Raw genomic sequence first — 58,197 nt, 5'->3', positions numbered from 1 at the left:
GTTTTTCAATCATTCACTTTCTTCTTTTGTAAAAGGATCGTTTACCATTATTGCTGATTTTCTTGTTTTTTTTATTTCAGCTACCCGATAGGAACCACCACAGGTTCAAGGCCTAAACCAGTAGGTTCAAATGATTTTGGAAATCACGAATCTAAAATTCCGCCGGTGGAAGGAAATGTCCCTCAAATATGGGTGAAAAGCCAAAAACCATGGTAAGCCTGGTCCTTCTGTTCTTTCTATTCATATACGGGCACAAGAAGTTTTATGACTAACATGCTAACTCCATTTTTGCTTTTGTAGGGCTTCCAAGGGGCTCTGTTGTGTGTCCCAAGGTCGATGCCTTAGTTGACTCCAAGGAGGCCAGGAGGGTGTTGGAAAGTGCCCTTGCCCGGAATAGAGCTCGTGGAACTGCCTGATCCATCGGTGAGAGTACCTCCTCTCGGAGTCCCCAGCCCGAAAATAAGCAACCAAAAAGGCGGTGCTCCTCCTCGGCTGGTACTCAATAGAAGAAGATAAAGAAAACACCGATCGAGCCGGCCACAGTCATAGTGGTCCTCGATGACGAAGGAGAAACCAGCGATGGAGAGGCTTCCCTTTTAAGGCGAAAAAGATCTTCATCAGCTCAACCAGATGCTCAACCGGGAGAGCTTCAAAACCGAATCACAGAGGAAACCCAAGCTCTTTTGGGTGAAATGGACCTGGTAGAGAATGTTGATTCTCTCTTCCTAGCCCCCATTGTTGTTTCTAGTCCAATGCGTTTGGACCCTAGGCCCCTTCTGCCTTCAACCACCGAGCAAATAAACATCAACACCTCTTCTGCTACCGTTGCTGCTTCACCTTCCACACCAATGGGTTCACACCTATCGGTACCCGCTATTCTTTTTCTACCAGCAACAACTACATCTCCTCTGCCGATAACATTTGAGCAAGAAAGGGGTGCTTCTTCTCCCCGGTCTCCCATCCACAAGAATTTGGGTCGCAATTATTCAACCTTTTCCCCAGATCCTCGAGGGAGGAGAAGTTCCAATATTTCGGTCTTGAAAGAGTGTCATCTTTGTCCAAGTTAGTGGAGCTTGCAAATTATATGATGTCGCTGGTGTCGGAGAAAGACGGGAAGAAAATACGCTCCTTTTTCGGGGAGTGTCTAATGAACAATGCCATACATAGTGCAGCAAAGGTACCGTTCTAGTTTTCTCGTACTTTCCTTTCTACTTACATGTTGCAATGAAAATTCTAACTTTAATATTCTTTTTCACATGCCAACTTTCTTGCTTCCGAAGGCCTACAAAGGTTTATCCTTTATAATCAAGGACTTTCTTCCGAGCGGGATCAGCTTTAGGCCGAAAGGAACTAGCTTGCTATGCGCCTCCCAGTATTGGAAGTAAAGTTGCTGAGTAGATACCTAATGGGTTGTAAACTCTAGGGAAAGTTTGATTGGTCGGGGTTGTAATATAGCAATCACACACAATTACCCACTCTATACCTCTCGGTAGTTTGAGTGATTTTGTCCAATTTAGCTTTCTCAAGTCTACATGGGTATTGCACAAAACAAGTGATAAATGCTCAAGTCGGCTCTTACTATCTCTAGATTCAACCCTTAAAATTGGGGCTATCAATTTTTTGAGTTCACCCCAATTTCTTGTTAGCCAAGTTTTCCTAGACTTAGTCTCAAGTAGAGACTAAGTCAATTAGGCATGAATCAATGTTTGCAACCATTAATTCTTGAATTCAAGCAAGAACTAGGCTAAATATCACTAACCCAATCACAAACAAGTCCTAAATCAAACACCCATTAAGTACCCACACTAGGGTTGGGCCACAACAGTAAAGAAAAATGGCTCAGGTGCTCTCCCAAAAACAAAACTTACCATAAAAATGACAAAAAGATCTATTTATACTAAGCTGAAAATATCTGACAAAAATACTCATGCGGAGGTTGTGCGGCCATACAACTCTGTGTGCCGTCCGCACTCTAAGCTTGACTGGTCAATTGGGCCTTCTAGGGTCGCATAAAAGTGGGATGCGGCCGCATTTCATTTGATTGTGCGAACCGCACAATTTTTAATGCGGCCGCACACTTAAACTTGTACTTGAACATGACTCTCTGATTCTTCTCTTCTGCGGACCACACAATTATGAGTGTTGTGGGTAATTATGAGTGAGCAAAAAATTGATGTTGCCCAAACTCACACCACAAATATAGGTAGTGAGGTGGTCGAAGCAATAATAAAACCCAACGCAAGTCGGGGTCGAATCCTCAAGGAGTTAGAATTGGGATTAGGTATATATTTAGTGTAATTGTACGATATGCCTTAGATTACACTTCCACATTCTTGTTTGTTGTTTCTACTTCTAATTTAAACTATTGATTGCAATTATAAAACTAGACGACAATATTTTTGGTTTTGGTTGTTTTCCAAATGATAAAAGATCTAGGGTCGTGACTTCACCTAGGTGGTTATCTAATGAGTTGTAAACTCTAGGGAAAGTTTGATTGGTTGGGGTTGTAATATAGCAATCACTCGCAATTACTCACTATATACCTCTTGGTAGTTTGAGTGATTTTGCCCAATTTGGTTTTCTCAAGTCCAAATGGGCATTGCACAAAACAAGTGATAAATGCTCAAGTCGGGTCTTACTATCTCTAGAATCAACCTTTTAAATTGGGGCTATCAATTTCTTGAGTTCATCCCAATTTCTTGTTAGCCAAGTTTTCCTAGACTTAGTCTCTCTTTCTCAAGTAGAGACTAAGTCAATTAAGCATGAATCAATGTTTGCAACAATTAATTCTTGAATTCAAGCAAGAGCTAGGCTAAATATCACTAACCCAATTACAAACAAGTCCTAAATCAAACACCCATTAAGTACCCACACTAGGGTTGGGCCACAACCCTAGCTAGAAATTTAGCTACTCATGAAAAATGAAGAAATACAAGAAGAAATTAAGATAGAATGCATCATAATTGTTTAGGGAAAGAAAATCTAATGTTTAGAAGCTAATCTAGTATAATATTACTCAAAACAGTAAAAAACAACGGCTCAGGTGCTCTCCCAAAAATAAAACTTACCCTATTTATACTAACCTAAAAATATCTGACAAAAATGCCCCTACGGAGGTTGTGCGACCGCACAATTCTGTGTGCAGTCCGCACTCTAAGCTTGACTGGTCAACTGGGCCTTTTGCGGTCGCATAAAAGTGGGATGCGGCCGCACTTCATTTGATTGTGCGGACCGCACAATTCTGAGTATGGCCGCACACTTGAACTTGGACTGTAACATGGCTCTCTGATTTTTCTCTTCTGCGGACCGCCCAATTATAAGTGCAACCGCACAATTATGGTGCAGTCTACGTATCTTTAGCCTGCCCAAAAACTAACTCTCTGAATCTTCTCTTCTGCGGCCGCACAATAATTGTGCGGTCCGCATACTCTGAAGGACATCTGACAGTGATGTTTCATTGTTTTGCGGCCGCACACAGTATTGCGCGGTCCGCACTGTGGGCCTTTTTGCCTTGTTTTGGTACTTGTCCATTTTTGATTCCTTTACGAGTTGATTTTGACTTCTTTGGCTTGTTTTCCAATATTCCTGTACGAAAGCACATTTTATTAGTTCCTGGGAATACCTTTAAGCATTTTTGAGCAAAAACGCAAGTAAAAGAGAGAAAATAAGCGGTCAAAATCCCTACTTATCAACTCCCCCAACCTTAAGTTTTTGCTTGTCCTTAAGCAATTAAGGCAATTCCTACCTCTACTAGAAAATGGAATATTTCAGCTGGCCTAAGGTGAATCAATCACACATCAGTTGGGACCAACAATTACCCACAACACGTATGAATTATCAACAATGCAATGATTTGATTTTTTGAGTACAATAGTTCTAATGTGACACTAGACATCAAGAGTTGACTTTATTCATCAAGGAAGCTCTCTCTTTCATGTAGGTCATTGTGGATCCCAAACTCCTCCACCTCTACTCTCCATTAGCATATCTCACTTTAGAATGTAACACTCGATGCAAGGATTATGAAAAGTTCGCTCATCTCTCTCAAAAGAATATCACAAGTCCGGCTCTAAGTACCATAAGCTTGCCCCTTATGTAAATTACCACTAATGTAAGCTCACTCAACTTGAAATCATGTAGGGCTTTTGCGGGATGTAATGAAAGCTTTTGGACTAAGGTAGGACTTGTTGGAATAGAATGGTTTCATCTTTCCTTAATCTTCCTTTTTTTTTTTTGCTCATACTTTGTCGACTCTTTGAGTCAATTCCTTTTTCCTCGGGGGAACTAGAGAGACGTAACGTCACTATTTCTTGGTCATGACAATCATTTTTCTCCTTTTCTATTTACTTCATACCTTTCATCATTGTTTTCTTTGAATCCCTTCAACTTTCTACCTTATTCACTTTCTTTTTGGCATTTTTCTTTTTGTTCTTTCTTTCTTTTCTTTGCCTTCCCTTTTTTCCTTTATTTCTCTTTTTTGTACCTTTTATCACTTTCAAACTCCTCGTCTCTCCCCCAAACTTATGTTTTTGCCAATTGTTTCTCAAGAATGCTAAGGAATGATTGGGTTCCAAGAGAGGGTCATTACAAAATGGATAAAGGCTTGTAATGTGGTTATTTAAAGAACAAAAAAAACGGTTTAGGCTCAAATGGGTTGACTAGGGGTATCACATTGGTAGGCTATGGAAGATTTCAAACTTCAAATCGGATCAAGGAGAGCCTACAATCATTTCTCAAGCCCAACTACACTTAGAACTTCGCCTAGAAAAACATTCTGGGCAAGTTCTAGATTATTAGCATGGGAACTTGGACTTGCAATTCAATACCTCCTCTTTCACACTGTTGGATTGCTAAAGAGAACGGAGTCGAGGGCCCACAACAACCCTAGTTAAGATTGAGAATCATGAATGGCTCGACTGAACCACTCGATGACTGTTTAAGTCAACACAAGAGTCAAAAGGTCACAACTAGAGCTATTTTATGCCAACAACTTTCTTTTTAACCATACGGTCAGAGGTAAATGTGTTGGTACCAAGTGAAGCATTCTAGAGACCCTTTTATTCATTACTACTGTATTTGCCTAAACATAAAAGAAAATGAACTGAATCCCTTAAGAAGGTTGTCACTCCATCCATCATTGGGAAGAGCCACCTCATTCACACAAAATCTACCTTTGGAAAAAACCGTGGCATTAAGAAAACCAAAGGCTTATTGATCACTCAAACGTAAAAAGAAGCTGGCAAATCAAAAAGAAACTACTAAAGTAAATAAGAAGTTATACTACTAAGAAAGACAAAGTAAAGAAGCTACGAAATAAACTACGGAAAGCAAGATAAATGAATATACAAACCGAAGTAAAATGAATATATACATACGGGAGACTGAATATATACATCAAACGAAGGGGGATAATACATACCAAAGAGAAAATAAAGATAAAGGAAAAAAATAGTATAAGAGTTAGTACATGCCACATGTTAATGTCAATCAATCAAAATAGACCACCCCCCGAATAAAAATAAGCATTGTCCCCAATGCTTAACAAAAATAAGAAAATGGAAGGGTACAGAGTTAAGAGAACTCCCTATGTGGTCTCAGTCTGTATGGGATCCGCAACACCCTCTGTCTCCTCTAGCTGTATCTCATCATCACCTGGCTGAGGGACAATAGAGTTGCTGAGCATCTGGATCATCTTCTCAACGGTGTGGGCAGTCACAACCGGCTCCTCAGACTGGCCGGCTGCTATAGATGATGCCTCTGGTACTGCTGGTGCTGCTTGTGATGCTGGGTCTGAAGGTGCTCCCTCCATAAGTAAGTCTAGTGGTAGATCTCTGGTAGATGCAATTTTGGCAACCACTTTTCTCAACTTGTCCACTGACCTCTTCGATGCCTGAGACTTTTGCATCTTCTTTGTTTGCTTTTCCAACTCCTCAATGACCTCCCCATGCGCCACCGGAGTCTCCATAATGGTCTTCTGGTTGTCCAGAATCTTCTTCAATGTTTCCTCCACTGACGGAGGTACCTGTGGTGCTGCTGGGCTATTGACTGTGCTGCAACAATACTGGAAATGTCAGATAGCTTTGAAGTAGTTGCCTGCATCCAGTTGTTGAGACTCGCCAATGTCTGGGAGACTCGCAGCGCAGTTTGTGGATAAGTGGATGAAGCTGGCACTGATAATGGCACTGATAATGAAGCTGGTGGTCTAGAAGACGACAGTGGTGGCATGTCTGTTGTCCCGGTGGAAGGATCGGCTGCTGTGAAAGGATCAGCAACTGAATCAGTAACTACTACTATTGGCTCCTCAGACTAGCCAGCGGAGGTAGTTGCCTTACCCTTGAACTTCGGGTTGTCAGCACCCTACAGGTGGTACCATGAGAAAGGCTTCTTGGCCTTTACTTCTGTATCATATTGCCTCGTCTCCACCTTTTGATCTTTGAAGTATTCTATGAGGAAATTCGGGTACGGGTATGATCTCTCATCTTTCTAGACAGCTAATGTGATATTGGTAGACATGATGGAACCAACATTAATCGGATACCCAGCCATAATCGAAGCTACCAGGACTGCATGGGGAAGTGGGAGGTTGTTCTCATTTAGGCACCGATCAATATGGCTGCACACAAATGTTTGCCACCCTTTTGCTTCAAAATTTAGGATGGCCCGAACTATGCGAACCCCTGTTGTAAGCCACGGAGGTGTTGATCCTCGAATAGCCAAAATCCTAGCTAGCCACGGGCGAGCTGCATCACCCATAGCCAGCTTTTCCAAGTATTGGACTGCCTCTACTTCTTCAAATCCCACATAAGAGTTCAAAGCACAAGAGTCGAATCGGATTTTCAGATTTCGCACTTTTGCCACCTTGGTACCCTTCTTAATGTGATCCACATTGGCATAAAATTCTTTAACCAAGTGCTCATTTGCATCGAGGACGCTTTGGGTGATACATTTCCGTCCTTTTCTCTCCTAGAACTATCTGAGGACATTTGGGTTGTGCTTGTTCAAATCCTTCATCAAGAATTGTCGCTCAAGAGTGAGCGATCTCTGGGGCTACCACTCTCTAAATCTATTGAAGGCAGTCAAGCTGGCAAATCTGTCTTCCCATATCTTCCTTCTCCTCGACCTCTCTAAACACCCCACTGTGGCATTACCCCCTCTACCATCGTCCGGGACATCATCATCATCATCAACATTGATTGGTGCAGCTGGGGCATATGAGAAAGAGGGCTTAGAATCTGGGTTGCCCTCTTCCGAACCTTCAGAAAAACTAGCAGCGGAAGATGACACCAAGTGGAATATACCCGTGACTTGTTGTGATTGGGCTTCCGACTGTGCTTGCACGGAGTTACCCTTAGAAGCTCCCCCAAATGGGAGATACTCACTGGTCTTCAGGAACTCTATTGGCGGTTGGTTTCTTGCCTATGGTCCTCTGAATGGCAAGTGGTAGGTTACTCTTGCCTCGGCTTGGGCCTCGGGAGGGTTCTGCCCTCCAATTTGATGTATCTACTCTACCACGTGATCTAACCATCGTCTGCAATTCATAACAATAAGAATCAGTTAGAGTTCAGGTTCATAGGACACAGATATATGCATGACAGTTGCAGGCTAGTTGTGGAAAAATAGAAGAGGCAATGCGGACCGCACAAAAATGAGTGCGGTCGCACTTCCAAGTGCGGACCGCACAACCAAAAGTGTGGACCGCACAATGTTAAGTGTGGCCGTACAGCCCCAGGTTCAGAATACTGGGTTCTCTGATCATTCATCAGTGCGGACCGCACAATTTTGCTGCGGACCACACAATTTCACTGCAGACCGCATATTTTTTAGTGCGGTCCGCACAATTCAAGCACATAGAAGCCCTAAGTTAAAGGACTGCAGACCGCACAAAAATGTGTGCGGCCGCACAATTTGAATTTCACGGGTAGTAAACTAGGGTTCATGCAATTTTTCATAATTTAGACATGGTTTGCATGAATTGACAAGCTTAGTGGTCTACCCAGTCCCTAATTAACATATACGAGGCTACCCACATGATTTTGAAGCACATATTAAGCACATTCGACACTTATAGGCCTAAAAATAACTAAACTAATCAAAGAAAACAAGAACACAAATTAAGAAGAAAGAACAAAAATCTAACATGGATTGAACATACCAGTAGTGAATGACGCAGATGAGAATCTAACTTGATGAAATGAGAGAAGATTTAGAGTTAATGGGGTATGTACTGTGCTTGCTTAGGGCTTGATATTTCAGAGAGTGTAAAGTGTGAAAAGTTATGAAATGCCCTATTTATAGGTTGACCCATCGGGCCCAGAACTTACCTGAGCGCGGTCTTTACTCCTTACCTGTACCTTGGAAGAATTTATGTGGTCCGCACAAGAGTGAGTGCTGCTGCAAAATTTGTGCGGACCGCACAATTTTGTGTGCGGCCGCAAATTGTTAAGGAAAATTGACAGGCCAAACTTCAGAGACCATGCATCTTTTATCTTCCAGTTGTGTGACCGCACACAGAACTGTGCGGCCGTAGAGTGATTGTGCAGTCCGCACTTTTATGACACTTAGCCAATTTTTCTTGCACAGTCCCTACAATGTACACCCATTCCTGCATACACTTCAAAACTAGTTAGCACAAAACAAAGCTATCTAACAAATAAGAAAAATAAGAAAAAGAAAAAGGTACATGGGTTGCCTCCCAAGAAGCGCATGATTTAATGTCGCGACACGACGCAGATTACCAATCATTTGAAATGAAGAACCGCCACAATGTGGCCATCATCAACCTTACAAAGATAATGTTTAACCTGGTGCCTTTTGACTCTAAACACCTCATCATTCTTATTTTTCAAATCTAGAGCACCAAAGGGGGTTACATTTACCACTTAAAAGGGGCCACTCCATTTTGACTTCAACTTGCCCGGAAACATCCGTAACCGTGAATTGAACAATAGCACAAGATCACCCTATTTAAATTCCTTGTTGTGGATGTACTTGTCATGTAGGTACTTCATCTTCTCCTTGTAAAGAGACGAGTTTGTGTAGGCATGATACCGGAATTTATCAAGCTCATTCAATTGTGACATCCTTAGATTTGCCGTGACATCCCATTCAAGGTTCAACTTCTTCAAAGCCCACATGGCCTTATGCTCAAGTTCTACCAGAAGATGGCATGCCTTCCGAACACTAACCATTATGGAGACATCCCGATCGGTGTTTTGTAGGTCGTTCTATAAGCCCAAAGAGCATCATCAAGTTTTCTTGACCAATCCGTCTGGTTGGCATTTACTGTCTTTGACAAAATACTCTTTATCTCTCGGTTGGAGACTTCAACTTGTTCGCTTGCTTGAGAATGGTAGGGGGTTGATACTTTGTGAGTGACGCCATACTTTGTGAGTAAGGTATCAAAAGCCTTGTTGCAAAAATGCGAACCCCCATCACTAATAATGGCTCTTGGGGTACCAAACCTCATGAAGATGTTCTTTTTCAAGAATTCCACCACACTCCTTGCTTCATTGTTGGGCAAAGCAATGGCCTCAACCTATTTAGATACATAATCCACCGCAACTAGAATGTAGTTGTTCCCATAAGAGCTAACAAACGGACCCATAAAATCAATACCCCTCACATCGAAGATATCTATCTCCAAAATAGTGGTGAGAGGCATTTCATTCTTATTTGAGATCCCACCGGCCCTATGGAATTCATCACACCGCTTGACAAGCTCACTAGTATCCTTGTAGAGAGTAGGCCAATGGAATCCACAACTCAAAACTTTTGCCGCCGTTCTTGCTCCACCATGGTGAACACCATACGGTGAAGAGTGGCAAGCCTCAAGAATACTCATTTGTTATTCCTCCGGCACACATTGTCGGATCACACCATCGGTACATATTTGGAAAAGATACGGCTCATCCGAATAATAGTCAAGGCAATCCCGTTTGAGCTTCTTCCTTTGGTTTGAAGATAACTCATTCGGTACAATGCCACTCACAAGATAGTTTGCTAAGTCGGAGAACCATGGCATCCCGGTCATTGAAACGGCTAGGAGTTGCTCCTCGGGAAATGAATCATTGATCTCAAGGCCGTCATGTGGCCTCCCCTCCTCTTCCAATCGGGACAAGTGGTCCGCCACTTGATTCTTGCTACCCTTGCGGTCTTGAATCTCTAGATTAAACTCTTGCAATAGAAGCACCCACCGTATTAGTCTTGCTTTAGAATCTTTCTTGCTCATCAAATATCAGAGCGCCGCATGGTCGGTGTGAACAATCACCTTTGTACCCATCAAGTACAGGCAGAACTTTTCCATAGCAAAAACAATAGCAAGGAGCTCTTTTTCGGTCACTGTGTAGTTGACTTGGGCATCATTCATGGTCTTACTAGCATAATAGACCGGATGGAAGATTTTTTTGATACGCTGCGCCAAAACTGCTCCGACCGCCATATCACTAGCGTCACACATGAGCTCAAAAGGCAAGCTCCAATCCGGTGCAGTGATAATAGGAGTAGTATTCAACTTGAACTTGAGCAATTCGAATGCCTTCATACAATCCTCGTTGAAATGGAACTTGGCATCCTTCTCCAAAAGTTTACACAAGGGGTTCACCATATTAGAAAAGTCCTTGATGAATCGGTGATAGAACCCCGCATGACCCAAGAAGCTCCTCACTCCCTTCACGGATGTAGGGGGAGGGAGTTTGGAGATCACCCCAATTTTGGCCTTGTCGACCTCAATACCATGATTTGAAATTTTGTGGCCGAGGACTATGCCTTCTTCGACCATGAAGTGACATTTATCCCAATTCAAAATCAAGTTTGTCTCCTCACATCTTGCCAAAACCTTATCCAAGTTGTTCAAGCAATCATTGAAAGAATTTCCCACCACAGAGAAATCATCCATAAAGACCTCAAGAATATCCTCCACCATGTCGGTGAAGATGACCATCATACACAGTTGAAAAGTTGCTAGTGCATTGCATAACCTAAATGGCATCTGCGATAATGTGAAAGTACCATAGGGACAAGTGAAAGTAGTCTTTTCTTGGTCCTCGGGAGCAATGAGAATTTGATTGTAGCCGGAATATCCATCAAGGAATCAATAAAAAGCTCGTCCGGCCAACCTGTCAAGCATTTGATCAAGAAATAGAAGCGGAAAATGATCTTTCCGAGTGACTTTGTTGAGCTTCGGATAGTCCATGCACACTCTCCACCCGGTCACCATTCTTGTAGGAATCAATTTGTTCTTGTCATTGGTGACCACTGTCATTCCCTCTTTCTTTGGGACACATTGCACCGGAGAGGTCCACGAGCTGTCGGAAATGGGAAATATTACCCCGGCATCCAACCACTTTATGATCTCCTTCTTTACCACCTCTTGTATTGCTTCATTTAACCTTCTTTGATGTTCAATGGAGGGTTTGGCATCCTCCTCCAAAATAATCTTGTGCATGAAAAAGGCAGGGCTTATACCCCGAATATCCGCCAGTGTCCATCCTATAGCTTTCTTCCTCTTTGAAGCACCGCCAAAGTAGAATCTACCTGCACGTTAGTCAAGCAATTGGAAAGAATAACAGATAAACTAGAACATGGGCCAAGAAACTCATACCTAAGATGTGAAGGCAATGACTTTAACTCCAAAGTGGGAGGCTCCTCGATCGAGGGCTTTGTTAGAGGAGTCTTCCAGTTCTCAAGATCAAAGGAACATTTTCGGGGTTCATAAGTATACGACCCCATTCCTTGTAATGCATTTACACATTTCACATAGTAATCCTTCTCATCATCATCATGATTAAGCAATACGGCCTCCAAAGTATCATCAACATTCATCATGGCACTAGAATCATCAACAATCACCTCGGTGACTAAGTCCACAAACGAACAAACTTTGTTGCTCTTCGGTTACCTCATAGATTTGCACACATAGAAAACCACCTTTTCATCGCCCACCCGAAAGGTGAGCTCACCGGCTTTCACATCAACAAGAGCCTTCCTCGTAGCAAGGAAAGGTCTACCCAAGATAATAGGCACCTCATAGTCCACTTCGCAGTCAAGAATCACAAAGTCCGCCAGGAGGATGAACTTATCAACACGAACCAACACATCATCAATAATACCCAATGGTCTCTTCATAGTATGATCTGCCATTTGTAACCTCATAGATATAGGTCTTGGTTGCCCAATTCCCAAAGTTTTGAACACCGAGTAGGGCATCAAGTTGATACTCGCCTCTAGATCACATAGAGCTTTGGCAAAGTCGGCGCTTCCAATAGTGCAAGGGATTGTGAAAGCACCGAGATCTTCAAATTTTGGAGCCATTGAGTGCACAATAACACTCACTTGATGTGTCATCTTGATAGTCTCACAATTCATTGAACTTTTCTTTGTCACCAAATCTTTCATGAACTTAGCATAACCGGGCATTTGTTCCAACGCCTAAACCAATGGCACATTAATGGATAAGCTCTTCATCATGTTAATAAACTTCTTGAATTAGTTCTCACTATTTTGCTTGGCGAGACTTTGAGGGTATGGACGAGGAGGCCTTGGCATTGGTGCCTTGGCCTTTGGCACCACCGATTCCGGTATGTCAATAACGTGTTCCCTAGACGGGTTCACTTTTTCTTGGGTCTCCTCCGCACTCTCATCAATGTCAATTTTCACTTCTTCATTAGTTTGAACCACATTGCTTAGAATCTCATCTTCTTGAACCACTACATCATCAACCACAATTCTTCTTTGATTTGAGGTGGTTGCATCTCCACCTCTTCCACTCCTTGTTGTTACAGCCATGGCATGTCCCGTGTTGTTCCCACCCTTCGGGTTCACCACCATATCACTACGTAGTGCCTCCTTAGGACGAGTGTTTAAAGCTTGCGAGATTCACCCCAATTGAACTTCCAAGTTGTGGATTGAAGTGTTGTGAGAGGCTAATTGAGCAGCGGTGTCGGCATTTTTCTCCATCATTAGTTTGAACATATTTTCAATCCGTCCCATCTCATTGTTGGAAGAACTAGAACCTTGTGACAGATAAGGAGGGGGGGTTGTTTGGTTTTTGATACATCGGGGGCCTTTGAGAGCCCGGCCCCCGATTCCCTTGGTTACCGTTCCAACCCCCTTGGTTGTTGCTTCCCCAATATCCTTGATTGTTGCCACCCCAATTGCCTTGGTTGCCTTGATTATTCCAATTGCCTTGATTATTGTTATTGTTCCAATTACCTTGATTGTTGGTACCACCACTCCAATTGCCTTGGTGGTTTTGATTGTTCTAATTTCCTTGATTTCCTTGAGATCGCCATTGTTGATTCAGGCCTTGAGAGTTGTTCCTTTGCCCTTAGTAATTGTTGATGTATTTCACTTCTTCTTCTTGCTCATTATACGAATCACCTTGGTCATACCCACTATCATCTTGCATGAATTGTTCCGGACGGCTTTGCCCTTGTTGACTTTTTGCCGTCTCTTGTTCATCATCATATTTACACCTTCCATCGCATTCACTTGTTTAGGCCCTTGAACTTGTTGCAGCTTAGCTTTGGCCAATTGGTTCATTGTGGTTGTTAACTCTGCGATAGCTTGCCCATGATCATGTAGTTCCTTGTGTAGGTGAATGACATTGGGATCACCTTACGAAACATTGGCCCTACTTTGCCATGCCGATGAGGTATCCGCCATCTCATCCAAAATTTCACAAGCTTCGGCATAAGGTGTGTTCATGAAGTTTCCACCGGCGAGTTGATTTACCACACATTGATTTGTTGTGTTGATCCCCCTGTAGAAGGTTTGTTGGATCATGGCCTCGGTCATATCATTATTCGGGTACATTTTAACCATGGTACGATATCTTTCCAAAATCTCGTGCAATGGCTCATTGGACTCTTGCTTGAACGCTAGAATTTCATCCCGTAGTGTAGCCAGGTGCCCCGGAGAGAAGAATTTGGCAATGAATTTTCCGGACAACTCATCCCATGTATGGATGGAATGATTGGGCAATCTCTCTAGCCAGTCCAATGCTTTTTCCCGTAAAGAAAAGGGAAATAACCTCAACCTCAGCGCATCCTCAGAAACATTGGTTTGCTTGCTCCCCCAACAAGTATCGACGAACCCCTTGAGATGCTTGTAAGCATTTTGATTTGGAGCCCCAGTGAAGAATCCCCATTGCTCAAGTAGTGTCAGCATCACGTTGGTGATTTGGAAGTTGCCCGCCCTAATACGGGGCGGGACTATAGCACTTGCATAACCCTAGTTCGGCAACACCCGGTGCGCTGCCACTCTTGGTGGAGGTGAGGGAGGGATGGGAACATTATCATGAGGCGGTCGGCCTCGCCTATAAGCAATTCAAAAACAAAATTAGTGACTCAGGAGGAAAAGAAGATAAATCATACAAAAACCTAGATATATAGCTAACTCCCTGGCAACGGCGCTAAAAATTAATGTCTCCCAAACTCACACCACAAATATAGGTAGTGAGGCGGTCGAAGCAATAATAAAATCCAACGCAAGTCGGGGTCGAATCCTCAGGGAGTTAGAATTGGGATTAGGTATATATTTAGTGTAATTGTACGATATGCCTTAGATTACACTTCTACATTCTTTTTTGTTGTTTCTACTTATACTTTAAACTATTAATTGCAATTATAAAACTAGAAGACAATATTTTTGGTTTTGGTTGTTTTCCAAATGATTAAAGATCTAGGGTCGTGAATTCACCTAGGTGGTTATCTAATGGGTTGTAAACTCTAGGGCAAGTTTTATTGGTCGGGGTTGTAATATACCAATCACTCACAATTATCCACTATATACCTCTTGGTAGTTTGAGTGATTTTGCCCAATTTGGCTTTCTCAAGTCCAAATGGGCATTGCACAAAATAAGTGATAAATGCTCAAGTCGGGTCTTACTATCTCTAGATTCAACCCTTTAAATTGGGGCTATCAATTTCTTGAGTTCATCCCAATTTCTTGTTAGCCAAGTTTTCCTAGACTTAGTCTCTCTTTCTCAAGTAGAGACTAAGTCAATTAGGTATGAATCAATTTTGCAATCATTAATTCTTGAATTCAAGCAAGAACTAGGCTAAATATCACTAACCCAATTACAAACAAGTCCTAAATCAAACACCCATTAAGTACCAACACTAGGGTTGGGCTACAACCCTAGCTAGAAATTTAGTTACTCATGAAAAATGAAGGAATACAAGAAGAAATTAAGATAGAATGCATAATAATTGATTAGGGAAACAAAATCTAATATTTTGAAGCTAATCTAGTACAATATTACTCAAAACAGTAAAGAAAAATGTCTCAGGTGCTCTCCCAAAAACAAAACTTACCCTAAAAGTGACAAAAAGTTCTATTTATACTAAGCTGAAAATATCTGATAAAAATGCCCATGCGGAGGTTGTGCGGCCGCACAATTCTGTGTGCGGTTCGCATTCTGAGCTTGACTGGTCAACTGGGCCTTCTGCGGTTGCATAAAAGTGGGATGCGGCCGCACTTCATTTGATTGTGCGGACCGCACAATTCTGAGTGTGGCTGCACACTTGAACTTGGACTGGAACATGGCTCTCTGATTTCTCTTCTGCGGACCACACAATTATGAGTGCGGCCGCACTTGTCATCCTGCGGCCGCACAATTATGGTGCGGTCCGCATATCTTCAGCCTGCCCAATAACTAAATCTTTGAATCTCCTCTTGTGCGGTCTGCATACTCTGAAGGACATCTGATAGTGATATTTTATTGTTCTACGGCCGCACACAGTATTGTGCGGTCCGCACTGTGGGCCTTTTTACTTTGTTTTGGTCCTTGTCTATTTTTGACTCCTTTATGAGTTGATTTTGACTTCTTTGGATCGTCTCCCAATATTCCTGCACGAAAGCATATTTTATTAGTTCTCGGGATTACCTTTAAGCATTTTTGAGCTAAAACGCAAGTAAAAGAGAGAAAATAAGCGGTCAAAATCCCTACTTATCAATGGGTGAGATCGAGGCTCGGTTGCAGCAGAGTGAAAAAGAGAAAATGGCCCATAGCCAAGAAGCCGATCAACTACAAGAAAAGCTTCAAGAGGCTAAGGCTAAGTGGGTCGAGCTTCATGACGTTGTACTCGCCGCTGCCGAGCGCGAGTCTGCCTTCGAAGATCAAATCAATAATTTGAAGGCAGACTTACACTCAAAAACTAAAGAGGCCAATCCTTTCGAGGAGAAGAGGGTCAAAATGGAAGAGAAGTTCAAGAGAAACATGGAGAAAAAATGGATCCATTTAAACACAACTATTGAGCTCGATTCTCGCCTCAACACCATGAGGTCCGAAAGGGACGACCTTCAGGTTGAAACTGATAGACTCCAGGCAAAGCTCCAGGACTAAGAGGATTCCCTCGTATTTGAGAAGACTTATGCTATATATCATATGATGATTGCATCATCAAGGCCCGTGAACTGGAGCTAACTGCTCATGAAAACCTTCCTGCTCAGCCCGCTACAACTGACTCCTCGAGTACCGGTTTTGAGTACTCGAGAACCGAAGGGGAGATTGAAGAAGATGAAGGCCCCAAACTGGTAGTGGATCCGCCTCCCTCTACCGGGGGAAATGTAGATCTCTCTCTCCCTTCGGGTTCTGGCGGTAACGATACATAGCTTCTTTTTCTTTTTCTTTTTCTTTCTCTTTTTTTACTTTGTACTTGTGCAAAATCTTTCACCGAGTTTGGCAGTTGACAAATAAATAAATAATTTTTGCTTAATTGTTGTGCAAAATATATTTTTTTGTGTTTAATTGATTAAAGCTTCGGGTACATTTTTATTTGATTGCTTTTGATTTTAGGTATAAATTCTTCCAGAATTAATTCTTTACTATGAGGGTTTCATAAGAGAGGGCCCTTATGTTTATGGTGCTCTTGAATAGGACGTCTCTTGTTCATTCCGGCACAAGTATTTGAAGTTTTTGTCAACTTTCAAACGATAAAATTAACTCATCATTTGGACAAGAAATAAGAAAAAAATAAAATGACTTTATTTTATTCCTTCTATCTTTAAAAGTACATAAACATTTATTTGCTAAAGTAAATATAATTGTCAATACATGTGACTAACTTGTACAACTTATTTCTACAAGGATGATCATGCAGTCCCCGGTCCTGATGAGATATTATTGATTTTAGTTCTAGTAGTCCCTGGTTTACATGTCATTCCTGGTGCCGTATATGATATTATCCCCCCAGTGTTCATGCGAATTCGAACGCTGGAAGTCCTGCTTCACCTATGGAAACGACTTGTAAATTGTTAAATAATCTTTTTTTAATAATTAAAGACAAGGTTTGCCATCGAGTCAAAGATTATTTAACAATCGACATAGCTGCTTACCATCGATGTGAAAGTTTTATTGCCTTGATATTTAAAGGTCTTTCCTTTGCCGATGATGCTTACTTCGTAGTATGCTTTCAGTTGCTGCCTCATTAAAAACCTTGCCAGAAAATCAAATTGGGATAAAAACTGGACGAAGAAAAAAAGAGTGCAGCACATACTTTCAGTACTGGCGGGATCTATCACCAAGAATACCTACTCGTACGACCCTTTACTGGTGATGGCTGAAACCCGGTAAGGACCTTCCCATATTGGTCCTAGCTTCCCGAGTGCTTTGAGTCACCTTCTTAAAACCAAGTCTCATACTTTGAGTAATGAAGATTGTCCCTGCGATTATAATATCTTTCCATCATTTGCTTTTGAGCCATCATCCTCATGTATACCAAGTCCATGTGTTTGTCTAGCAAGTCCAGCCTCAGCAGCAATGCTTCATTATTTGCTTCTTCATTTGTTTGGAAAAACCTTAAATTTGGTTCCCCTACTTCTACTGGTATAAGAGCTTTCACATTATATACGAGAGAAAAAAAGTGTTTCTCTCGTGCTTGACTTCGTCGTTGTCCGGTATGCTCATAACACACCCGGTAGCTCTTTGGGCCATTTTCCTTTAGCACCTTCTAGCTTCTTTTTAAGGTTTTGGATAATCACCTTATTACTCATTGAACAATATTACTGGAGTCATATTCTTTCATCTTTGTTGAAAATCCCAAATTAGACAATGCATCTTCTTCCACATTTCCTTCTCTTGGGATGTGTAAGATCGGCCATTCTCTGAATCGTGCAAGCAATTTCTGAACCTTGTTCACATACTGTTACATGCGCTCTTCCTTTTTGTCAAAAATCCCGTACACTTGGTTTACTACCAGTTGGGAATCACACTTTATCTCTATGACCTCGGAGCTGAGTCCCCGGGCTAGTTCAAGTCCTGCAACTAAAGCCTTATACTTGACTTTATTGTTAGTTAACGGAATAGTTTTAATGGCTTGCCTCAAGGTTTCTCCCAAGGGTGTAAACTAGGACTATCCCGAGACTGAACCCTTTTATATTGGAAGCTCCATCCGTAAACAAGGTCTAAACTCCTCAAGTCGTTTTTGACACCAACACTCCTTCCTTAGGAGCTAAGGGTATTAATCTAAGACTAAAATCGGCCACGAAGTCGGTTAAAACTTATGACTTGATCGCAGTCCTGGGTTTGTACTCAATATCGAACTCACTAATTTTGACTGGCCATTTAGCCAAATGGCATGACAATTCAGGCTTGTGAAGGACATTCCTTAAGGAAAAGGTTGTCACAACGGCTATTGGGTGGCATTGAAAATAAGGCCTAAGCTGTCGAGAGGCAACTACAAGAGCTAAGCTTTCGAGAGGCAACTACTGGGTTGAGTTTCATGTTATGCTTCCTTAGGACATCAAAAGTCTCTTGGAGGTATCTCAAAAGATCTCCTGCATTCAAAGAATTGACTAACATGTCATCAATGTACACCTCTATTGTCTTACCTATCTGATTTTCAAATATTTTATTAACGAGCCTCTGGTAAGTGGCTCCGGCGTTCTTAAGCCCAAATGGCATCACATTATAGCAATATGTGCCAAAGTTCGTTATGAATGAAGTTTTTTTTTCTAATCCTCCGGGTTCATCTCAATTTGATTGTACCTAGAGTAAGCATCAAGAAAACTCATTAACTCTTGTCTGGTCATAACATCAATCATTTGATCAATGTTCGGTAATGGGAACGAATCTTTAGAGCATGCCATATTTAAATCCTTATAATCTACGCACATTCTAAATTTGTTATTCTTTTTTGGAACTATAACTATGTTGGTTAACCATTCTGGATATTTTCCTCCCGAATCAAACCAATGTTCAGTAATCAGGTTACCTCTTTTTTAACAAACCTATTCCTGACCTTCGCTATCGGGAATTTCTTTTGCCTTACCGGTGGGAAGTCTGAATCCAAACTTAGCTTGTGCAAGGCCACCTATAATGGGATACCTTTCATATCCGAGTGCGACCATGTGAAGCAATCTGTGATAGCTTTAAGAAAATTTATAAATTCTAGCATGAGTTAGGGATTGAGTCTTATTCCCAAGTGGAACTTCCTTTCCGAAAATTCTTTGAAGAGAGCCACTTACTCGAGTTCGTCTGCAGTTGACTAGGTCGCATCAGTCTCCTCCGGTACCTGAAAATATCTCGGCACCTGGTGGGATTCCGACGACTCCTCGTCTTTATCGTCTTCATTCGAAAAGGGAGAAGGCATCGTCTCCTGTAATTGCATTCGTTGGACTCTTTTTCCTTGCTGCTAGAAATATTTACCGCATTCATCTCCCTTGCCACCTGTTGGTCTCCCCTTATTTGCTTAACTCCTTCTGGCGTTGGGAATTTTAACAACTGGTGATATGTTGAGGGCATAACCTTCATCTCATATATCCATGGCCTTCCAAGGATTACAGTGTAACCCATATCGCCATATTCCACTTCGAATAGAGTGGTATTTGTTACTCCTTCATCGTGTGGGGGTAGAAAAATCTCTTCTTGAGTTGTCACACTTGCCAAGCTGAAGCCAGCTAATAGCTTTGTCGCTGGAATGATGCTTCCGATCAATTTTTCTTGCCCCAAAACTCTCTATTGTATTATGTTGGCTAAGCTTCCTGGATCAACCAAAACACATTTAATTTTGAAATCTAAAACATTGAGAGAGATTACGAAAGCATCGTTATGTGGCAGGAGAAGTCCGCCAGTGTCTTCCTCCATGAAAGTGACATCATTTTTTGTGAGTTCTCGAAATCTCTTGTTGTGAGTCATCGATATCTTCATTTTCTTTGTTGTTGAAAAGGTTACACTATTGACCTCATTTCCTCTGAAAATTATGTTGATAGTCACCTGAGGGGAGGGTTCTGCCACCTTCGAAGGCTCTGCATTGTCTCATTTTCGGCCGTAGTTATTCTTGGCTTGGTCACTTAAAAAATTCATAAGGTGTCCATTCTTCAATAATGTCGCCATCTCTTCACGAAGATGTCGACATTCCTTAGTTCTATGGCCGTGAGTCCCATGGTATTCCCACCATAAACTGGGATCCCTTTGGTTTGGATCGAATCTGATTGGTTTCAGGAACTTCTTTGACATTCTTCATTGTCGGTACCAACTCTACTAAACTGATGTTAAAATGTAATGTGATAACCTGGGATATGTGGAATCCCGGGCCCCTGGCATCCCCTTCTCTTATAACGACCTGCTATTCTGACCACAATCGATTTTTTTATCTCGAGCAAACTTATCCGATGACCGAAACTCTTTGCTGCTACAACCTTCAGTTATTTCGAACAGTAGGAAATGATCCCTAAAGAAATGCCGATCCGCATCAAATTCGCTTTTAAACTTGTCCTGGTTTTTATCTCGATCTCGTCCCTTAGTTGATACCAGGAACCCGAGCTGATCGTCTTCTATCCTTATTTTTGACTCATAACGATTATAGACATCTGTCCATGTGATTACTTGAAATTCGAGCAGGCTTTCCTTTAACTTTCGCGAGGCGCCAGAGCTTCATGGATTTAGACCTTTTGTGAACTTCCCTGTTTCCCACTCATTTGGTACTGCCAGTAATTCTTTCTAGAACCGGATCATGAATTTTCCAAGCAGTTCAGACTCACCCTGTGCAATCCTGAATATGTCTGCCTTTCTGGCTTGAACTTTCCTTTCCCCGACATGGGCCTTAATAAACGAATCTGCAAGCATCTCAAAAGAGTCAATTTAATATTCGGTAAGAGATAATACCATGTCAGGGCCCTTTTTGTGAGGGTTTCGCCAAACTTCTTTAGCAAGTCTGACTCGATCTCATGTTGAGCTAAATCGTTGCCTTTCACAACCGTGGTGTAGGTTGTGCTGTGCTCCTACAGATGTGAAGCCTCATCGTAATTTGGTATGTCTGGCATCTTGAACCTTTTTAGAATTAACTCTGGTGTTGCACTCGGTTTAAATGGCAATTGTGTGTATTTTTTCGAATTCGGGCCTTTTAGTACCGGTGGTGCACCCAAAATCTGATCCATTCGAGCATGAAACTCCTTCGCATTTTGATCCATTTGTTCATTCATTTCCTTCATAATCCTCACGAGCTCGATTTTGAAGGGATCATTCCAATTGTTATTCCCAAATCCACTACTAGTTCCACCGGCACCTCTCCCCTTGGGGTGTTATTATCGACTCTCTGAGCCGTTTGATTTGCAGGAACACTAGGAGGAATAAGGCCCCCTCCGTTTGCATTATTGGAGGCGGCGGATAATGCTTGTTGTAACTCCGTCATTGCTCGATCCTGCCTGGAAAGATGTTTCATGATTGCTTTCTGCTGCTCTCTCAGGATTTTAATTGTTTTCACGAGATGTTCCTCCTCCGCATCATCGGGAGTCGGTTCCCGCACATACCGAGGATACTGGCTATCATGAACCGGGGTAGCCTCATCCCCTTCGTTGCGAGTCTTACTGATTGAGTCATCGTATTGGGACAATTCTTCGTGCCCCTCAAAGTTGTGCGTGATGTTGACATCATTAGCTGCCATATCTTTTTTTTTTTTCATTAAGGAAAGAATCAAAACAAATTAATAATAAAGGTAAGGATCAAAGCAATTACGCAACTATCAAAGGTCAAACTATTTACCCGTAAAATAATACAATTAAATTTGTTGCGTGGATTATAAACAAGAAAATTAATTTAATCCAAAAATAATAAGGAAATAAGATTAAAATTGAGATTAACAATTGAAATTGAAGACGATGACAAGCCTGACTTTGGATGTTATGCCTGCAAGGACAAGAGTGAGAGCAACAATCAAGAACAAGTAAAGTTATTTATTTCAAAGCAAAAGTAGTAGAATATATCCTTTTTTGTGTAGAATGTTTTGTGCCTTACAATGGCTGCTGAGCATGCTATTTATAACTTTTACCTAGGAAAAAGAATCCTAAGATCAAGCCCCTCTTAAATGATAATAAAAGGAGTATTAATGAACGCGTAACTACAGGCCATGGATGTTGATATTCTGTGCAACGGTTGCCCATTTAATGCTAATGAATATTCCCTCGTTGAAGGCTATCCGATGACAACCCTTTGGCCTTCGATCGCCGATTGCATTTCCTTCGGTACCGAACACACATAACGTATTCAGTGTTAGTTATCGCATGACTTGTCTTCTGTCTATATTCGGTTCCACATGTCTTGTTACCATTCGATCATCCGTTGTAAACCAATTTAACCCCATACATTATACACTATGATACACATATTTGTACAAGGATTATATATATTATACATCTGCTGCCTATTTTTAGTTTAAGCGATTGAGTGAGCGACTATTTTGATTAATTCTTCAAGTTTTCTCTATTTTTCGTAGTCGAAAATATAGGTATGTTAGATTGGCTTTACCTTATTTAGCACAAGTAATATAGTTCGAGTTTGGATCATGAGACATGGGGCATCATTATAAGATGTCTATAAATATAGGAAAAACGCAGATTTATTTTAACTCTTGGAGTGTGAAAATCTGTTCCTTTAGTTTACTTCGTAAATGTCTTTCTAATAAAGAAGAGTTAACTTTTTGTAAGTCATTAGATAAGAATCACTTTAATTTGAAGCTTCTAAGAGAAACTCTAGGTAAGTACTCTAAGTAATTTGGCAAACTCTTGAATTTTTCAGATATTCAAATTGTAAACCTTTCAATCCTTTTAAGTAAGCGATTAAAAAAGAATCAGCTAAACTGAAACTTTTCAGGAAACTCTAGGTAAGCATTTTTGGCAAACTCTTAAATTCTTCATATATTTTTCCCGTAAACCGTTGAATTTCACCGTAAGCCATTTAAATAATATTTTGTAGGGTTATATTTTTTCTATTCGTAAACCATTAAATTATTTTAATTTGTACCAATGCCTCCTTCTTTGGTGCTTGATTTTTAGGATTAATTTCAGTTTTGCCAACCCTAGCCGACCGTTAATTTTTCTCCTTGATTTTGAAATGTTACGTTGAGCTTTCTTCTTTTATAGTATAGAAAACTCTTAACTTTTCAATTTCTTTTAAGCCTGGCTTTCCACATTTAATTTGTAATTCTTTTTATTTAACTTTTTTTTGGTTTATATTTTAGGTTGTGCTGAAACTATTTAAGAAGTTGAAAAGAAGCAAGATTGCATCAAATCTTAAAAAGGAATAAAATTTCTCTTTATTCTTTTTTCACCTTCCATAATGTAATTAGTAAGAAATTAATCAGGGGTGCATGGTCCACTTTTGTGGGCCATTTTTTCATATTTGAGGGTTTCATTTACCTATAAATATAGCCATATCCTCCTCATTTCTTCACCACATCTCAAGAGTCAAAGGGTAATTTCCTTTTTTTTTTTGTCCTCTTTTTCTACTCCAATTAACAAAATATTTTTTTCCCACATTTGAGGGTTTAATCTTTCTAACTTTCTTCTCTTTTGTAGCTGCACCCTGCTTGTACAATCACCTGCAGATCTTATAGAACAATCACCATTGTATCTTTCTAAGAACTATAAAAAGTGGAGAAAGATTTTGAATCCTATGCATATAACGTTATGTCTTGCTTGTCGGTGTCTTCCTTAGTTATACTTTGAATGCACAAAGTATTCTCAAAAATAAAAATTAGTAACTACAACCTAACTTTGATTTGATTTTGTTTTTCTTTATTTAGGTATGTATTGATAGACATTCTAACATTTCTCTTTACCTTTTTTTGTATAGGTTTGTGTTGGTTTTGATTGTTACGTGAACTTGCTGTGAACTTGCTCCGGTTAAGATTGTACGTAAATTATAACTTCTTGTTACATGTAGAGGCACTTTTTTGTTGTCCTTTTTCTCCTTTTCATTATTTGAAGTTTATTATTCGAACGTTACATTCTCTTTTTTTTTTCGAGATACATCATTACATGGATTGCTTCTTTTTTTTTTTCCTTATTCAATTAATTATAAAGATTCTAATTTTATATCGCAACTAATTACATTAATCCACCACAGATTCTCTAATTACATCATAATTGTTAATTGTCTTTTTTTCTTCATTTTTAATTGTCCTTCAAGTTAAAAAAAGCATGAAATCTATCGGAGCATAATAAGTGTAGGAACTAAAAACGAGAACATCAAATCTTGCTATCAATTTCAAATTAAACATGTTGAAATGAACAAGAAAAAATGAGAAATCATATGTATATGTAAAATATTAATATGTAAGATCATGGGATGATGAGCTAGATACTAATGACTTGAGCTTAGCAGGCATGTAATAAATTTTACCACAGTTTTAACTATCTTAATATAACTTATCTTGTTCTTTCTTTTCTTTTGCTTTATACTTTCTTAATAATCTTTCCAGTTAGCTTATTACAAGAACAATTCTCAGTTAATGGGCTAGATATGTTTAGACTAGATACGTTTGTTATATGTTGTATACTATGTGCTGCAATACTTGACTAAATTTACATGAAATTAATAATTCTGTTTCCTATTTTATGACCCTCAGGAAACTTTTGAAACCAAAATGTCGTCAAGTACACAGGGAAGCACCAACAACATTAATGATCAAAACAATGTTAACTCAACCTCTGCTGAAATTGAGTCATCGAGTGCAACTGTGTCTGCTGATTCTCCTGTACAGCAACAACGTCAAATACTCTTTGGTTCTTTTCTGGTAACTACAGATCAAAGTGCTCTATTCATTAGTATAGTTTCTTCATCTTTTAATGTTACCATTAATGAAAATTGATTTTTTTCTTTCAATACTATAGTAAGTTATTATTTTCTGCGAATTAATATATGTAATTACAAGCTAATACACATTCTTTTGATTTGGTTGATAAGGACCAAAATGCTACTACAAAGGAAGGTGAGTTTAACATACTCGTGCATGAAAAGATGGGGAGTGTGTCACAAGGGAACATTCTTGCACCAAGGTATACATTTCACTTATTTCATTTGCAATATCAATTCATGTATTATAGTTAATTATCCACTTATTGTATGTTCGTTATTAATAAAATATCCTTCACTAATTTACTAAACTTTACAATTTATAATTAAATAAATTTTAAAAAAAAATTCTATAAACTCATACTCTTTTACTTGACAGGCCTGCGATTAATCAACATCCCGAACTTAATTTTACCCTAGGCCCAAATTTATCTCTAGAGGTATGCTTGTTTGTCCTTGACTTCCTTTCCTTTATTATAATGTGTTTATGTATTTTAAATATTTGCCATATTTGGGTGATGCTTTGCAATTCAAATTTACATGTACATCATTTTTTAATTTCATTTTTTGTTATTGGGATACAATGCCAACTCTATTCAGGCTCCCCTTCTTGCTGCAGAAAGTCCAGTAGCTAATAGTTCAAGGGTATAACTGTCAAAATCATATATAAATTTTATCTATTCTTGAGTTGTTATGTAAATAAACTTCTTAGAAATAATATTTTGGAATGATCCTCTCTTTTTAATATAAAATGGATATAGGCTAATCATGCACGTGGTAGAATGCCATCCACTGGATCATCTTCTCGTTCTGGAGTATGTTTCATCTCTAATTTATTTTCAAATTTATATTTCTCTTACCTTCATAGATTTCTTCATTTTTTTTTTTTTGCAGAAGATTTGTACGTATAATAGTTTAAAACATGTAGGAGTATATTTTTAATTTCTTTTATGGGATGAATGCAGAAAGAGGTTGTTGAGGGAGAAAACACAGCGACGCAGAATAGCCAGCCGACAAGAGATTCTCCCTGGGTTCGCAGGTAACATCTTTTAGATAAAAAATAATAAATTAAAAATAACTTTTTGATTTTCTATAATGAAAAATATGTTTCCAAATTTTAGTTTTTCAAAAGCAAAATCAAATCAAACCGAAACGCCATATTAGCCATAGTACTATTACACAGGTCTAAAAGTTATCACAAATTACAAAAGCACTTATCAATTTAAATACTTAGAACATGAAAATAAAAGAATTCAAATGTGAAATAATTATAATTGTTTACTTGAAACGTAGGCCTATTAGCAACATGCTATATGATCCAAGCTATGCTGCAAATGGTGAACCTGTGGATCCTTACTTGCGTCTGCTGAAGCAGAATCCAAATTTCTGTAAGTTATTTTCTGCTTTGGTATTTCTATTTTATTCTTGAAATATAAAGCCAAAAAATAGTCTATTCTATAATTTAAAATTTATAAAAGTTTATCTGCACCTTTTCTATGCAGGTATTACTCCAAAGGAACGTGAGTGATTATGCAGCTGGCATGGATCTGAGTAGCAAGGAGCCTTTGTGGAACCTTCTCCTTCTTCTGTTTTTCTTTTTACATCTTTCATTTCTATTTAGCAGAAAATTTATCGAATATCTTCGGTATAAGTTTTATATTTTTGATGGCGTTGTTGCCTGTTTCAAATTATGTATTGATCACCACATTTCTTCCTTAACTCTTCAAGTTCATTGATTCGTGTTTCGTAGTTAAACATTGTTGTTACGCTTTACATTGCCATAGATTTGACTTGAGACATATAAAAGGACTTATTACATGTGTCATGATAAGAAAGTGCCGTAGCCAATCACATATATTATATTCATTTTAAACTCACTAATTTAAATCATAAATTTGCCTAGGGGTTAAAAAGCAAATTTGCATTGCTCTCCTTCATGCACGCGAGCAATTCGATCTATTTATATATGTTTGCAACTCAACACGCAGTTATGAACAATAGGCTTATGGAATTCTATAATTCAGGCCAAGGGGAGAATTCTTAGGTGTTTGTCCTAATTTTCTTACCATATTTTGTTTTCCTATTTATTGATTTTCTCACTGTGTGGAGCTTCATATCTTAGCTCATCCATGGAGGCGCAGAGAGTGAGTTCAGAAAAAGAAGCTACTGTTGTATATTGATTTTAATGAACTACTGTACAACTCTATTTATAATTAAGTCTACTGACTAACTAATTGGACAGCTCACATCCAGCTATCAACTAACCACTAACAACTTAACTAACAAACCACTTAACTGCCCAGTTTAGCTACTAAGCTGTTTTGAGCTAACTACTAATCTTAATACTCCCCCTCAAGTTGGAGGGTGTAAAATGCTGAGCACTCCCAGCTTGCCTAACAAGTACAAATGTTGAACTCTCCCAAGCCCTTTTGTCAGCAAGTCTGCATGTTGATTTCTAGTCCCCACATAATGTGTTTTCAGCTCTCCTTCCTTGATCTTGTCTTTTATAAAGTGTCAATCGATCTCTATGTGCTTAGTCCATTCATGAAAGATAGGATTTGTTGCAATTTGAAGTGTTGCTTTGCTATCACAAAACATGTCCACATGCTGCTTGATCTGGACTCCCAATTCTGCAAATACCCCTAAGAACCAAACTGCTTCTGAAGTTGCTGCAGCTAGACTTCTGTATTCTGCTTCAGCTGAGCTCCTTGACACAGTTTGTTGTTTTTTTGATTTCCAAAATATCAAGGAGTCCCCATACTTAACTAGAAATCATGTGACTGATCTCCTAGTATTGGGACATGCTGCCCAATCTGCATCACAGAAGGCTGTCTGCTGCTCCACTATTCATCATTATGACCATTCCTGGTTCCAGTTTTTCATACTTCACAATCCTTAATGTTGCATCCCAGTGTGATTTCTTTGGAACTTGCATGAATTGACTTAGTGTTTGTACTGCAAAATTGATGTTTGGTCTTGTGATTGTTAAGTACAACAATCTCCCTATTAGTCTCTGGTAGGCTGTCACATCTTCCAATGGATCATCCCCTAAAACACTCAAATGTTTGTCATGCTCTATTGAGGTGAACTTCTGATTTGTGTCCAAAGGTGTTCAGACTGGTTTAGCTCCTCCCAGTCCTAAGTCTGATATCAATTGCAATGCATATTTTCTTTGGTTCAACAGGATTCCCTTGTGTGATCTCAACACTTCTATCCCAAGAAAAAACTTCAATTCTCCAAGATCTTTCACCTTAAACTTCTGATGCAATACTCTCTTGGCCTGTTGAATTAGACTATCACTGCTTCCTGTGATCAAAAGATCATCTACAAATACTAACAGCACCACTATGTCACCCTTTTCTTTCTTAGTGAACATAGAATAGTCATGTAAGCTTTGACAGTAGCCTGCATCAACCAAAGCCTCTGACAGTTTATGTTCCATTGTCTTGAAGCTTGCTTCAGACCATATAAAGATTTCACTAATTTGCACACCTTTGTCTCCCCCTGTCTCCTGAAGCCTTGAGGAAGCTCCATATAAACCTCCTCAAACAAGTCTCCCTGTAAAAATATATTATACACATCCATTTGAAAAATGTTCCAGTTCCTTGAGGCTGCCAATGCAATAACATACCTGACTGTCATCATTTTAGTGATTGGTGAGAATGTTTCATAATAATCCAATCCCTCTTTTTGGCTGTAGCCTTTTGTAACTAGACTTTCTTTGAACCTCTCAATTTTACTATCAGCTTTGTATTTTACGTTGTATACTCATTTTGATCCAATTGCATTCTTGCCTTTGGTAAGATCAACTATCTCCCATGTGTTATTGTCTTCTAGAGCTTTGATCTCCAGCTTCATAGCTTCTATCCACCTCTCATCCTTTGAAGCCTCCTGAAATGTTTGTGGTTCTATGATTGCTGAGATGTTTGCTACTAACTTCCTGCCTTGTGCAGACAACTTGCGATAGGAAATGTAGTTTGATAATGGATATGCAATGTCCTTCTATTTTCCTATTTTAACATAGTCTTCAAGCCATAGTGGTGCTTTAGTAGTTCTACCAGACCTCCTCAGGTTAGTGTCTGTTGAGCTGGCATCAGGAACTTCATCTCTAGCATTATCAGTTGTTGGTACACTGTCAAGTATTTCAGCCATTTCTTCAACCTCAGCATTGCCAAGATGTTCATGTTCAACAGAATCAATATCAGCTTGATTAGAAACCGTATCAGCATCTGCAACTGTATCAACATCTGCAGGTGAATTTGCATCTGCTGCATCTGCATCTATATTGTGTACATCATGAGCTTGTTGATTATTCTGTTGATGAGCTACCTGAGTGTTAAGAGATCTTCCCCTCTCAGGGGCTATATCAAAGACATGACAAGAATCAAAAACAAATAAGTGAGCTTCAGTTGGCTTAGCAAAGGGAAATATATGTTCTTTGAAAACAACATCACGGCTCACAAAATACCTGTTGCTACTGAGATCTAAGAGTGTGTAACCCTTTTGAGTAGTGGAATAAAATAAGAAAACTGCTGCTCTTGCCCTTACACCAAACCTTTCATTTCTTATAATAGTGGTGGCATAGCAAAGATATCCAAACACTCGCAAATGATCAAGAGATCATGGTGGCCTTATATGCAATAATTCATGAGGTGATTTGCCTTGTAGAACTTCAGTAGGTAGTCTATTAATAAAGTAGATAGCCCTCTCGACACATTCTCCCCAGTATCTAGTTGGAACTTGAGCTTGAAACTTTAATGCTCGAGCAATGCCTAAAGTATGCTTGTGTTTTCTCTCAGCTACCCCATTATGCTGAGGGGTATACATACAACTGCTTTGGTGAATTATACCATATGAACTGAACAAATCAGTACACACTTTGTTAAAAAATTCTGTTCCATTGTCAGTTCTAACCACCTTAATAACAGTAGAAGAGTCTTTATTAATGGGAGAAGCAACCTTAGTACAGTAGCAACATCACTCTTCATTTGTAACAAGTAGACCTATGTAAATCTGGTATGATCATCTACTATAGTAAGAAAAAATGCTTTCTATCATGAGTAGGTGTCCTATAAGGACCCCATACATCCATGTGAACCAATTCTAAAGGTTTTTCACTAATAGTATGACTAGTAGGAAATATTAACCTGCTTTGCTTAGATAGTGGGCAAATAAAATAATCTTTATTAGTATCTACATCTAAAACTTTATCCTTAAGGAATGACATGTGCTTCATAGTCTTGATTGAAGCATGCCTCAGCCTTCGATGCCAAAGACCACTGTCTATTGTTTTTCCTTGTACTACTGCACTCTTTACTAGATTCTTCACACTGTTTTAATTATTAATTTGCCTCACAATGTATAGACCTCCTTGCTCTTTACCAACCCCCTTCACCTTGCCAGTGAAGAGGTCTTGAAAAATACAAAAATTAGGAAAAAATAGGGCAACACAAGAGAGACTCTTGGTCAGTTTGGATACAGACAACAGATTGTATCTGAAATCTGGAACATATAGCACATCTTTAGCCTTCATACTTTCAAGGAATTCAGCAATTCCTATGTGTGTTATATTTGATTTAGCTCAATTAGGTAAGTGAACTTCTTCTTTAGAAATCAATTCACTAACATCTGTTAAGGTGTTAAGGGAAGAAGTAATATGGTGAGAGACACTAGAATCTACAATCCACTCGGTAGTGCCTAAATCTACCATAAAAGATGTGGCAATACCTGCCAAATTAACTTGAGGTGCAACAACATCCTTGTTCCCATTCAGCATGCCAAGAATATGTTTGTACTGCTCTTCTGTAAAGAAATATCCACCTTTTGCAGGTTCACTAGCAACCTCACCTTCCACTGCCTGAGACCTCTTGTCTACCACATTGTTCCCAACTGCATTATTGACAACAAACTTCCTCTTTGTCTTAAAGTCAGCCGGGTAGCCAATCAGCTTGTAACAATTCTCCTTCAAATGCCCCTTCATATTGCAATACTCACATTAAATATAAGGCTTCTTTCCTTTATATGGTTATTCACGGCCTACATGTATATCCATAGAATCAATCTTCCCTGTCAAAAGTGGAAAAGGTTGTGACATTTGACTCCCATCCTCTACAATCATAGAATATGCTTGATTTAAGCTGGGTTCTATTGTCTTCATAAGTATTTGTCTGCGAGCCTGCTCATATGACTCATTTAAACCACTGAGAAATTGTAGCAATCTTTATTGCTGCAAATGCTCAATGTAGTCCCTCGACTTAGGACAGTCATAGCCAGGAGAAGGAACAAGAGCATCATACTCTGCCCAAAGTTCCTTCAGTTTTGTGAAATAGGTCGCTACTGAATCAGTCCCTTGCGAAATTGTGGCAATCTCCCTACGTAATTGGAAGATGCGAACACGATTCACCTTATCAAAACATTCTATTAGATCCTTCCAAACCAAATGAGCACTAGATGCGTACACAATTTCACTAAGTAGGTCCGACGATACAATGTTCATGATCCAAGACAGGAAAATTGTGTTACAGGTTTCCCAATCCTCATGCAATTCAGTCCTAAATTGATCCTTTCTAAAAGTACCAGTCATGAACCCTAATTTTTGCTTAGCTTGTAGTGCAATTCGCATTGACCTTCGCCAAAGCCCATAATTCTCATATCCTATTAATTTTACTGGGATTAGGATCGAACCAGGTGTATCAGAAGGATGGACATACAAAGGATGTGTATGATCAATTTTCTCTCCAACTTTGTCAACATTTGCCATTGTCGCATAACAGAGAAATCTCGTATCGAAGAAGAAATTGAAGACGAGCTAACCACGAAATTGATTACCGGAAGAAAAACTCACAACGAGCATGCGATCAAATTACCGCTCTGATACCATGTTGATTTTCTCACTGTTTGGAGCTTCATATCTTAGCTCATCCATGGAGGCGCAGAGAGTGAGTTCAGAAGAAGAAGCTACTATTGCATATTGATTTTAACGAACTACTGTATAGCTCTATTTATAATTAAGTCTAATGACTAACTAATTGGACAACTCACATCCAATTGTCAACTAACTACTAACAACTTAACTAACTAACCACTTAATTGCCCAATTTAGCTACTAAGTTATTTTGAGCTAACTACTAATCTTAATACTATTACTTGAAGGAAGTGCAATATATTTACTATAATTGAGTTTTTTTCCTAAAAGAAAATTATAAATCTTCCATATTTGACTAGTCTTTTTTCTTGGAGGAAAATATTTTAACTTTTGTAAATTAAGGATCCTTTCTTATCATTCAGTAGCATCCACAATATAGTCATAAGGCGTTTGAGTATCTTATTTAGGGGAAGAATTTGTGAGACAAGTGTTAGCCTGCCACTTGTGCCTCTTTATGAGGTTTCAATATTCTGTACTCTCTTTTATATAGTGGATTGCCCATCTCCGCCTGGATATAGGTCAACCACGTTAAATGTTTGTATCGCTTTTGATATATTTCTCTTTTGATGCCTGATTATTTCGATCCAAACACAGAAGGTGCTGTAATTTTGATGAGGTGGTTAACTTAGTTTGATAAGGGATGACAATATCAATTTTAAGAGTTTCATCCTTTCAGTTTGAGTCCCGTTCAACTTCTCTTGGATCTTTTACTCTTTGGATAGATAAAACTTGATAAGGATTCCACAGTGTTGATGAAAACAAGGGAAATAATATTTTAGATCCAATTGATATTGTCCAATTGGTTAGTTTGGAATCTGGTGAATTGGTTATTATACTGGACAGGACTCTAGCTAATTCTTATTCAAATGCATGACTTGATATTGTCTTTTTATTCAAATACAAGTCCATGCAAAATTACGTTAGGAAGAAGTTGAAATATTACAATTTATCCACCAAAACATTATCTTTCAAAATATTTTTTAAGGATATAAATAGAGTTCAGATAATCAGTGTACATTACGTGAAGGAAAAATTAAGAACCCATAGTATTTAAAAATCAATCTCTTAAAACTTTGAATACAAGTATACAACTAGGAGTAATATTGTACTAGTACTTTTAGGCCTTTACGAAAGCCTATATTTTAGGATTTGAAATCTAGGTTCCAACAACAAGCTCTTCATTTTGATAATAGTTTACAATTCTTTGTAATTTTCTACTATTCTAAGTAGAATTAAATAAATAACTTTAAAAAGAACTAAAAACAATTCTAATGTCAAATAAATTTTAAGTCCCTAGCAATAAATCACTTGTCATAATTAACTTCCCATGTTATATTGCTTGTAAACCCACGTTTCTGTTCGGCCGTATTTATTATTTGACATTGTTTTCAACAAAATGAAATTAATTTGCCATTTTGCTTATCTCGGTACAAATAATATTTAACTCATTTTATAACTTTAATCGTATAACTCTGTGAGAATGTTTAGTTCCATTTTGTGCTTTGGTTGTGTCAAAACTTTATCGCTGAGTTGGCCAAATTATTTAATTTGTGGGAACTGATTGTCGAACTTTAACAATTATATTTAGAATCTCAGGGTCAGAGCTAATGTTTGGTTTACGGGGTCCGAACCTTGTAGCTTTTGGCCGAACCTTTATATTTATTTTAAGAAATTTACTAAGTATAATTAAATTATTAATTAAAACTCAATTACTTAAACAGACTAGAATCTTAGACCCATAAGTTTCAAATATTGACTTTGCCTTTGTTTATCATACGAGTTTTATGACATTTAACATAAGATACTCGTGCAATGCACAAACATAGAAACTGATATTAAATTATAAAAGCACGAATGTTTCTGTCACAACCTTATTTTTCCCTCCGTAGGATGTCGTGATGACACCTAGTTTCTAAGACTAGGTAAACCTAATAATTTGCGGAATAACTGAATAATAAAACTGAAGCTCAAATCTAAACATGTGATATAATTCAAACTACGATTCAAAATCAATACATCTAAAAAAATCCGGTAGAAATAAGTCACAAACTTCTAAGAATTTATTCTGAGTGTTTCAGTACATTAGAGTCTAAAGAGAAATCAGGAAGACAACATAATAAGGATAGAGGGGGACTCCGAAGTCTGCGGACGCTGACAGATGTACCTTGAAATCTCCGTATACATCTAGTTCACTGATATTTGGTCTGGTAGGAAGTACCTGGATTTACACAAAAAGATGTACAGAAGTGTAGTATGATTACACCATAACGGTACCCAGTAAGTGCCAAGCCTAACCTCGGTAGAGTGGTGACGAGGATAGGTCAGACCCTACTGGAATTAATTGTAAATAAGGCAGAAATTTATAATAGGGTAATGAAGTGACTGAGAAATAAGTGAAATTTACAGAAAGATAGCAACGCAACAATTAGAGGCAAACAACATGGGCGCTCCCGAAGTACCGCCTAGTAGTCCCAAAAGTAAATATGCAGTACATGGGAATCTCCTGAGGAACCGTCTCGTAGTCCCAAAAGTAAATATGTAGTATATGGGGATCTCTCGATGAACCGTCTCATAGTCCCAAAAGTAAATATGTAGTACAGGGGAATCTCCCCAAGAACCGTCTCGTAGTCCCAAAAGTAAATATGTAGTATATGGGTATCTCCTAAGGAACCGCCTCGTAGTCCCAAAATAAATATGCAGCAGGTAATCGGAGGAACAACAAATTTTCAGCAAGAAATCTTACAGTTAAAGATTTAAATCAAATCGAGGAAAACAGGTAATTCAGCTAAACATGTTGAACATATTGCAAGTAAGAGTTAAGGCACGTAGACATGTGCTATTAAGCTAATCATAATCACTATATATACTAAGGCAACTTAGTTAAAGAATTTAAAAGAAGATTACTCAGCAAGAACCGATATTTCCAAATTTAGCCCGTGTACGCACTTGTCACCTCGCGTACACGGCGCTCACATATCACAAAATGTTATAACAGTATCAAATCCTAGGGGAAGTTTTCCCACACAAGGTTAGACAAGCCACTTACCTCGAATCACGCTCAATCAGTCAAGTAGAATGCCTTTTCCTCGATTTTTTGACTCCGATCGGCTCGAATCTAATTATAATTAATTCGATTTAGTCAATTTAAATTATAGGAATAATTTCCATATGAAAATATAAATTTTCTAATAAAATCCGAAATTTAACTCAAAATTCGCCGTGGGTCCACGTCTCAGAATCCGATAAAAGTTACAAAATATGAACGACAATTCAACCACGAGTCCCGCCATACCAAAATCACTAAATTTCGACATCAATTCGACCTTCAAATCTTCAATCTAAACTTAGGGATTTTCATAATTTTTTCAACTTAATCGACAAATTAAATGTTAAAAACTACCATAGATTCGAGTACTTTAACCAAAATTGAGTTAAGAACATTTACTCCGATATTTTTCTTGAAAATCTCCCGAAAATCGCCTCTCCCTGAGCTCCAAATCGTCAAAATGAAAAATCAGAACTTAAATTCTCTGTCGAGCGATTCCTTCTTCGAGAACGCGGCCAGTGTCTTGCGTTTGCGAAGCACAAATTTGCTGCCCAGAAAATTCCTCTACGCGAATGCGAGGGTCCTCTCGTGAACGCGATGACCAGCTGTCCCATGTCTTCACGAATGCGACGCCTCACTGGAGAATGCGTAGGCTAACGCGTGAAGGCCACCCAACCATCACTCTTCTTCGCGAACGCGTGACCTCTCTCATGTTCGCGATGCACACTGGTCCTCACCCTTTGCGAACGCGTCCCTTGCTTCGCGAACTCGAAGAACAAGCTCTCGCCTGCCCCAGTTTCCCTTCGCGAACGCGAAGAAGGAAACCAGAGCTGGACATCAGAAATTCTTCAAATGTTCTCCAAGTCCAAAATTGATCTGTTAACGTTCCGAAACTCACCCCAGGCCCCTGGGACCTCAACCAATCAAACCAACAAGTCCTAAAACATCATGCGGACTTAGTCGAAACCTCAAATCACATAAAATAACGCTAAAATCCTGAATTACACCTCAATTGAAGCTTAATGAAACTTAAGAATTTCCAACTTCTACATTCGATGCCGAAACCCATCAAATCAAGTCCGATTGACCTCAAAATTTGTACACAAGTCATAAATGACATAACAGAGCTATAAAAAATTTTAGAACTGGATTTCGACTCCAATATCAAAAGGTCAACTCCCCGGTCAAACTTTCAAACTTAAATTTCTATTTTAGCCATTTCAAGCCTAATTTAACTACGGACATCCAAATAATTTTTCGGACACGTTCCTAAGTCCAAAATCACCATACGAAGCTATTGAAATTATCAAAACCTTATTCTAGGGTCGTTTACACATAAGTTAATATCCGCTCAACCTTTTAAACTTAAGTTTTCAACTTTGAGACTAAGTGTCTCAATTCATTCCGAAATCTCTCCGGGCTCGAATTGACCACCCCGGCAAGTCACAATACAGCTATAAAGTACAAAATGAACAGTAAATAGGGAAAACAAAGCTGTAATAAACGACCGGGCGAGTCGTTACAGTTTCACGCTAAAATGTTGAACACGAAAATATCAATCGACTATTATGCCCTTTAAAAATTAAAATATTTTTAAATAAGTAATTTAATATTGGAAAACTTATAATAATTTGGTACTTTAACTTATATTTAAAACATTATACTGAACTCAACTAAAACTCTACTAGAAAATATTGTTAGAGTTACGGAATGTAATTGAAAAATTCTCGTTCTCAAAGGAAACGTTTTTGCTAAAGAAATGACAATTTGAATAGGAATAGACGATTGACTTCATTATATTAACCTAAGCTATATAAATGTTTGTTTGTCATATTTAATGTATTCTTTTTTCCTTAGATGACGACGTGAGTGGCTCTAGCATACTATTTTGTCAACCAGCCGTTTCAAGCATGAAATCTTGGTTCAGAATCGTCTTCAAGATTGTTCATAACATTGATCTATACTTTCTGACCAATATACTTATCATAACGATTCTTAGTACTATCGTAGTTTCTTCTTTTTGTTTGTAAACTATTAAGGTTTTATTTTTCGGTTTAAAAGTGGGTTTGTTAGCGGTAAGTTTATTTATTTATTTTTATTTTTTTAATATATATAACGGTATCTAAAAGATAAACAAATTATGCTACTTTTCCCTACGTCGTGAGGTGGCTCCAGCCATCGTTGCAAACTCCCTATCGGAATTCGGAACATCGATTCTCATTGAAGATAAGAGGTTTGAAGATATTGTTGGGAAAAATAATAATCCAGCCCGAGAATAATATCCACGACAAATAATAATAACACAAGAGAGTAACAACGACACCAACTCTTTTAATGGGGATAAAATACAATATTCGAGCGGAGCAATATAACCACTATAATATTACAACTTAGTAGTGTCAAGATACTACTACAATTTTGAAAGAAATAACATATTTATTTAAAACACCTCACTACAATATTACTCACACTCACTATTTATCTCACAGACTACAATCTGTGGATTACTCTCTCTAACTTCTATTGTTTCTCTTATTTGTTGTAATTGTAATGAAGAATGAAGGCCTCTATTTATAGTAAGAGATGCCATTCAACTACTATAAAAAAGATGTCTTGTTATTGATTTAGTCCTATAATATTTCAACAAAGTTAGGCACCTCCCATTTTCTTCAACAAAGTTGTCAACAAAGTTAGGCACCTCCCATTTTCTTCAACAAAGTTAGGCACCTGCCATTTTTTTCTTTATTTTTCTTTAATATGAGCCCCACAAATCTCTCCCTTAATTTTGATTTTTCTTTTTCATTCCAAGACTTGATCTCAATCTCTGAAAATCCTCAAACTTAAGAGGATTTGTAAAGATATCTGCAGCATGATCATGAGACTTCACATATTTGAGCTTGACTTCCTTCTTGGCAATGCACTCTCTGATGAAGTGATATCTTGTATCTATATGCTTGCTTCGATCATGATACACCGGATTCTTGGCGAGTGCTTGTGCAGATTTGTTATCAATACAAATCTCTGTAGCTTCAATTTGTGACAAATTGAGCTCCTTCAATAATCTTCTTAGCCAAATAGCATGACAGGTACATGATGTTGCTACTATATATTCAGTTTCACAAGTCGAGAGAGTAACTATGGACTGTTTCTTTGAACTCCAAGAAATAATAGAATCACCCAAGAAAAACACAAAGCCAGTTGTGCTTTTTCTATCATCAATATCTCACGCATATAATCACTATCAAAAAATTCCATAAGTTTGAAATCATTAGAAGAAGAATAAAATAACCCAAAGTCGATCGTACTTTTTAGGTAACGAAGAATTCTTCTAGTGACTTTCAAATGAGTGGAGGTAGGAGCTTCCATGAAGCGACTTACTACTCCAACTGCAAAGAGTATATCTGGTTTGGTACAAGTCAAGTACCTCAAACTTCCCACAAGACTTTTGAAAAATATGGGATTCATATTTTCTCCTTCATCAAACTTTGACAATTTTGTCCCACTCTCCATCGGTGTGTTCACGGGGTTGCAATCGAGCATGTTGTACTTCTTCAAGATCTCCTTCGTATAGCTTTCTTGAGAGATGAAAATTCCATCATCCATCTACTGCACTTCTAGGCCCAAGTAGTATGACATGAGCCCTACGTCTATCATCTCGAACTCACGAGACATATCTTTCTTAAAAGCTTCAAACAAACTTGGGTTATTACTTGTGAAAATAAGATCATCAACATAAATACAAACAAGTAAGATATCTCCATTAGTATGAACTTTAAGGTAAAGAGCGACAACGAGTAAACCCATTGTCTTGAAAATACTTGTCGATGCAACTATTCCATGCTCTGGGGCTTGCTTTAATCCATATAAAGCTTTTTTCAACCGCAACACTTTATCTTCATTTTTTTTTACCACAAAGACCAATGGGTGTTCAACATAGACTTCTTCTTTAAGATAGCCATTCAAAAAAACTGACTTCACATCTAGTTGATGGATCTTCCACTTTATTTGCACCGCCAAAAAGATAAGCAAACGAATCATCTCCATGCGGGCAGCAAGTGCATATACTTCTTCATAGTCAATGCCTTGCCTTTACTTGTAGCCTTTAGCCACAAGTCGTGCCATGTATCTCTCCATATCTCCATCAATATTCTTCTTTGCCTGTAACTCCAATTGCTCGATGACCCTTGGGAAGTGTTGTTAACTCCCAAGTGTTGTTCTTCTCTATTGACTTGATCTCCTCCTGCATGGCTTGTCTCCTCCTTTTGTCTTCAATAACTTCATTAAAGTTCATTGGTTCACTAGCAGCAAAGAGACAATATAAAAAATCAAAATTAGTAACTTCTTCTGTGTCCTCATAGAGCTCTTGAATACTCATTGTCCCGTGCGGTTGTTCATTTGAACTTTCCTGAGAAGAGGGAGATGCAACATTTGTTGGAGAAGGAGGTGGAATTGTATCCTGCACAGGTTCCACGGTCCCTGGTTCTTCTTCATCACCAAAGTATGGAAGAAAATCATATGAAGTTTCTTCCTGAGCTTTCCAGTTCCATGCCAATTCTTCATCAAATTCAACATCGCGACTTACCACCATCTTGCCGCTACTTGGGTTATATAGCTTGTAGCTTTTTGAACTCGTATCATAGCTAATAAACACATGCTTGAAACTTCGATCGTCAAGCTTCTCTCTACCTTGTTGTGGCACATGAGCATAGGCTATGCTCCCAAAGATTCTCAAGTGCTTGACACTTGGCTTTCTTCCACTTCATGCTTCTTGAAGGATTTGATCTCTAACATTCTTTGTTGGAGACCTGTTGTTCAAATAAACTGCACAAGATATAGCTTCTGCCCAAAATTCCTTGGGCATATTTTTAGCTTTTAACATTATCTAGCCATATTAAGAATCATTTGATTCTTTCTCTTTGCAACTCCATTTTGTTGGGGTGAATAAGGTACCGTTAGAGGGCGATGAATTCCATGAGATTAACAAAAGTCATTAGATTCTTTTGAAGTGAATTCGCCTCCTCTATCAGACCTTAAAGTTTTATTTCATATCCACTTTCTTTTTCTACAAGTACTTTGAAAATTTTAAAAGTAGCAAAAGCTTGAGATTTTTGGTTCAAGAAATAAACCCAAGTCTTTCTACTAAAGTCATCAATGAAGAGTAGAAAGTATTTACTTTTGCCAATTGAAGGTGGATTGATTGGTCCACATACATCAGTGTGAACAAGCTGAAGTGGCTTGGTTGATCTTGACATGGCCTTCTTTGAAAAACTCATCCTTGCATATTTTCCAAGAAGACAAGCTTCACACAATGACTACCATCTTTACAGGAGATCAGAATCGTACTTATCCCTTCAATTTGAATCTTTGAGGTATCTCCAAAGGACACATTACCTCTCACTATTTTTTGATCTTTATAAACTTCTCTTTGCATACACACATATGGTTGCTTGCTCCATTATCCAAATACCACGAGCTGCAATCATCCCTATCTTCTTCCTTGAGTGCCATCAACAGCGTTGACTCAACTTCTTCTTTCTTGTCCTCAACAAGGTTAGCGTTTTCTTCAACATTGCTACGGCATTCCTAAGAGTCATGGTCAAATTTATGACAATTATAACACTCAGTTTTTGATTTGTCATACCTTTGTCCATTATTTTCTTGGTAGTAGCCACGTCCTCTTCCTCCTCTATGTTCATGACCACGACCTCTGAATGTTTGGTGGATTTTAACTTCATTGTTGAAGTTGTTACCGTTCCTTCTTCCTCTTCCATGACTGCCACGGCCTCGTCCCCGTCTATTCCCTCGATAGATCTTTTCACCCCCATAATCCTTGAAGGATGCCTGAGTTTTAAGAAGTTGCTCCAATGGCACTTCTTGTCTCCTTTTGATCTTTTCTTCGTGGGCCTGTAAAGAGCCCTCCAATTGCTCTACTATCATAGAGTCTAAATCTTTAAACTCCTCAATAGCACACACCACAAAATCAAATTTAGGTGTTAAAGTGCGAAGGATCGTTTCTACCACACAGACATCTTCTATGTCCTCCCCGTATCTTCCTAATTGATTTACAACAGCCTTCACTTTTGAACAATAATTTGAAATGCATTCGGATTCTTTTATTTTTAAAACTTCAGAATCAGCCCTTAGAGTTTGAAGTTTTACCTTTCTCACCTTGTCTACTCCTTGAAAAGAATTTTGTAAAATCCCCCAAGCTTCCTTTGAGGTGGTAGCATCTGCCACCTTCTCAAACATGGCATTATCCAAATATTGGTGGATGAGCTTGATGGCTTGTTGATCCTTCTTCCTCGTTTTTGCCAAGACATCTTTTTTATTTTGAGGCAGAGCTTCCTCATTATCGAATTTTGCATATCCTCTATCTACGATTTCCCACACATCCTGAGAGCCAACAATGGCTTTCATACGTAAACACCATTTCTCATAATTATCTTTTGTGAGATAGGGGTACTGAAAAGACAACATACCATTATTTGCCATGGCTCTGATACCACGTTGTTGGAAAAAATAATAATCCCGCCCAAGAATAATATCCACGATAAATAATAATAACACAAGAGAGTAACAACGACACCAACTCTTTTAATGAGGGTAAAATACAATACCCGAACGGAGCAATATAACCACTACAATATTATAACTTAGTAGTGTCAAAAGACTACTATAATTTTGAAAGAAATAACTCTCTTTATTTAAAATACCTCACTACAATATTACTCACACTCACTATTTATTTCACAGACTACAATCTGTGGATTACTCTAACTTCTATTGCTTCTTTCTTACTTTGGTGTAATTGAAATGAAGAATGGAAGCCTCTATTTATAGTAAGAGATGCCATTCAACTACTACAAAGAAGATGTCTTGTTGAATTAGTCCTATAATTTTTCAACAAAGTTAGGCACCTCTCATTTTTTTCAACAAAGTTAGGCACCTCCATTTTCTTCAACAAAGTTGTCAACAAAATTAGGCACCTCCCATTTTCTTCAACAAAGTTGTCAACAAATTTAAGCACCTCCCATTTTCTTTTTTGTTTTTTCTTTAATATGAGTCCCACGGATATATGGTTTTACGGATTTCTAAAATGTTACTTTATTTGTTATCAAACTCCATAATCTGTATGTGATAAAGTTTACGTGGGAGTAAGAGTCAAGATCGTCAAAAAACATTCTCCGTATATTGTAACGTTATACACCAACAGAAACCTTTCCACTCTGACTGTTTTTCACGCGCCGCCCCCATGGAGCTGATGGCCGGTCATCTTTCGGTGCGTCGAGACCATCCCCCGGACCCAACAGCTATGGCGAAGAATCCCCGAGTCAATTCCACCGATTACTCCCTACTTGAATGTTATTGCTGGTACGCAGCCTTCAAGCTCTCGACACCCAAGGGAATCAGTTGTAGCTACAATCACAAAACATAACGGGATGCCGGCGATGATTTTCGAGTCTGATGATTACTACGGCGTCATGGCTGATGAATGCAAATTTACGATTGCAGGCAGATTTTGGAAAATTCGACCTGAAATTGAAAAGATCCGAGCTGCTGTCAAAGAAACAATACCACTCAGAGGAGCAGTAAAAATAGGAGTCTATGATAACAAAAATGTGTTCATTGATGTGTATAATGAAGAGGATTTCAACACCATTTACTGTCGACACGTCATTGAAATAGAGGGCCAACCGATGTGGCTGAGCAGATGGTCACCTGATTTTACTCCTGAAAAAGATAGTCCACTCACTCCGGTGTGGGTTCTATTACCAAAACTCCCCTTTCATCTACACACTTGGCATCATATCAAACAAATATTGATCCCCACTGGGGTCTCGATGGCTATGGATATCGCTACAAAAGGAAGGACTAGACCTAGCATGGCTAAAGTTAGGGCCGAAATCGATCTATCTAAGTCAAGATTAAACCATGTCTTTGCAGGTCAACGTAATGCTACTAATCCATTGCAGGGACATGAACAAAAAATTGAATATGAAGGGGTGCCCAAATATTGTAACCACTGTAGGCTTCAGGGACACTATATGAGTCAGTGTAGAAGACTAGAGAGAGTGCTTGCAGAGAATGAGGAAATACCTACAAAGGCTCACGATATTGCTGGAAATCAGGGGGAAAAACAAAGGGATCTTGCAAAAAAATAAAAAATAAAAAAACAAAAAACTGCCAACCAACAAAATCAAGAGGAGCAACAAACTCAAATAGATGGAACTACCACTCAGAATGCTGCTAAAGGCAAACAAATTGCTGAAATTCCTTTGAAGAAAGGAAGCAATGTCGCTCACCAGAACAATGTTCAAACCAATAGAGGAAGAGAAGCAATGAAAGATAACCAAGCTGCTGCTAAGCACAATAGAGGAAGGAGTGAACCTCCTAAACAAATCTACAAACCTAGGGGGTAATTTTTGGGGTTAACAAGCCTTCCCCCTCTGCAGGTGTGATAATGACCAATGATGAATCATACAAAAATGAGAACGGTACAAAAAAAAAATCCAGAATCACCTAGTGCTCAACAACTGGTAGCTATTGACTATCACCAAAATACACATCTGAAAATCAGTGTGAATTTACCTGACAAGAATAAACAAATATAGAGACAATACCATTTTAATCAAGAATCCTAATGATCTTCAGATAGTGCTATTTGAGGATGATTGGGAAAGATTCACAAGGGGGAAGTCAAAAGCAGGAAAGATAGATGGAAATACAGTGCCTCTGTATCAAACAAATGATTATTATGATAAGAATTGAGAGGCCCCTGCTAAGGAAAATATAGCATCTCAAAACAAATTTGACAAATTCATGGAAGATGAAGACATTCAAATTGGGGAGGCTCATATAAATCCCATCCAAATTATTCCGGTGTTAAGATACAGGATGCCAAAGACAAAAGAGATATTAGAAAGGAGCAAAAAAAAAGATACCACAAGATGAATGGGACGAGGAGTCCACATTTGAGGAAGATAACACTTCTGAGGAATCATCTGATGAAACTACTACTTGCACGAGTCAGCATGATGAGGATAATGATGGAGATATTGATGACTTGCATAAGGAAACTTATAAAATATGTATGCAAAGTAACTTATCTCCTAGAAGCATTGATAAGATAAAAAAGGCGGAAGAGTTAGAGACTCACCTATTACCAGGAGTCAAAAGAAGAAATCACAAACATCTCTTTCCACCCCTTATCATGATTAGTACACTCAACTGGAACATTAGGGGCATGAAGTCCCAAGCTTCCACTAAAAGACTCAATTACATGATCAAACAATACAATCTTTCATTCATACCTATCCAAGAGCCTTTTATTAAGGAAGAAAAAATTGAGTTTTATAAAGGTGTACTTGGTATGCATGAATATTTTACAAATTGTAGTAGCAACATTTGGATCTTCTGGAAAGCTAGTTTGAAGTGCAATAGTTTTGCTAATAAATATCAGAAGGTCACATGTAAGATCTTGGATGATTCTGCTGGCAAAGAGTATTTTATTTGTACTGTATATGCCAAGTCTAGAGCAACTGGAAGAGAAGATCTATGGAGGTACATGAGAGTGTTTACATCTATTATTGATCATCCATGGTTGGTGTGTGGTAACTTTAATTGTACTGAATGATGAAGAAAATATGGGAGGCAATCCTCTCAAATTGTATAAAAGTATTTCCTTTATTGAGTTCCTTAACGATTGTGGTTTATCTGATATGGGGTACTCTGGTAATAGATTCACCTGGTGCAATGAAAGAAAAGAACAAGATATCATATGAAAAAGATTAGATAGACTGCTGGCAAATGATGAATGGGAAGAATACTTTTGTGGTACAACAGTTCAACATCTAGCAAGATTCAGCTCTGATCATTGCCCCTTGCTCATTAATTTTTACACCGAAAAAAAACATTTTATTAAGTATTTCAAGTTTTTAAACCTATAGGTGGATCATCCGGATTTCTATGATATTGTCAAAAATCAATAGAATGAAGGAATCTCTGAAAATATATTTTGGAGATCTCATCAGAAGTTGAAAAGAACAAGCAAGACCCTCAGTGAATGGTCTAAAACTAACAACAACAACAATAACAACAACAACCCAGTATTATTCCACTAGTGGGGTCTGAGGAGGGTAGTGTGTACGCAGACCTTACCCCTACCCTGAGGTAGAGAGACTGTTTCCAAATGACCCTCGGCATCCTTCCCTCCAAGAACTCCCTACCTTGCTCTTGGGGTGACTCGAACTCACAACCTCTTGGTTGAAAGTGGAGGGTGCTTACCATCAGAGCAACCCACCTTGTCTAAAACTAAGATTGGTGATATCTTCGCGAAGGACCAACAAATTGAGAAATTAGTTATCCACTATGAAGAGCAATACATGCAATCTTTGGATCAAGAATATAGCATGAAACTCAATAAGGCAAAAGCTGAACTGGTTCTACAACACAAGATGGTAGATGCATTTTGGAGACAAAAAGCCCATCTAAAACATCATCTAGAAGGTGATGAGAATGATAAGTATTTTCATAACATTGTGAGAGGCAAAAGGAAATTCCTGCAGATCAATAGAATTATGGTTGATTATCACTGGTTAGAGAATGAGGATGATATAGCTTCTGCGATAGTAGATTTTTACCAACCATCATTCACTCAGGATAAGCATACTATGGACATGTAAATTATGGAATATATCCCTAATATGATCACTACTGATGATAATAGTATGCTTCTAGCTGAGACAACTCTAGAAGAGGTCAAGAAAGTGGTGTTTGATTCTGATCCTAATAGTTCATCTGGACCGGATGGCTTCACTAGTTGCTTCTTCCAGAAAACATGGGATATTATTAGCCAGGATATTTTGGATATGGTGAAGGCTGTCTGCAATGGAAATACCTGCCTGGTTCTAATTCCAAAGGTTGAAGCCCCTCAAAACTTTTTAGAATTTAGACCTATCAGCCTCAACAATGTCTCTCAAAAGATTGTGTCAAAGATTTTGAATAAAAGACTGGCTAAACTCATTCCTAAAATTATTTCACAGAATCAGACTGGTTTTATCAAAGGTAGATCTATTGGGGAAAATGTACTCCTCCCTCAGGAGATTATAAAGCCAAATATGGATGGTAATGTGGCCATCAAGATTGATATATACATGAGATTATAAAGCCAAATATGGGTGGTAATGTGGCCATCAAGATTGATATATATAAAACCTATGATAGATTATCCTAGCACTTTCTATGTGTAGTTATGAGGAAATTGGGCTTTGCAGAAGAATGGATTCATATCATATGGAATCTATTATCCAATATGTGATACACAATTATTATCAATGGTAAAAGACATGGTTTCTTCAAGTCCCAGAGGAGTGTAAAGCAAGGGGACCCTATATCCCTGTATCTCTTTATTATAGCATCTGAAGTCCTTACTAGGATGCTAAATAGTCTCCATCAAGACCCCAAATATAATAATTTTCTTATGCATGCTGATAGACCTAAAATCAATCATCTTGCATACGCAGATGGTGTGATTATTTTTTGTTCAGGAAAGTCGTATACTTTACAACTTATTAAGAGTACTTTTCTCACCTAAGAAAAGAACTTTGGGCAGCTGATTAACCGAGGTAAAAGTTACTTCCTGGTTGATGATTCTATATAAGATAGAAGGAAATCAATTGTTTTCAAATGTCTTGGTCTTTAAACAAAAGGATTTCCCTATCACATATTTAGGATGCCCCATTTTTGTTCGAAGATAGAAAATTCAATTTTTTTTACCAATATTGCCACAAAGATTCTTCAAAAGGTTAGTTCATGGAACACCATTCTTCTATCTATTGGGGGGAAGGGAATTATTTTAATCAAACATGTGTTGACTGCAATGCCTACTTACCTGTTGTCTATATTTCAACCACCAAAGACTATTTTCAAATGGAGAAAGTATTTGCAAACTTCTTATGGGGGCAACATGGAAGGAAAATAGAAATACCACTGGACTTCTTGGAATAGCCTATGCTCCCGTACTAAGGAAGGAGGAATTGGTATCAGGCCTCTACATGAAATCTTTGAGACTTTTGCTTCTAAACCATGGTGGAATTTTCAATCTAAAGTGTCCCTTTGGTCTAATATTTTGAAATCCAAATATTATAGAAGGATTCACCATATGGAAAGAAAGTTTAGCTACAGTCAATCTCATATATGGAGGAAAATGATGAAAATCAAAGGAAAGATAGATCATTTTATCATATGAAAGATACACTCTGGTAATGTCAACTTTTGGTAGGACAACTGGACAGGTAAGAGGCAACTGGCACAATTTGGAAATGCTTCTACATCCGTTAAGACCCAAGTGTCCTCTTTTATATCAGAAGGTAACTGGAATGTGGGTAAATTAACTCATTATCTACCTTTGGAGATTGTTCAGCACATCTAAGGAGTTAAATTAACTCTCCAAATAAAAAGGACCAACCTATTTGGACTGCCTCCATAGACGAGAGATTTTCTTGTAACTCTGCTTAGAACAAGATTAGAGAGCACCATAATTTGTCTTTGGTAAATTCTATAACCTGGCATAAGAATGCACCTCTGAAAATATATTTTTTTCTTATGGAGGTTACTTAAGCATAAAGTTGCTGTTGATGTTAATATTGTGAGATTTGGGATTCACTTGCCCTCTATGTGCTCTTGCTGCAATAAACCTGATCTAGAAACTGAGGAAAATCTTTTTATTAACTGTAGCATTAGCAAGAGATCATCTGGTCATATTTTTGTAATTTGGTGGGAATAGGAGATGATGCAGCTACTATCAGGCATATGATTATCAGATGGTGGATTAGCAAAGGAACTAACCCTGTGATGAATTTAGCCTTCTAGGTTCTACCTTCTACCATTATGTGGTATATCTGTAAAGCTAGATGTAGCAGTAGATTTCAAAACAAAAGAATGAAATATCATAATATCATAATGCTGATTTCACATCAACTGAAGATCACGGCTCGTAAATAATTTCCTAAACTTCAATCTTCCATGTAGTGGAATCAGTTTTGTGACATTTTACAGATGGCTAAGCCAGCAATCTTGGTGACCACTATTAAATGGATGATGCCCAGGAATGGTTGTGTGAAGTTAAACTTAGATGGAAGTTCCAGAGGTAATCCAACCTCAAGTGGTGGTGGTGGAATTGTTAGAGATTCTGAAGGAAAGATGCTGATTGCTTATGCCATTCCCTTTGGAAATAAAAGTGGGTATGTGACAAAGCCAATCATCCATGAAAATTGAGAGTGACTCTTAAACTGGAAAGTGACTCTTAACTGTTAATAAACTGGATATGTGACAAAGCCATCCTCCATGGAACCTCCGTGATACTGTGCAACAAATGAAGAGTATTATGCAATACTTTGACCATATGCATATACAACATTGCTATAGGGCAGGGAATAATGTTGCTGATAGACTTGCCAACTATGAAGTTAATTGCAATAATCCTTCTTGGTTTACACTCTCGCATCAAATGCCAAAGGATGCTAGGGGAGAATACAACATGGATAGGCTTCAACTCTCCTCTTTTAGAAGGAGGCATATACAGAATGCCTTTCAAATGGACAGAAACTTGGATAGGCGATACCTTTTTTTTTATGTCCCTTAATATATTCATACTCATGTTTAAGGAAGGGATCTTATGTATAGTCCCCCTTTACATAATTGTTTTGAGAGCTTACTTTGAAATCCTACTTACTTGTTTAGGATGGAGATTGTTCTGGCCCTGTAGGTGAAGAGTGCTGGATGGTCTCTGTTTTGTGTACTGTATTCTTTTATCATCAATAAAGTACATCCTTTGAATTTAAAAAAATAATGTTTACATAAGGTCCCTCATATCTGCAGAGCATAACTTCAGTGACTTAAGTTTAGCTTTAGGGTAAAGCGGCTAAGGCATGTATTTTTTTTCTTTTTGGGTCGAAAAAATAAATTTTATTATCTCCAAGTGACAACAAATACACACCCCTATTACTTGTTTACATTCCTATATAAAACTAAGATAAAACAAAACAGATCATAGTCCATTGTCCTACTCCAATTAGCTATCTATAGTCCTACCTTATTTCCTATCCATATAAGCTCTTTATCCATTTCCCGCCTTTATATTATTTCTTCCTATGCAGTATATCAAAAATTCTGTACTTACTATCCTATTCTATTTGCTTGGTAATGCCTTGAGGTCTAGGCACTAGACTGTTCCACAATGCTTCATTACGCGATCACCAAATATGATAGTTAAGAGAAACAAGCACTGCCCAAAGGAGAGTATTTCTCATCTTCCCAATTACTATTCTTGCCAGTCTTTTTCACATCCCCTTCAAATCTGTACTTCTCACTTGCAATTTCATCCATGTGAGGATTCCTTCTAAGCATGCTTTAGAGAAAACACACTCGTAGAATAGATGTTCAATTGTTTCTAGCGCATCACTATAAAGTAGACGTGTTGTGTCTTTACATACCCCTATCCTAACCAGTCTGTCCCTAGTCAAGAGCGTCACATGCATTGCTAGCCAGCTTATAAAGTTGTGCTTAGGTATATTAGCCTTACCCCATACCCCTCTCCACTAAGGCCATTGATCTCCAACCCCTCTCTTCCATTGATAACCACTATGAATTGTATACTTACCAGTTGGCGTTACCCACCCATTGTTGTTGTAACCTGCTACATATTCCTCTTTAACATAGCATACTCTTCTAGTACGAACAACTATCTAGAGGTGGTTTATATTGCCACTAGTCAGTCCCTCTCAAATAGACATGGTTCACCCACCTCACCCATAAATTATCAGCCTTACTTATCGCGTTCCGCACATATTGTGCAATTTCTTCTTCGTTCCATATTAGGTAGTATGTGATTCCGAACCCACCTTCCTTTTTATGTTTATATAATACATCCCATGCTATCAAGGTTGTTTTGTAGAGTTTACCTGTGCACACCAAAGGAAATTTCTACAAATAGCTGTAATACTTTTTAGTACCTTCTTAGGCAATAGAAAAATAGAAGACCAATAGGAGTTTATGTGCATTAGGACTGAGTTTGTCAACTGGACTCTTCCAGCTTAGGACATGTGTCTTGATTCCCATGTATTGATCTTGCCTACTAATTTCTCTCAACGACTAATATCTTCTTGGAGGATATATGGACCCCTAAGTATCTAAAAGGTAGTCTTCTTTTAGTCTAACCAGTGATCTCACAAATATCCTCCACAACTTGTGCTCCAGTGTTTGCAGTCAATATGTTAGACTTACTAGCATTTGTTGTAAGTTCTGATGCATTGGAAAAGTTTTTTAGTCCCTCAAGCATTAGTACCATGATGCAAAGTCATCCTTGCAGAATATCAACATGTCATCAGCAAAGCGTAAATCATTCAATCTTATATACTTCTACATTTGGTATGATATTCAAATCCTTTATGAGAAGTTTCCCATTACATGATCTTGGAGAAGTGCTCCATTCAAACCACAAATAGCAAAGGGGAGAGAGAGTCCCTTTGTATAAGTCCCTTCTTTCCTATAATGTTGCCATGCACTCCGCTGTTCAGTGCTATTGTATACTAAGTTGTAGTAACACATTCCATGATCCATTGTATAAATTTGTAGGGGAAGTTCAAGACATAGATCATCGATCTTCTTTACAAACTCCTACTCAATTGTATCATATGCTTTCCTGAGATCTATCTTAATAATGCAGACTTTTGTAACATTCTTCATGTTATACAATCTGACCAAATCTTGGCATATCAAAATGTTTGGACTACAGTTCTCAATTTACAAATGCATTCTGATTGTTAGATATAATCTCTGGAAGTACCTCATTCATTTTAGCATACAACATGTTTGATATCACTTTGTATACTGTATTACGATATACAATAGGTCTGTAACCAGTCACTGCATTAGCATGTGAGCTATTGGGGATCGTGTGATAACAGTAATGTTTACTCATGTTACGATCCAAATCCTATAATAGGTCGTGATGGCGCCTAACGATGATTCTAGATAAGCCAACGTGTGAACCTCCACTTAATTATCCATTTTAATTCTTAAAATCAGAAATTTCATTAAATAAATAGAATTAAACCTAGCCCTCATAGAAACATGTGCTTTTATTTACCAAATTTTTGAGTATAAATAAATCATAAAGTGAAATGATAATAATAATATTAAATACAACTATGAACATCCATTCGAAACCCCCAAATCCCGGTGTCACAAGTGCATGAGCATCTACTAGAATAATATAATACTACTACAACATCTGTCTGGAATATAAAATAGACAGGATAAAATAAATAAGTATGATGGGGACTCTGTGTGCTGCAAATCATAACGTGGAGTGCAGCTCACCATAAAGTCCCCTCAGCAGCTGTGCCTATGCACCAGGATGACTACCAAATGTAAATGTCTTAGTACCTGCACAATCAGTACAGAAGTGTAGCATGAGTACGTAAATCAACACGCACCTAGTAAGTATCTAGCCTAACCCCGAAGAAGTAGTGATGAGAGGTCGACATCGACACTTAGTAGTGGTCCAATAAATCAAGTATAATAAAAGTAGACACGCATGAGACATGACAGGTAAAATAGTGGGAAATTATATAAGTACATAATACAATCCTCAACTGAAGAGTAAACGCAACGTCCTCAAATACCGGGTACATATCAAATGGAATACATAATGGTCAACACCACATAAACGATCACATCTCAAGTCAGTAAACTCACGGGTACACTGACTTCTTATCAAGTATTATGTACGATTCTGCCGAGGCGAGCTGCCCGATCCCATAAGAGTATTTCATAAAATTGCCCAAGCGAGCGACCTGATCCCATAAGAGTGATACAAGATCCTGCCAAGACGAATGACCCGATCTTATAAGATTGTGATACATAATCCCGCCGAGGAAAACTGTCTGATCCCATAAAAGTGTGGTACATAATCCTGCCAAGGTGAACGGCCCGATCCCATTAGAATATAAAAAATTAACAGGTCATTGACCCCACTCATGAATATACGTGTGAGTTATAGAATCTCAAGAAAACTTTTGGACGAATACGCACAATGCGGAAGAAATCCGTAAAGGGAAGTACAATTTTCACGGCTAAATAAGTATCTCATCAAGTATCTAAAATAGCAAGTCTGTTACTCTACGCAAGTCTAGTATCAGGCTAAATTGTTAATTAAAGCAGCTAAAAATGCAAGAATAACTCAAATAGGAATTCTAGAATACGCGAGGACACTCGTCACCTCATACGTATGTAGCTCCCACAACATGTAGCACATAACAAATATAACACCTACGAGGCAAATTCCCCCTCACAAAGTAAGACAGGAGACTTACCTCGCTCCGAATTTCGATAATCGACTCCAATGCCTCTCGTTCTTCCCAACCCAATGTCAAACGATCTGAAACTAGTCAAACAACGTGCAAACCAATCAAAATATACTCAAAGACTCGTAATTTAATAATTTACAACAATTCCCAACTCGGCTAGAAAAGTCAACAAAGTGAACCCCCGGGCCCATGCACCAGAATTTCATAAATTCTTGAAGATGATTACTAACCATAACATCACGGACTCAAATAAATAATTTATTCCTAATTCTCTGTCTAATTTCGTGGTAAAAATCCAAAAATATAATTTATAGGTTTTCTTCAAAAATTCCACAATTTCTACCAATTTTCACATTCAAATCCATATAGAATTCATGTATTTAGCTCACAATGTGTGAAAATTACTTACCTTCCAATAGATGATAAAATCTCCCCTTAAAGAGCTCCAAAAATCTCCCAACCAAGTGAAAGTGTGAGAGAAATGGGCTAAGTCCCGAAATAAATTGAAGTCTGCCCGTGATTCCTTTTACGTGTTCACGAGAATAGCCTCGCATTCGCGAAAGCCTTCCTAACCAATGCTTCGCGTTCACGATACAAACATCGCGTTCGCGATACAAACATCGTGTTCGCGATGACCAATTTTTCCCCAGCCTAGAACTCATCCTGCGCGTTTGCGGTCGCCTTTTCCCATTCGCGAAGGGCAAACCTGCCAGCCCCGCATATCTTCGCGTTTGCAATTCCCTGTCGCGTTCGCGTAGGGTACCCCAAGCCCTTCTCTATGTTCGTGACTCCTCTGTCGTGTTTGCGAAGCACAATTTTCGGGCAGCCCAAAATCCTTCTTCCTGAATGCGTGCATCCCTTTGCATTCGCAAAGAACAACACCAGACACCACCTGCAACAGCAACAGCAAATCACCCAAACTTGGTCCGACACCATCCCGAAACACATCCGAGCTACTGGGACCCCATCTAATCACACCAACAAGTCCCAATACCTTATCCAACTTATCCAAAGGCTCAAGATGCCATGAATAACATTAAAACCATGAATCGGTGATCAAAATCTTTCTTTTAACTTCTAAACCTTCAAATTTCGACGAACGCATCCGAATTATGCTTAAAGATTTCAGAATGATGTCAAATTTTACATACAAGTCACAAATAAAAATACAAACCTATTGCAATGCTCAAGATCCAAAACGGATATCGATAACACCAAAGTCCACTTCAAATCAAACTTAGAAAACTGAAAAACCTTCAAAATGCCAACTTTCCACAATAAGCGCTGAAACGCTCTTGGTCCACCCAAAAAAAGATTCAAACATACATCCAAGTCCAAATCATCATACAAACCTATTAGAACCTTCAAATTTTAGATTCTGAGGTCGTTTACTCAAAGGGTAAATCTTGATCAACTCTTTTAACTTAAATCTTCCGAAATGAGGATTAATCTTCCAAATCGACTCCGAACTTCTTGAAAATGAAAATCAACTACATGTGAAAGTTGTAATACATAAAGTTAAGCTACTCAAAGTCTCAAATTAATGAACAGTATGCTAGAGCTCAAAACGATCAGTCGGGTCGTTACTACTCCTCTTAGCATCTTCCCAGTTTAGAAGAACTCTAGAATGCCCCCTAGTTTTCTCTGTTTGTCTCTGATATTAAGGGTCCACTTCTTATTATGTCTCTATTTGCATGCTATATGTCTTTATTATTAGTACCCAATAATTCATTATAATAGTCAATAAAAGCCTTACTAATTCCCTGCATCTCTGTTTCGTGTGTCCTATTAGTATCTTTGATTGAGAAGATTCTATTTTTACTTCTCCCTTCCTTAAGGAAGCTGTGATAAAATTGTGTTATGATCCCCTTCTTGTAGCCACTGGATCTTGCATTTCCGGTTTAGAAACTAATTTCTATCATGCTGTAGGTTCCTGCATTCTTTTGCCAGTTTGAGCTCTTCTTCATATAGTTTCACATTCCTTGGTGTTTGCTGAATTTTGGTATGCATTGTTATAATTTCTCTAATGCCTAATCAACTTTAGATTTAATATCACTGAATCTATAGTTATTAATCTTCATCAACACCTTCTTGAGTCTGTTGAGTTTACCTAGTAGTTGAAATAATTTTCTTCCATGATCTTTGATTTTCCAACTCATTCTGACTTTCTGTTAACAATTAGGTGCAAGGCTACACATATTAAAATATTTGAATTTTCTTGTACCCTTTATACTCATATCCTCCAAGTGAATGACTGCTGGGCAATGGTCATATAATTTATCAGGTAAGAAGTGAACTTTAGAGGATGGCAATTGAACTCCTTTCCAGAGCCCTTATGTTTAACCATACTATGTATTAATTGTGTAGTAACCAAAACTATATTGACTGTAAACATCATAGGTTTCCATACCATCCATATCGTACCCCTAGAGTGAACTGTTAAGTTGGTTGTGAAAGACCAACCATCACCAAGAGTAAGAGCAGCCCTTTGAGATTTGGTCCTCTTAATCCTTTTTTCTAGGAGACCAAACATACCTACTTTAGAGTTATGCATGAACACCGACATTTCTCTTTGTTTGTCAGTTCTGTTTAGTCCCTAGGTGTTCCAAAAGCCTATCATATCCATTGGAAAGGGGTTGTCCCCTACCCCTATCATTCCCAGGGTCTGTACCTTGCCTTCCTCCAATAGTAGAATGTCACGACGAAAATACCGTAATAGGTAGTGATGGCACCCAACGATGTTGTTAGGCAAGCCAACACATGAACCTCCAACTTAATCATCCTTTTTAACTTTTAAAATGAGGAATTTCATCAAATAAATGTGTTACACACCTACTTCTGTGATGTCATATATTGTGTAAATGAATTTCTAAGAATGATTTAAATGATTTTAAAGTCATAATATGACTATATATAATGTTTGGAAAAAATCAAATTTAAGTTGCGGAACAACGGACTAAGGATTTGCGTTGTAATGAAGCTTTTTGAGAAATTAATTTTGTATGTTACAATAGGTATTTTGGGGATATATTATATACCACATTGAAGGTCTTGGAATTTAGTTTCCAAATCTCTTGACCGTTTGTTCATACAACATCCGAAATAAGAGCTATGAGCATCAGAGAAGGGCCAGTGAAGCACACATGTGGTTGACTTTTCAACTTTACTATAAATAGAAGACTTAGTCTTCATTTTCCTCTTTTTCCAGAAAATTCACACACAAGCAGAGATTCCACATCTCTCCAAGAAGTTTCTTAGGATTTTGAAGCAACTCCATCAGCCGCAACTCAAAATCAAGAAGCGAACACATCAACGCGATCCTTATGACATAGGTAAGACTTTGACATCATCCTTAGCTTCGTGGATAAGGAATATTTTCACACATGTACTTTATCTATACAAGCATAAGGAATGGTGTGGATCAAATGGAAAAGGGTTTGGAAGCAAGAAAACAAGAGGTATGTAGGGTTTTCGTTTCGTTTTAGACATGATTTGGTTTAGCTATATTCTAGCCTTTCTTCTTGATATTTTAAGAGTTTCTCAAGGAACATTTCAGCATGTATTGTATCCTTGTATAGTATTAAATTACATATATGAAGTATGGAAGAAACTAGTTTAGGTTGGAACTTCACAACACAACAAAAACAAAGAGGGCGAATCGCCTATTTGGCCTATGCCATCTGGACTTCCATTTATTCCGTTCCGTTGATATTCTAATGTATACCTAACCCCAATATGATCCTAATAGATACATATAAGATTATATAAGCTTAATTATTATATTTTAATGCTTAAATTATTTCTAAATCATATTTAGACTTTTATGTCACAAGTTAGCCATTATGAGCCGACATTACGTTCATGATTCTATTTTGTCGATCGTTTGACACTATTGTGGATAACCGGATCTCCTTTTGTTTGATATTATTATCTTGGACGGGTATACATTCACTTGTATATTATGGTTGTTGTTTTTTATGGGATCATCAGTTTTAGCGGAAACTCTGCCGAAATATTTGGAAATTCGAAGAGTTGACAAATTTTGAGTTTATTGGTTTATTGATTCTAGAGGGATCCTAATGATTTAATTAGCTTTAGTATCTCATGTAAATACACAGTTTCTTCCTAATATGGGGATGGGCTCCTCCTGTCATGCCCCAAAACCGAGGAGCGCGACCGGCACTCAACCGAGTGAACCCGACTGAGCAAGCCTGTTAGATTTCATTCTACTCAAATTCATCCGTGAATAAAGAGGAGATGTACTCCGTTAATCAAATACTGAAGAGATTTCATTAACCACTTCCATTCCATTCCCATTAACAAAATCATTCAATCTTTCCGAAATTGTACGAGTTTATAGATTTAATGAAAAATATATTGCCAAATACCAATAGTTCTAATCCAATTCCCAATATCAAATACCACCCACAACCTGTCTACGGAGCCTCTAAGTACAACTGAAGAGTAACATGGAAATTCCGGCAATAAGGCCCCGGCTATACCTCAACCACAAAGTACATGAGAAACAAAAGATACATAACCCCGAAATGAAGTGGGGCTCACCAAATCAGCTGAAAGGAGTGTACTGCTATCACTGATCAATGCCACCTTCTGTAGAACCACCTGCATCCATTAAAGATGCAGTGCCCTCGGCAAAAAGGACGTTAGTACTGTCGAATAACACTAGTATGTATAGCTAGAAATCCTCTTTCAAAATAGAATGCCCATATGATCTATACGTGGAACACATAATATAATGTAATTGAAACAACCTGTATAAACAAGGACACGAAAGTGGCACCTATTGTCTGCATTAATAATATGTCTCATTAGACCGTCCGTAGTGTTCACATATCATATTATATACTTATGCATTTCATAGACCGTCCATAGTGTTTATTCATACCATACACCTATACTTCTCACACACCATGCACCTATGCGTTTCATAAACCGTCCACAAGATTTCATAACATAATATTCATGGACCGTCCACAGGATTTTATAACACAATATACCTATGCGTTTCATAGACCATCTATAGGATTTCATAACACAATATACCTATGCATTTCATATACCGTTCACAGGATTTCATAACACAATATACCTATGCGTTTCATAGACCGTTCACAAGATTTCATAATACAATATACCTATGCGTTTCATAGACCGTTCACAAGATTTCATAACACAATATACCTATGTGTTTCATAGATCGTCCACAAGATTTCATAACACAATATACCTATGCGTTTCATAGACCGTTCACAGGATTTCATAACACAATATACCTATGCGTTTCATAGACCGTTCACAGAATTTCATAACACAATATACCTATGCGTTTCATAGACCGTCCACAGGATTTCATCACACAATATACCTATGCGTTTTATAGACCGCCTACAGGATTTCATAACACAATATACCTATGCGTTTCATAGACTGTCCACAGGATTTCATAATACAATATATCTATGCGTTTCATAGACAGTCCATAGGATTTCATAACACAATATACCTATGCGTTCCATACACCGTTCACAGGATTTCATAACACAATATACCTATGCATTTCATAGACCATCTATAGGATTTCATAACACATTGGAAACAAAAGTACAAATACGTACATCTCATAACCTTTCACACCACATATCACCTAATCCGTACTTTCAACTACTTACAACCTTATTATTTCATTGGCTCTCTTGGCCATACATATGATTCTTTATTCATGACGCAATGGCCATATTTTATATTCCACACTTTCATTTCTTCC

The 58,197-nt window shown here is 38.2% G+C and overlaps 4 protein-coding genes and 1 long non-coding RNA gene across 5 annotated transcripts; 2 read left to right on the top strand and 3 right to left on the bottom strand.

Annotated features, from left to right (window-relative positions):
- Positions 1 to 15,955: 15,955 nt before the first annotated feature.
- LOC138910220 (uncharacterized) lies at positions 15,956 to 16,345 on the top strand. The gene has a single exon (XM_070201445.1). It carries the CDS (start codon positions 15,956 to 15,958, stop codon positions 16,343 to 16,345), a length of 390 nt encoding a protein of 129 aa, XP_070057546.1.
- Positions 16,346 to 25,978: 9,633 nt separating this feature from the next.
- On the top strand, positions 25,979 to 26,808 carry LOC138910667 (uncharacterized). The gene is made up of 3 exons (XR_011415814.1): positions 25,979 to 26,111; positions 26,366 to 26,460; positions 26,575 to 26,808. It is a non-coding gene; the product is annotated as an uncharacterized lncRNA (long non-coding RNA).
- A 1,376-nt stretch (positions 26,809 to 28,184) lies between these two features.
- Positions 28,185 to 28,514, bottom strand: LOC138910219 (uncharacterized mitochondrial protein AtMg00810-like). Its single transcript, XM_070201444.1, has one exon. It carries the CDS (start codon positions 28,512 to 28,514, stop codon positions 28,185 to 28,187), a length of 330 nt encoding a protein of 109 aa, XP_070057545.1.
- Positions 28,515 to 31,292: 2,778 nt separating this feature from the next.
- LOC138910218 (uncharacterized) lies at positions 31,293 to 31,832 on the bottom strand. Its single transcript, XM_070201443.1, has one exon. It carries the CDS (start codon positions 31,830 to 31,832, stop codon positions 31,293 to 31,295), a length of 540 nt encoding a protein of 179 aa, XP_070057544.1.
- An 8,422-nt stretch (positions 31,833 to 40,254) lies between these two features.
- Positions 40,255 to 41,535, bottom strand: LOC138910217 (uncharacterized). The gene is made up of 3 exons (XM_070201442.1): positions 40,685 to 41,535; positions 40,442 to 40,615; positions 40,255 to 40,342 (listed from the first exon to the last, which is right to left on the bottom strand). Exons 1-3 carry the CDS (start codon positions 41,533 to 41,535, stop codon positions 40,255 to 40,257), a joined length of 1,113 nt encoding a protein of 370 aa, XP_070057543.1.
- Positions 41,536 to 58,197: the final 16,662 nt, after the last annotated feature.

This window comes from Nicotiana tomentosiformis, chromosome 4, assembly GCF_000390325.3.
Source record: "Nicotiana tomentosiformis chromosome 4, ASM39032v3, whole genome shotgun sequence".
NCBI lineage: Eukaryota > Viridiplantae > Streptophyta > Magnoliopsida > Solanales > Solanaceae > Nicotiana > Nicotiana tomentosiformis.
This window is presented reverse-complemented; position numbering and strand designations above follow the sequence as displayed.

What these genes read in the sequence shown, in the direction of transcription:
- LOC138910220 (XM_070201445.1), top strand. Translation starts at nt 15,956, where the DNA reads ATGGGTGAGATCGAGGCTCGGTTGCAGCAGAGTGAAAAAGAGAAAATG.
- LOC138910218 (XM_070201443.1), bottom strand. Translation starts at nt 31,832, where the DNA reads ATGGCAAATGTTGACAAAGTTGGAGAGAAAATTGATCATACACATCCT.
- LOC138910217 (XM_070201442.1), bottom strand. Translation starts at nt 41,535, where the DNA reads ATGGCAAATAATGGTATGTTGTCTTTTCAGTACCCCTATCTCACAAAA. An exon ending in CAAGAAAATAATGGACAAAG is followed by an intron (nt 40,616 to 40,684) that starts GTATGACAAATC and finishes GGAATGCCGTAG; the next exon opens with CAATGTTGAAGAAAACGCTA. An exon ending in TTTATAAAGATCAAAAAATA is followed by an intron (nt 40,343 to 40,441) that starts GTGAGAGGTAAT and finishes CATTGTGTGAAG; the next exon opens with CTTGTCTTCTTGGAAAATAT.
- LOC138910219 (XM_070201444.1), bottom strand. Translation starts at nt 28,514, where the DNA reads ATGGAACATAAACTGTCAGAGGCTTTGGTTGATGCAGGCTACTGTCAA.